Raw genomic sequence first — 60,948 nt, forward strand, 5'->3', positions numbered from 1 at the left:
GATCCTACCGTAATTACTAACTGAATTGATCCATTTATGCATCATCTTGGCTGGTCCAGCTCTATATCACACAGCTTACACGAAAGATAAAATTCTCAGAATGATACAATGATCAGTGTTGGAGATATTGTTACAATATATTATCATATATTTAAAGTAGTCATTTACAGTAGATCCAAAAAAAGGAAAAAAAACGTCCCCAATCAAAAGTATTTCCCCTCTCCCTGTCCAAGTTTGTCCTTCCCAAACTTAGGCATTTACCTCAAAATTACTCCTAACACCCCCTTTGAAATAACAAAGATTACTCCAACAAGGGTTGAAAATTTTAAAATGTTAAAATCAATGTTTTCTCTTAACATTCACCGTGATGGATCTTTGCTAATAGCTGTTCAAGATCAGAAATCAGCAGATATAATACTTAATGTAAAATCTGTGCTGAATACCCCAATTAATTCATCTAAATGGAACCCAAAACAATCCCCAACAAAAATAGTAGTATATAATGTTCCCCTAGAAATACCAATTCAGGAATTAAAAGAATGGCTTTCAGATAGGGCTGGTAACACAATCCCTGTAGGAGATATCAATCAACTGGGTAAATCCAACTCTAATGGATTAAAAACAAGTAGATCTTTCTTATTTACACTGAAGGAAAAAATTAATATCCCAGAAAAGTTATTCCTATTTGGGCAAATCAAACTGCACAAGGAATACAAACCAAAGCCTATCAAGTGTCAGAAATGTCTCAAACTGGGACGCACAACAAACAAATGCAATGAAATTCTCCTAGCTTGTAGTAATTGTAAAGGCTACCATCCTAAAGAGTTGACAACTTGCAACAACACTCAGCCTACATGTATCAATTGTAAAGGCCCACATGAATCCACCAATAAATCACAATGCCCTGCATATAAGAAAAGAGCACTAACAATCCAAATAGCAACAGAAAAGGCAATTACATACCCTTTTGCAGCTCTGGAAGCAAATGCTGCCCAATCAGACCAAATAAAACCTATATTGAAATCAAATAAAACTCCCAAGTCAAATACTCCCAATGCATCAAGTACTCCTTACAAAACAGCATCCTTTAAGCCCCCTAGCTCACATCTCTATCAGAAAGAATCACCAAGCAAACAAGCCTCCTTGCCTAGTGAGATGAGGTCGGCCTGGCACCCCCTCCCAACAGGAAACAAACCAGAAACACTACCAGGAATTAATCCCTTAACTGACAAACTGGATGCACAACCGAACATGCAAACCCCAAATATATGCTTATTCATTCTAAACTGCAATGCAGTTCAGGCCATGAATATACAACAAAAACAGAAAAAAAACATCATTGCTAAATTGGCAAAAATCGACATCCCTAATCATATGCTCATTCAAGCAAAAAAAGATCTTGCTTTACTATTAACAAAGCTGAACATTGATACACAGTCAAATGAAAAATAAATCAACAACACAACACATATCAATACTCCAGTGGAACTTAAGATCACTTACAGAAAATAAGTTAAATTAACTAATATCGCTTATGAATAATAATTCCATCAATATTGCTCCAGGAAACTCATTTAACCCAAAATCAACAAATTAAGTCTCTGGGATACACTATCATGAGAAAGGATAGATCATCAGAGAGAAAAGGAGGTGGAGTAGCTTTAATAGTTAAAAATAATAGAAAATTCTGTGGCATCAACTTTCCAGATTTTGTAAATGATGTTGATGCAATTGATATCAGTGTTTTGCTGAATAATACAGAAACTTACATATTAAGCTTTTATAACCCTAATGGCCAAACTACAGATGCCATGGAATTCTTCCGCTATATAAATAATTCTAATATGTTGAAAAATATCATTATTTGTGGAGACTTTAATTCCCACAGCCTTTTGTGGGGGAATAAACCAGCAAATTAAGCTGGTAAGTTCATTGAGCGTATGACTTCAAATAATAATAAATTAGCTGTTGCTACCCCTCCGAACCTGAATACATATTTTAACCCCAAAAGTGGCAGTTTCTCTACAATTGGCCTACAAATTGTATCTTTATATATTCTAAATAAAATTTATATAAATAAAATTGATAGTCTATGTACTGACCACTTTGCCATAGTTTGCTCCCTAAGCGAACTTGCTGAAACCCTATCACATACCTCCACATATATCAACACTAAAGCAAATTGGCCTATGTTCCAAAATAAGCTAAATGATGAAATTACAAGTTTGACCCAAAATTCATGCATTTCAAACGCAACAGCTGACACACATGCTGAAGTTTTGGCATCTTTACTAATAAATACAGCTAATCATGCTATCCCCAGGACAACACCCAGGAAAACCTTCCTTAAACATATTCCCAAAGCATGGTGGACAAATGAGTGCCAAAATAAATAGAAAACAAAAAAGGCAGCTAGGAGAACATTCTTAAAAAACCATCACCTACTACATATTTAGAAAAATTACAAGCAGATTCTAATCTAAAAAAGACCATAATAAATGCTAAATATAACTACTGGAATAATTTTGCAGATAATTTCTCCAGAGAAACACATGAGCCAATTATACATAAAGTCATAAGCCACATCTGTAGTAAAAAGACTTCCCCCAACCCACTCCTGTATGAGCTTATACATAATAGTACCCATTATGACAATGATAATGAAAAACCTAAGCTATTTGCCAATCCTTTTGTTAATAAGCTTACATCAAATAATTGTAGCAAAATGCCCCCAATTCCTATGAACCCAAGTTACCAACCTCGCCCGGGATCCGAGAATATAACCAGCCCATTTTGAATCCAGGAAATGAATAATGCAATACATCATATTAGGACCAAGACTAGCGGCAGCTAAGGCAATATACACCCTACATGGATAAAGAATCTCACCCCTTCATACAAACAGGAACTTCTAAATTGTTATAATCATGCTTGGCTTCATCTATGTTCCCCAATATCTGGAAATGTTCGTCCCTCCTATCAATCCCAAAGAAAAATAAACCCAAAAGTAACCCTGAGTCTTGTAGGCCCATAATGATTACTCTTGTGATGGGGAAAATAATGGAGAAAATGATATATTACCGACTCCTCTGGTTTGTTGAAAAAATAATATGATCCCTCACACTCAAACTGGCTTCTGGAAACACGATTCCTCATTAGATGCTTCTATATTGTTAACAAATGCAATAAATGAATCATTCTCAAAAAATAATGTCCTAGTTGCAGCTTTCCTAGATTTTGAAGGGGAATATGACAATGTGAACCACCATATCCTTTTAATTAAACTTGCAAACCTTGGACTACCCCCCAAGCTAGCATCTCTTATAAAATCTTTCATAGAATTGCGAAGTTTCATTGTTTGTGTAAGTTCAGCCTCTTCACCCCAAAAGACAATAATCAAAGGCCTTCCTCAGGGAGCAGTCCTCAGCTGCCTCCTCTTTGCCCTATATCTCTGGGGCATGAACCTCCCCCACACGAATCTACAATATGCTAATGATATGGTACTATGGTCATCTGGCAGCACCTTTGAGATTACACAGTCAAAACTGCAAAAGTCACTTTTCCAATTTGAAAAATTCTCTCATCATTCAGATTTATCCATTGCACCTACCAATTCAAAAATAATCCAATTTCACCGAAAGCGAAATCATTTTAATGCAAGACTAACTCTAAATGGAACAACTATTCCAGAAGATAATAATATTCATTACCTAGGTCTTATGCTTGACCAAAAACTTAATTTCCACCTCCACATTTCAAACACAATAACAAAATGCTATAGAAAAACAATTATACTAAAAAGATTTCTTTCCACACCCTGGGGCTGTAAGGAGAAAACCTTACTCCAGTTTTATAAATCACATATAAGACCCCATATTGACTATGGGCTCATCGTCTATGGTGCATGTGCAAAGACCCAGATGCAAAAAATTGAAACAACAAAATGATATAATATGTCTCATATTTGGTCTTAGGAAACCCATAATCACCAAGTTTCTGCTTATGGAGAGTGGATTACCAACAATAAGAGACAGACGTAGCTTTCTCTTGATAAAACATCTTACAAAAATTGAATCAAATAGCTCAGACACCCTACATAATTGGTTAAGAAATCCTGTACCCGCAAAGTCTATTGCACCTACTTTCCCCCAATCCCCTCCGTGGAATTGGTCAATTCCCATGATAAATACTGATTTCTCAAAGTGGACTAAAGATTTAACCCCCATCGCTTTTGTCCCGAAAAAAATTGCTGAACTTAATACAATTACTTATTAAAACCATTTCCAAATCTTTGTTGATGGGACCAAAATGAATGAGAAGCTAGCAAGTGGTGCCTTCCTTCCTCACCTGAAAATTGCAATGGGTGAGAGATTGTATAATAATGTATCTATAATGTCTGCAGAGTTAAATGCCTTAATCTTGGCATTAGAACACCTTATGGAAAATAAACCCTGGATTGCTAATTTTAATAAGATTGTAGTTTATTCTGACTCTCTATTAAGCCTTAAATTGCTTTCTTCAGCTCCTTAGTATAAGTTGGATATTGATGCTTATCATAGTCTCAGTATTATAGATGATTTTATTTCAAATGGCAAAAGAACTTATATTCAGCACATTCCTAGCCACTCTCGTATAAGTGGTAATCATCAGGTTGATGAAATAGCAAAAAATGCTATAAATATTGACCAGCCAAGTGGGACACCAATTCCCATTAGAGATATTTACCGATGGAGACTATCAGATATTATGTTTAATAAGAATAATCCTATTCTTTCCCCCTTTCCCAATAAGTATTTTTCTAAAATTTATCATAGAATTTGTTCTAGAACAAATGGACTAAATTTTCTTGCATTCTCCTATCAGTTTCCTAATTCCAGTGGTTCAGTTCCCTTGTCCCCTCTTTGCAGGTATTGTAATATGAATAATGAAACAATTGACCACTGCCTATTTGAATGTAATATGCTGACGTCTGCACAGCATACCTTGCATTGTAAACTGTTAAAGTGCCTCGAACACCACAAAATCTCACTATCAGCCAAGAGCCTAGCCAACTATTCCTGCACACAGAGCACAGAAATCGATATCTATCTTCTTATATTTTAACACCTTGAGTCGAAAGATCTACTGAAAGATATTTGAGAATATATAATAAATCACTAGCGTTATGCAAAAACCGTCTAAGTCACATTTTACACGAAATTGAGTTATGGGCTCCACCTTATGTAAAATTTCACGACAATTCGTTTGGTATGATCAGAATGGATCTATGTCTTCAAATAAGGTCACAGTCAAAATTTGAATTTTCAGTCTAAGTCCCTTTAGAGCAATTTGTAAATCGCAAAAACAAGCCAAGTCCTTGGATCCGGCGGTAACTGGACTTGGCATGTTTTTGCTTTTTGTCTGTGGCCGCAAGATTTGACTTGTACTGTTTTGATTCATCACCATTATCAGTGTTTAAAAACCAAATGGAATTTCTGAAAGGAGAAAAAGGTGACAAGATTAAACTAATAAAGCATTTTGCTAAATTTTGATTTTCTTGTGTTTATTAGTTTAAAGGTTAATATTAAGGTATTTAAGCCATTTTTACTTCTCTTCTTTTAATCTTGAGTCTGGTAGTGTTATTTTTTTTTTTTTTTTTTGGTGTTTCCTATAGTGCTTGGCTAGCCATTAGGAATGTCCGACCCTCCTGACTTAGGATGTTCAGCAACATCTTCTGTTATCTCAGACCAATGTTATTACTATGAGTAAAAATCATAAGAGTCTAGTTAACAAGCAATAGTCACCCTGGTCCCCTTAATCCCACTTTGGGCATAATCATGAAAGCAATCATGCTGTTAAGAAAGCAGACTAAAGAGTTCCAAAAGGACTCAATATTGGTAGGGTCAATCAACGGTGTTAACTGTTTTAAGGTCAAGAATCAATATGTGTCCAATGTTCTGATGATAAGGAAGCTAGATTTGGCTGATGATCTAATGTTAACATTTTTCCTGTGATAAGGATTACCGTGTCCCAAGTTCACAAGGATTGCAAGAAAATCCCCCCAAGGGCTACATGCCTGAGGGGCTTGTCTTTTTTTATAATATACCCTCAGTAAAATTTGCTTTGTACGCAGATGACTTTGCCATTTGGACCGAGGGTACTTGTCCTCAAATTTATAGACCCAAGCATTAGGGAGCTATGGATAAACTGTCAATATGGCTTAAACTAAAAAGTCAGATTTTTCCTATCCCAAATTTTCTATAAAACACAGTATTTTCTATAAGGCACAGTTTTCTATAGGAAAAGTGACCATAGGTAAGATTGTCCCTCAACCAGTTTGACTCTGTATAATCACTTCGTTCACTTTGACAGGAATGTGAAGTTACTTGAGTTTGGCTCGATAATAAGTTAAATTGGAATGTTCAGATTTCATATCTGACTAATGCACTTGAAAAATGGAGGAATTTTATGCGTGCTGTTGCAGGGCAAAAGTGGGGTGCCAGCCGAGATGGGCTTCGAAAACTACTCATTTCCATAATATATGGAAAGATTGAATATTGTCTTCCTGTGTACTTCTCAGCATCAAAAAAGTACTTTCTAAAATAGAATCATAAGTACATTAGAGTCTGAGACTTATCACTGGTGCTCGTAAAAGTACACCCACTGCAGCACTGTACAAGAAGTGAATATCCCTTCTTTAGAAGAAAGGTTCTTGAAATTATCATCTAATTATTTTATGAAAGTTAACAAAAATCAAAACCACCCCGTTTTTCAAGGAGTGTTCGGCAAATTTATCATTCTCATCTGAAAATTGGAAGACATGTAGTAGTCAAGCTATTGTCAAGTTGAACTTCTTACAGGAAATGGTGCTCCTAGGAACCTTAATATTGTCTTGAAATTCTTGTACCTCCTCCAATCCTTCCAATAATATTTATAATGCCGATGACACTAACATCCTTGGAAAGGATTGTCCTAAGACTATGACTAACACTTCAATCCTTTGTCAAATAACATTAGCTATAATGGCAAAATTTTGCAGTAGAAAAAAGATTTTTACTAATCGATCAGTTTCCAATGATGGAAGGGCTTCCATAGGTATTTTTCCTGAATGGAATGGTTCATCAATTGGGATTAGAGTTTCAGAAGGATCCTCGATTTTCCATGCGGAATGCCTTGCTGTCCAAAAGGCTCTGGGTGCTATGCTGGAAGCTGGATCAGGTTTCTTTGTTATCTTCTGTGACTCTAAAAGTGTTCTTTCTAATCTCAAAAAGAGGCAAGGAAATGTTATTCCAATTATTGTTCATCTACAGAAAAAGATTAAAAAAAGCATATCTTCCCAGGCTTTTCAACTGAAAATGATTTGGGTTCCTTCTCACATAATGATTAAGGGTAACAAAATTGCTGATAGTCTTGCTAAACAGGCTATTCATCACCCAATTACTCAGAAGGTCACTCTCACTGTAAATGAATCCTCAAAGTTAATAACCTCTGCTGCAAATGTTTTTAGAATTAATAAAACCAGAATTGCAGCTACAAATACATATGTTTTGTTTTTTGCCGGGCAATGTATCCCCAATTCATATTATCCACCCAAATAGAAAACCAAAAAATAGCGTATTCTCGCTACAAAAACAGGAGAAAAAGCTAGTTTTATATTTATTTAAGTCTTTGTGGGCTCATTGGCCAAATTGGAAAACTGATTCCACGGATGTAAAAGTGTACATTTAAGCTCATTTGGCAAGGAGAGTGTTGTGACAGAACTGAAAGATGTTTGATACTCTTAAAAGGCTTTAAAGTAGTTTTCAACACTACCTTTTTTCCAGACAATATGGATCGCAGAACCAGGCGAAAACTTGACCTCTCGAAACCTTCTGATCTAAATGCAATTGACGAAATTTTGACAGATAGTGACCCAGAGGAGAATCTTTCTTCTGCAGAATCGATGATTTCTGAGTTTGTTCCTTCCAGTAGTAGCAGCGACGAAAAAGACTCCGTTACTCTTGTTCTTAATCCTCCAAAGGTATACAAAAGCCTTCAAACAGCCGAGGAAGTGGACTATGATGGCGAGACAACCCAGTCAGTTAGTGTTTTACAAACAGAAGAGAGTCCTAGTGAAATTAATAATAATACAAGCCAACGAGAACAGAATGTGCCATCCCGTGGGTCAGGGAATGTTGTTCAAAACCCGTGACAGATTCTTTGCCTGACCAAGACAGTGAAGTTACTGCGGAAGAAGCACATTCCGGACGAAAGCGTGGCCGAAGTGTGTCAACTTCAGCAGCAACATTTTAAGAAATTTAAAAGAAATTTCTTGTGTATTATTATCTCAATTAATCAGTAGCTGTACCAAACCAATCGTGCTCAAATCCTCCTGAGGGCCATACTGTGGTGTTTCTTTTGATCCTGAAAATTTCCCCACAGTAGATTGCAGACGGTTTGTTATATCTGTATTATCCTTTCTTGTTTTAGTTTAAAGCTTATTCCAATAGGCAATGCTTAGAAATCCTCCAAAAAAAAGTCCCCCCAGATCCCACCTCAAATACCTAGTGAAACTGATACCCATATTGGCTGGTCAAGCTCACTATCACCAAGTTCACATGATAGCTCCAATTCTGAGAATAGGACAATGATCAGTGTAGGGGCTAATGTCACTATAAATGATGATAATGGGTTTCAAGAGGTACTTTCTAGAAGCTCTAAAAAAAGTAAAAAATCTCCCCAATCAAAAGCATTTCCCCTCTCCCTGCCCAAGATCCTCCTTCCCAAAACTTAGGAATTTACCTTAAAATTTCTCCTATTATCCCCTTCGAAATAAAAAAGATTACTGCAATAAGAGTAGCAATTTTCAAATTGATAAAATTAATGTTCTCTCTTAATATTCACCGTGATGGATCTTTGCTAATAGCTGTCGAAGATCAGAAATCAGCAGACACAATAATTAATCTAAAATCCCTTCCGAATACCCCAGTTAATGCATCTAAATGGAACCCAAAACAATCCCCAACAAAAATAGTAGTTTATAATAGTCCCCCAGAAATGCCCATTCAGGAGTTAAGAGATTGGGTCTCAGATAGGGCTGGAAACACAATCCCTGTTTAAGATGTTACCCAACTTGGTAAACATAACTCTAATGGCCTAAAAACAAGTAGATCCTTCTCATTTACACTGAAGGACAAAATTAATATCCCAGAAAAGTTATTCCTATTTGGGCAAATCAAACCGCACAAGGAATACAAACCAAAGCCTATCCAGTATCAGAAATGTCTCAAACTGGGAAACACAACAAACAAATGCAATGAAATTCTCCTAGAGTGTAGTAATTGTAAAGCATTCGATCCTAAAGAGTTGACAACTGGCAACAGCACTCACCCTACATGTATCAATTGCAAAGGCCCACATGAATCTACCAGTAAATCACTATGCCCTGCATATAAGAAAAGAGCATTAAAATTCCAAATAGCAACAGAGAAGGACATTCCATACCCCTTTGCAGCAATGGAAGCAAATACTGCCCAACAATACCAAATAAAGCCCGTAATGAAACCAACCAAACCCCCCATGTCAAACGCCCCCAATGCATCAAGTACCCCATATCAGACCCCATCTTCTAAGCCCCCTAGCTCACATCCGTATCAGAAGGAATCACCAAGTCAACAAGCCTCCTTGTCCGGTGAGATGAGGTCAGCCTGGCCCTCCCTCCCAAGAAGAAACAAACCAGAAACACTATCAGGAATTAATCCCTTAACTGGCAAACAGGATGCACAACCAAACATGCAATCCCCAAGTATATGCTTATTCATTATAAACTGTAATGCAGTTCAGGCCATGAACATACATCAACTATAGAAAACAAAAATCATTGCAGAATTGGCAAAAATCTACATCCCTGATGATATGCTCATTCAAGCAAAAAAAAGATCTTGCTTTACTTTTAACAAAGCTGAACATTGATACACAGTCATATGAACAACACAACACATATCAATACTCCAGTGGAACGTAAGATCACTCACAGAAAATAAGCTAAATGAACTAATATCTTTTATGAATTATAATTCTATTAATATTGCTTGCCTCCAGGAAACTCATTTAACCCAAAATCAACAAATTAAGTTTCTGGGATATACTATCCTGAGAAAGGATAGATCATCAGAGAGAAAAGGAGGTGGAGTAGCTTTAATATTTAAAAATAATATAAAATTCGGTGACATCAACTTTCATGATTTTGCAAATGATGTTGATGCAATTGGTATCAGTGTTTGGCTGAATAATACAAAAACCTACATAATAAGCTTTTATAACCCTAATGGCCAAACTACAGATGCCATGGATTTCTTTAATTATATAAATAATTATAATATGTTAAAAAATATCATTATTTGCGGAGACTTCAATGCCCACAGCCTTTTGTGGGGGAGTAAACCAGCAAATAAAGCTGGTAGATTGATTGAGCATATGACTTTAAATAATATTGAATTAGCTGTTGCTACCCCTCCAAACCTGAATACATATTTCAACCCCAAAAGTGGCATATTCTCTACAATTGACCTACAAATTCTGTCATTAAACATTTTGAATAAAGTTTGTATAAATAAAATTGATAGTCTATGTACTGACCACTTTGCTATAGTTTGCTCTCTAAATGAACCTGCTGAAACCCGATCACACACCTCAAAATATATCAACACTAAAGCAAATTGGTCTTTGTTCCAAAATAAGCTAAATGATGAAATTACAAGTTTCACCCAAAATTCCTGCATTTCAAACACAACAGTCGACACAAATGCTGAAGTCTTGGCATCTTTACTAATAAATACAGCTAATCATGCTATTCCCAGGACAACATTCAAAAAAACCTTCCCTAAACACACTCCCAAAGCATGGTGGACAAATGAGTGCCAAAATAAATGGAGAACAAAAAAGGCAGCTAGGAGAGCATTCATAAAAAAAACCATCACATGCTACATATTTAAAAAAATTACAAGCAGAATCTAATCTAAAAAGGACTATAATAAATGCTAAATATATATACTGGAATAATTTTGCAAACAATCTCTCCAGAGAGACACATGAGCCAATTATACATAAAGTCATAAGCCAAATCTGTGGGAAAAAGACTTCCCCCAAAGTACTCCTGTATGAGCTTATACATAATAATACCCATTATGACAATGATAATGAAAAAGCTGAGCTATTTGCAACTCTGTTTGTTAATAAGCTAACATCAAATAATAGAAGCAAAATATCCCCAATTCCTATGAACCCAAGTTACCAACCACGCCCAGGATCCGAGTATATAACTGGTCCATTTTCAATCCAGGAAATGTACAATGCAATATGTTCGTAGTGCTTATGCCGCTGGCACCACTTATTGGGGTGTATGTGCGGGGTCACCACTTTTAAAGGCAAAAATGGTGCAAAAAAGGTTGCTATGCCACTTACTCGAAGGGGAGAACCCCTTGTCGGCCCAAATGTTAGTGAGATTCCCGCTCTTACCCCAACGGTTCCTTTATACTAACGTGATCGGATGGTCTATGGCCACATTTAAAGCCAAAGTTTACCGATAAGATTTCTAATTAGCTCTTTTAGATTCGCCCTAAGCTGAAAAGTTAAAAAGAGTACATAGAAAAAGGCTTACTATATTTCACAGTCACGAGTACAAAAGGAACTAACTAAAAAATGGATTTGGGCTAGCCGCAGCACGCGGTGGGGTTACTAGGGGTGGTAAAAACTCTTTCCAGCCAATCCCAGAGCTCCTCCCATACTGGCCAATCTCCCTAACTGCGCACTTTTTTTCCCTCGTGATCAATTAAGCACGTACGCAGTTAAAAGGACCCAAAATGGCGTCAAAGAAAATAATAGGAAAATTAATATTTATTATTTAAAGAAGGAAAATAATGAAGGGGCCCAAAGAAATGAAGCTGGGAGGGACATTTATCTGACAAAACTGGGACCAAGGGTTCCAACACCTCCCCCCTAAGATAAATGGCCCTCATCCTCATTAGATTGGCTTAAAATTCAAACACAGCATCATAACACTGTACTCAAAATCATTAGACTTGTATCTTCTCTTCTACTAATGCTTGTGCTTCCTCTGCTTGGCTCTGGATCCGTTGTCCTTGACACATGTCCATTATAGGACCACCATGGTCTAGATCATCTCACATACGCAGTTAGTTTTGAAAATCCAAGTCCCCACGATTCATAGGAATTCATTATGCATGGAACAAATCAAAAGGAACAAATGTCCTTACTCTCATGATTTTTCATTTGTTAGGACCAGAGAATCAGTTTATGGGGAATTCGATGACACTAGCAATTGTGAAAAATTGGCTTCACTAGCTTCTGAATTTACCTATATATAAACAACTCCACATCTCGATAAAAAAGTAAATTGCCCCTTGGCATAATTTCAAATAGTCTAAGGCCGAAAATACACAGGCCAGTGAAAACGATAGGGGTTTAGGAAAATGAAGTAAAAATCTGAGCGAACCATGAATAGCTTTTTTCTGGTTTCCCTCCCCCGGGATAATTAACTGAAGAATATACGTTGATGCTAATTGAAGATGAAACTTAGATACATCTCCCACTGAATACAATTTGCCGGAATTAATTTTTGGTTCCCATGAAGAATAACAGCTATAAATAGGGTTACTGGACAAAGGTTTGGGTGAAGTATGAAGTGACTGGGAGAGAGTATCCCACATGGACTTCAGATCAGAAAGGCAAAATCTCGGTAAAAGGATCACAACTTGTCCGCAAGCTTCGCATTGAGGAAAATGGCTATCTTTTGCAACTTCCTGAAGGGGATCTTCCCCAAGGTATTCCTCCCTCTCAAAAAGGATCGAAATATCTTTGAATTGATAATACTAATCTCAGATTCATTTCCAAACTTTTCCAATCCGATTCGACATTCAATTTCTCCCAACTTTCCCCCAATCCGTTTTAGGTCATTCATCTCTCTTTTGTAAACATCTTCTTTTATTCTCCATGGGTCTTTGAACTCTTTTTCCCCCTTATTATCTATGTTTTCAAAGCACAGCTCATTCAACATTTTTTTATTTTTCGCCACTGCAGGCTGAATCTCCAAATGTTGTCTCTTCTTTGCATTCTTCTTTTCATCTCTACTTTTCTCAATTTTGTCATTCTCGCAAAATACTAAATCATCTTTAAAACTGATTTGGACTCCAGTGTCCATTATCTTTGACTGCCTCACTTCATTGTAGCTCCGTTTAATATCTCTTTTCTCTCTATTAGTTTTATTTTGTTTTGTAGTAGCATTAAATAAATCGTCATGAAATCTGAATTGGACTTCAGTGTCCATCCTTGACTGCATTTCTTCATTGTATCTCCGTTTAATATCTTTTTTCTCTCTTTTAGTCGTTTCATTTTGGCAAATTTTTTTCGGCGTCTCGCACTCGTTAAAAATGTACTCAATTTTTCCATTTTATGGAAATTTGGATTTCCGATTTCCGATATCTCCAAAGTCTCCTCCTACTAAAACATCCACTGCTAGAGTAGGTACTAAGCCTACTTTTATCGTTTTTCTCTGGACCGTACTGTTGTTCCGTGCAACTTTTATTCTTGCCCAAACAGACGGGCAATGGTGCTTATCTCCATAATAAAATAATGTTGTGATATTATTTTTATGGTCTATTTCAGTCTTTTTAATTAGGTCCATTCGCACTAAAGTTTGCTCACTCCCTGGGTCAATTACCATTTCGGTCAATTATCCGTTTAATTTTCCTTCTATTTTATTTGATTTCACAAACTCGTCAATATTTCCTTGATTATGTGCTATAGTCCAATTCGATCTTTTGTAGGTTACTTTCTTTTCTTTATTATGGCAATTCTTAGAAAAAGGCTCTCTGAAATCAATTTTTAACAGATTATCATCATTTTGACTATCAAGGATTTCTTTTTTTCGATAGGGTAGCGCAGCCTCCCCATTCGTTTTATGGGCCGGTCCACACTCCCCCACAGTCAACAAAGTATTATGTTTTCCCGTAAAAGTGTTTAATGTCTGGTAATTTTCTTTTTCTCGCGATTGATTCTTAGACAAATTATTATGGCTATCTGACACTTGCCTACAAGTAACTTGTGATAAAACGTCACTTTGCGAATTTCCCCAACGAGTTTTCATTAGTCTGTCAATTGTTTTTGCAACATCCTGGTAATATTTTTTATCGGCCTCCCTACGGGCCTGTCTTTCTTCCTCTTTTTCTCTTTTATCTTTCTCTCTTTGTTTCCTATCTTCCTCCTCTTTTTGCTCTCTGGCTTTTCTTTCGGCCTCTTCCTTTCGTTCTCTGTCTACCCTCTCTTTCTCTCTTTCTTGTCTATCTTTCTCTCTTTCTCGTCTATCTTTTTCAATTTCGTCCATACGGGCCTGATGAAGTATTTCATTGGCTTGCCTTTCTTTTTCAATTTGATCTATTCTTTCTTGTCTATTTTTCTCTCTTTGTTTCCTATCTTCCTCCTCTTTTTGCTCTCTGGCTTTTCTTTCAGCCTCTATGCGTTCTTGTCTTTCCTCCTCTATTTTCTCTTCTACTATTTTATGTAAAGTAGAGGTATATACTTTTTGTGGTCTAGAATTTTTCTTAATTAATAGAAGAACCCAACCAATAATTTCCATCTGAGCTTTGTCAACCCTTTTATTTAACTCTTCGTAGGGTTGAAAATTTTCTCTAAGTGCTGTTTTGCACATTCGAATATACAACAGTGCTAAGTTGTATATTCGCTTCCTTTCGTTTTCCTTAACAATTTCTTCGTATATTTCTAAGCTCTTTTTATCAGCCTCCGTAAGGATTTTGAAAGCATCATCTTCTACCTTGCTAGTTCCGTTGAATTCTGCTACTCTTAACTAAAGCTCCGTATTGCTATGATTAATGTCTTTAGACAAGATTTTTTTTAGAAACTCTTGTTTTCTAAATATCTTAGAACGACTATTTAATCTATAGCTAGCCTTTTTAAGGTTAGTTGGTCTCCATACATCTGGAAGCCGGAAATTTTTCGGTTGATCTCTCTCAAAAGCCTCCACCTGAGCCTTTTCTTCCCCAATTCTACGTTTCTTTTCTTTCACGACTCTTTCTTTATAGGCTACTCTAACACTTTCGTCCTGTTTTCCATTATTTCTAATTTCAACTTTCTCAGCTTGCATTTTTCCCTTATATTCTTGGTGCTCTCTCTCAAAGGCCTCTATATTTGCCTTTCTTTCTATTTTCTTACTTTTTCCATGGCGCTTCACTCGCCCTTTTCGGTCTTGAGTTCATCTTATCTCTGTCCGACATTATTTCAAAATTCCATTTGTCATTATTTCTTTTCAATTCCTTTTCTGAATTCATTTGTTCTATATCTGTCCTATCTCTATCCGTATTTTCTTTATTCGTAATTTCCCTTCATTTGGCACAGCCTCTGAGGGGTTAGTTTGTTCTGTTTTTTCATATATCCTTCCTAAGTTTTTTTCGTACCCCCTCATTTTACCACGTCTACTTCTCTTTGATTATATTAACTCTTATTCAATTAGTCAATCTTGGTAAGTTCAAAAACTGTCACGCAAAAATTATGATACGCAATTACTATTGTGAATTATCAGCTCCGTGTAATGAGATTCAACAATTTTTCAAATATCCGGAATGTCTAGACTTCATTAGGGAATAACGACTTCTTTCACAACAAGCAGTCTTACGCGAGTGAAATAAATCTCCAAAAAACGAATTAACAGGGGTTGGACAAGAAAATAATCAGAAAAACCGCGCGAATATTTCACTAGTGAATTAGCTGGACTAAACTCAAACAGGGGAACTACCCTGTAAAACAAATCACGTATCCCTCCTGGATACTCGTATTCCAAATATAATCTCCTCCTGGGCAGATTACTCAATAGGACAGGTGCTTCCCACCTTCCTTGTCCAATATGCACTCAAACTGACAAATTCTCTTAATTTGCCGTCCTCAATGCTCTTATAACCTTCGTCACTGAAGATTATATCTAAGTCCGCCACTTCACTCAAATAATAACCCAACTTTCAACGTTTTCTTATCTGTCCTTAAACCCTGTAATACTTTTAAATACGGAGATTCCCCTACTGTAAATTCAACTCATTAATTTCACGTTATTCTTTTTTATTTTTGTCTAACAATACTATAGCCCATTATAGACTTTCATAATTTTATTAATTAAATGCGTAATTTTGTCTTTTTATATGCCACCACAATAGGCTACTGTCTAGGCCAAATTAATCGTCTCTTCGAAAGCGCAAAATTCTTTTATTATCAACTCTGTTAATAATTCCTGTTCTTGCTGCCACCAATGTTCGTAGTGCTAGCTACCGCTGGCACCACTTATTGGGGTGTATGTGCGGGGTCACCACTTTTAAAGGCTAAAATGGTGCAAAAAAGGTTGCTATGCCACTTAATCGAATAGGAGAACCCCTTGTCGGCCCTAATGTTAGTGAGATTCCCGCTCGTGCCCCAACGGTTCCTTTATACTAACGTGATCGGATGGTCTATGGCCACATTTAAAGCCAAAGTTTACCGATAAGATTTCTAATTAACTCTTTCAGATTCGCCCTAAGCTGAAAAGTTAAAAAGAGTACATAGAAAAAGGCTTACTATATTTCACAATCACGAGTATAAAAGGAACTAACTAAAAAATGGAATTGGGCTAGCCGCAACACGCGGCGGAGTTACTAAGGGTGGTAAAAACTCTTTCTATCCAACCCCAGAGCTTCTCCCATACTGACCAATCTCCCAAACTGCGCACTTTTTTTCCCCCGTGATCAATTAAGCACGTGTGCAGCTAAAAAGACCCGAAATGGCGTCAAATAAAACAATAAGAAAATTAATATTTATTATTGAAGGAAATTGAAGGGAAAATAATGAAGGGGCCCAAAGAAATGAATCTGGGAGGGACATTTATCTGACAAAACTGGGACCAAGGGTTTCAACACCTCCCCCTAAAGATAAATGGCCCAGATCCCCGTTGGATTGGCTGGAAATTAAACAGAATATCATAACACTAAACTCAAAATCATTAGACTCGTATCTTCTCTTCTACCAATGCTTGTGCTTCCTCTGCTTGGCTCTGGATCCGTCGTCCTCGACACGTCTCCATTATAGGACCACCATGGTCTAGATCATCTAACATTCGCATTCGGTTTTGAAAATCCAAGTCCCCAAGATTCGTATGAATTCATTGTGCACAGCACAAATAAAAACAACAAATTTTCTCGCTCTCACGAATTTACATTTGAGAGGAGCAGAGAATCAGTTTCTGGCACTTTCGATGATGCCAGCCATCGTGAAAAATTGGCTGCACTAGCTTCTTAATTTCCATCTGTGGAAACAACACCAACTATCGATAAAAAAGTAAATTGCCCCTTGGCATAATTTCAAATAATCTAAGGCCGAAAATACACAGTCCTGTGAAAACGATAAGAGTTTAGGAAAATGAAGTAAAAATATGAGCGAACCATGAATCGCTTTCTTCTGGTTTCCCTCTCCCGGGATAATTAACTGAAGAATATACGTTGATGCTAATTGAAGATGAAACTTAGATACATCTCCCACTGAATACAATTTGCCGGAAATAATTGTCGGTTCCCATGAAGAATAACAGCTATAAATAGGGTTACTGGACAAAGGTCTGGGTGAAGTATGAAGTGACTGGGAGAGAGTATCCCCCAAGGACTCCAGATCAGAGAGGCAAAATCTCAGTAAAGGGATCACAACTTGTCCGCCAGTTGTGCATTGAGGAAAATGGCTGCCCAAAGAAATGAATCTGGGAGGGACATTTATCTGACAAAACTGGCACCAAGGGTTCCAACACAATACATTATATTAGGACCAAAACTAGCGGCAGCTATGACAATATACACCCTACATGGATAAAGATCTCACCCCTTCATGCAAACAGGAACTGCTAAACTGTTATAATCACGCTTGGGCATCTTCTCTGTTCCCCAATATATGGAAATGTTCGTCCCTTCTACCAATCCTAAAGAAAAATAAACCCAAAGATTACCCTGAGTCCTATAGGCCCATAATGATTAGTCCTGTGATGGGGAAAATAATGGAGAAAATGATCTATTACAGACTGCTCTGGTTTGTTGAAAAAAATAATATGATCCCTCACACTCAAACTGGATTCAGGAAACACCACTCCTCAACAGATGCTTTCATTTTGTTAACAAATGCAATAAATGAATCATTATCAAAAAATAATGTCCTAGTTGCAGCTTTCCTTGATTTTGAAGGGGCATATGACAATGTGAACCACCAAATCCTTTTAAACAAACTTGCAAACCTTGGACTACCCCCCAAGCTAGTATCTTTTATAAAATCTTCCATAGAGGTGCGAAGTTTCATTGTTTGTGTTGGTTCAGCCTCTTCACCCCAAAAGACAATAACCAAATGTCTACCTCAGGGAGCAGTCCTCTTTTGCCTCCTATTTGCCCTATATCTCTGGGATATAAACCTCCCCCACATGAATCTGCAATGTGCTGACGATCTGGTGCTATGGTCATCTGGCAAAACCTTTGAGATAGTCAAATCTGCAAAAGTCACTTTTCCAATTTGAAAAATTCTCTCAACATTCAGATTTATTCATTGCACCTACCAAGCCAAAAATAATCCAATTTCACCGAAAGCGGAACCATGTTCATGCAAAACTAACTCTAAATGGAACAACTATTCCAGAAAATAATCATATTAATTACATAGGTCTCATGCTTGACCAAAAACTTAATTTCCACCTCCACATTTCAAACACAATAAAAAAATGCTATAGAAAAACAAATATACTAAAAAGACTTCTTTCCACACCCTGGGGCTGTAAGGAGAAAACCTTACTCCAGTTTTACAAATCACATATAAGACCCCATATTGACTATGGGCTCATCGGCTATGGTGCATGTGCAAAGACTCAGATGCAAAAAATTGAAACAACACAAAATTATATAATACGTCTCATATTTGGTCTTAGGAAACCCACAAGCACCAAGTTTCTGCTTATGGAGAGTGGGTTAACAACAATAAGGGAGAGACGTAGCTTTCTCTTGATAAAACATCTTACAAAAATTGAATAAAATAGCTCACAAACCCTACGTAATTGGTTAAGAAATACAGCCATGTATAGAGGCATTGCAGATGAGTATGCCAATATTCAGAAGAAGTTTCCTGTACCAGCAAAGTCTATTGCACCTACTTTCCCCCAATCCCCTCCATGGAATTGGTCAATTCCCATAATAAATACTGATTTCTCAAAGTGGATTAAAGATCTAACCCCCATTGCTTTTGTCCAGAAAAAATTTGCTGAACTTAATACAATTACTTATAAAAACCACTTCCAAATATTTGTTGATGGGTCAAAAATGAATGAGAAGGTAGCAAGGGGTGCTTTCGTTCCTCACCTGAAAATTGCAATGGGCGAGAGATTATATAATAATGTATCTACAATGTCTGCTTAGTTAAATGCCATAATGATGGCATTAGAACACCTTAAGGAAAACCAACCTTTGATTGCAAATTCAAATAATATTATAGTATATTCTGACTCTTTATCAAGCCTTGAGTTGCTGGCCTTAGCTCCTTAGTATAAGCTTGAGATTGACACTTATAATTGTCTCAGTATTATAGATAAACTTGCTTCAAGTGGCATAAGAACTTATTTTCAGTATATTCCTAGCCACTCTGGCATAAGTGGTAATCATCAGGTTGATGAAATAGCAAAAAATGCTATAAATATTGACCAGCCAAGTGGGAGACCAATCCCGATTAAAGATACTTACCAATAGAGACTATCAGATACTAATTTTCATAAGAATAATCCTAGCTTTTCCCCCTTTCCCAATAAGTATTTACCTAAAATTTACCATAGAATTCGTTCTGGCACAAATGGACTAAATTTTCTTGCATTCTCGTATAAGTTTTCTAATTCAAGTGGTTCAATTCCCCTGTCCCCTCTTTCCAGGCATTGTAATATGAATAATGAAACAATTGATCATTGCCTATTTGAATGGAATATGCTGACGTCTGCACAACATACCTTACTTTATAAAGTGTTAAAATGCTTCAAAAACCACAAAATCTCACTATCAGCCAAGAAACTAGCCAACTATACCTGCACACGGAGCATAGAAATCGACATCTATCATCTCATAATTGAACTCCTAGAGTCGAAAGATCTACTGTAAGATATCTGAAAATATTTAATAAATATGAGGCAATCAAGCCAGTAGCTCTGTAGCCCACAGAGTGAAGCAAAAGGAAAAGGGCTAAATAGTATTACTGAAAAGCCCGCCTGCTGTTAAATAGAAGAAGAAGAAGAAGTGCGAAGTACATGACACGGAGAGAACGGACTGAAAGAAAATACAAAGGCGAAGAATATGTGAGTGCCAAAAGTATTGTTCACCCTGCTAGAAAACAGAATGAAGCTTTTAGAAGTAGCAGGCTGAGCTGTTCTGAAAAACTTGGTAGGGAAACGAAAGCTAGTCTGTTTGAATTGTACTGGGCTATAGGTGAAAAGAAACAGCAGCAGCAATTTCTTCTCAATTTTATGAACAGAACTCGACCGAAACGAACCAGGAAGAGAAAAGATGATAGTAACAAGGAGCGCTATGCCTGGTACTATTACGTGACTGTTGAATCGGAGAAAGTTAAAATATTCAAGTCCTGTTTTACGCCTGTCTTTGCTCTAACTAAAGCAGAGCTTGCAACGGTTGAAGGAAAACATGGGAAGTTCTCTATTATTAGCACTCCTGAGAGACGCCAAGCTTACAACAGATCAGTCCCGGCTGACATTGAGCTCATAAAGCAGCACATTAAATCATTTCCTGCTTATAAATCCCACTATGGAAGGTCACAAACTTCCAGGAAATATCTTTCTTCTAATCTGAGCCTTCAGAAGATGTACGATCTTTACACAGATTTTGCTACAGAAAACTGGTTGCCAGCAAAATTGGTTGCAATGTACAAGAAAGTTTTCTATCAAGAATACAATCTTAGATTTAAACCTCCTGTCAGGGACGTTTGTGGAACGTGTGAGAAGATTAAGCAACAGCTTAATTGTGCTGATCCTGAAGATTCCAAAGGTCTTACAAGCTCAGCTTGAGGCCCATGAGACAGCCTATAGATCGGCGCACGAGTCTAAACAGAAAGACAAAGAGGTTGTAAAGAACGACCATTCCACTCTGTTGTGGGTTTTTTATCTTCAGCAGTGTCTTCCTACGCCCTTTGTACAGACTAAAATAACTTTCTACAAAAGATCGCGACAGCGATCATGCCAGGATTCAGAAGGCCAAAAAGTATACAGACTTTGAAATCCGAGTTCCAGCTGACTGGACGACGCTAATACGGCTTGCAAGGGGAAAAATTCCCGTGACCGCCACTGAGATGCCGTAGTCAGAAATGTTTGACTTGAACGAATTTTTCAGGAAAAGATGTGTCGAAAGGACAGTGGACACCGAAAATCAGCCATTCTCTTGGTTAGCTGTCCGTTGGTTGAGGTACGAAAAAGAATTTGGTATCGTCAAGTTAAAAAATTGTCTAGATGAAGATGCACCGTTCAGAATAATGAATTTTAGAAAGAGAGGATCCCAGAAAATCTCATTTGCAGGTATGAAGACAAAGTATCCTAATGGGAAGACGATTTCCAAAGTGAAATACGACGACTTGATGTCACTTCTGCCGTTTGTGCCTGAGGAATATCATGCCTTCTACAAAAATTTGCTTTATGACAATACAGCGGTGGACTACCTCGAAAATGAAAATGAAGAAGAATGAGCTAATGTTCTCATGTTTTACAATTTTTTTTTTTACCATTTCTTACATAAACGAAGTTGACTTAGCTTGAATTTGCAATTTGTTTTTTGAAAGATATTGAGAAAATTCAATTTGCAAAAACCGATTAAGTACATTATCTCAAAATATACTGCATTTTAGCGAAATCTAATGGCAAATTTCAATTCCTCGATGTGTTTTTTGCATATATCATTTTTCCCCAGCAGTTTTCATTCATAATCGGATTCAGGAGACGGTTTGAACCAGAAAATTTGGAAAATGTGACTTAGACGGTTTTTGCATAACGCTAGTGAAATAAGAGACAACCAAGCCAGTAGGTCTGTAGCCCACAGAGTGAAGCAAAAGGAAAAGGACTAAATAGTATCAACTGAAAAGACCGCCTGCTGTGAAATAGAAGAAGAAGAAAGATTTGAAGTAGCTAGCTTATCTGGTTAGACATATCTTGGCTGCCTGTGAGTCTATATCCTTGCTTGGTCTATTTTAGTTTCATCAAGTCATCATTTAAGGAAGGATATTGTAAAATTGTGGATAGCCCAAGGGGCCTCTGCTGTCTGGGGCAGTAGCCTAAGTGAGTTAAATGAATGGTACTTTCAGGAACCTTTTTAGAGCTTAAAATATGCCCTGCGAATGTCTTATGACATATATACCTCCATCTCTTCCCTTTAAAAGTGCACTAACCTGTAATGAGCTCAGATCAACTTTATGGTGACCTAGGCAATAGCTTACTTCTATAAATACATCTTAAGTGGGCTATAGGGTCCTGACCCTTGATGAACTTTCAAATTTTCCATTCTGCTTTAGCTACTTTTGGCTATCTTAGAAAGAGGTTAGGTTAGGAAAGTGAAACTTTTAGGGATGGGTGTACATGCTAAAGTATGTCCTCCATGCCTTTTTTTATGCTCTTTCACAATTCAATAATTGCTTCTGTTGCAAATTGCATCTTGAGCCCTCAAAGGGGTAAATTTCTACCAAATCATATTATTGACTTATGCATAAAGTGAATATACCACTTGATGCCTTTTTTTATGCTGATTGCAAACATAGTAATCATTTCTATTAGAAATGAATTTTCAGCCCCCTCCCCCTATGTATGCCGGTAAATTTCTACCAAATCATATTATTGACAGTCAATATATACAAAATCATATTATTGAGTTAGGACTAAAGTGAATACACCATTTGATGCTTTTTTATGCTGATTACAAATATAATAAGCATTTCTATTGGAAATGAATTTCAGCCCCCCCCCCCTATATATGCCAATTCAGGGTTAGGTTAGGTTAGGTTGGGTTAGGTATAGCCTATATAGGGGGGGGGGCTGAAATTCATTTCCGATAGAAATGCTTATTAAATTCGTAATCAGCATAAAAAGCAGCATTGAATGGTGTATTCACTTTAGTCCTAACTCAATAATATGATTTCGTATATATTGACCTTATTGACTTATGCATAAAGTGAATATACCGCTTGATGCCTTTTTTATGCTGATTACAAATATAGTAATCATTTCTATCAGAAATGAATTTCAGCCCCCCCCCTAAATATGCCAATTTAGTGTATATATTTCTACAACCTAACCCTGAATTGGCATATATAGGAGGGGGGGCTGAAATTCATTTTCCATATAAATTATTATTATATTTGTAATCAGCATAAAAAAGTCATCAAATGGTGTATTCACTTTATTCCTAACTCAATAATATGATTTGGTAGAAATTTACCTGTATGCCAATTCAGGGTAGGCTACATATTTCTACAACCTAACCCTGACTTGGCATATATAGGGGGGGGGGCTGAAATTCATTTTCGATAGAAATGATTATTATATTTGTAATCAGCATAAAAAAAGGCATCAAATGGTGTATTCACTTTATTCCTAACTCAATAATATGATTTGGTAGAAATTTACCCTCAAAGGGGCCCTGAAGGTCTTTTATATGAATTATGAAAGAGCATAAAAAAAACATCAAATGATGTTTTCACTTTCATCCTAGCTAAATTATATGGTCCACTGCAAAGTTACCATGAAGTTTACCCACCCCCACCCCCCTAATGTGCAAATATAAACCCTGAATTTGAATATACCCTGAATTGTTGACAGCAAAATTTTAAATTGCAAAATTCAGTGCTATTTTTGTCAACAGCATATGAAATACTTAAAATGCTAGGAAAACAGTTTATATTGAGTAGCCCAATAAATGATGTTTGAATTTTTGTAAATAAGTATTTTTAGAATGCATAACTTTTGAACAACTTATTTATAAACTAGTGATATGTTTTTAACAACTTTTCAATAACTGAATTACTGTTGATAACTTCTTTGTATGGTTACAAAAATATAATACCTTTGGCGCCCCTTTAAGGGCTCAAGATGCAATTTGCAACAGAAGCAATTATTAGATTATGAAAGAGCATAAAAAAGGCATCAAATGATGTTTTTACTTTCATCGTAGCTAAACTGTTGTGCCACCTGCAAATTTACCAAAAAATGCATAAAAAATTTGTTTATACCCATTTTGTTAGATTTTTACAAGTCAGACAAACATATTTTTTTTTTTGGGGGGGGGGATGCAAACTTGCATCAGTACTTGCTGAACCACTCACATATTTGTTGAATCTTTGTCTCTTGTCTGGTGTATATTGTTCAGCTTGGAAAAAAGCAACCATTAGGCTTTTGTACAAGAATGGTTCTCAGTCCCATTTTAAAAATTACAGACCAATTTCTAATATATATATATTTTCCCGTATAATGGAAAATGTTCTGGTAAGCAGAATCCATGTACATTTTGAGGAAAATAACTTGTGGCATTCAGCTCCGCATGGGTTATATAAATAGTGTTTTTGTAACACAACTTCTGGAGGTGATAAAGGATTTTCAATTGATGGTGAATAATGGTATTTGGTTTGATTGTATTTATATTGACTTTTCCAAAGCATTTGACAAAATTTCCATCCCACTGCTGATGAAGAAATGTCAACTATTTGGTATCAATCCACAAACTGGAGCATGGATAATGGATTATCTTGCAAATAGAAACCAAGAGGTTGCAGTAGGCAATGCTTTGTTGTCACATATGTCTGTTGTAAGTGGAGTTCCTCAAGGCAGTTTAGTTGATTTCCTCTTGAGCTGGTACTCTTCTGCCTTTTTATCAATGATTTGCTGTGTGTTGTTAAAAATTCAACCTTAAAAATGTTCACAGATGATGTGTAAGTTTATAGGTCAGTCATGAATGAACAAGAAATTCCTTTACATCAGGAGGATTTGGATGCTCTGCTCTGGTGGTGTACAGTAAACTCTATGTTCATTGACAAAACTGGTACTGGTGCATTATGCAGGCACTGCTATATACTGTATGTGGAATGTCAAACAGGAAATGCTACAGTCAGACAGGAGAGACAGATACCCAGTACTAAAACAGTTGTTAGAGTGGAATTGATCTACAATGAATGTTGAAATTACAATTTAGGATTTGCCAAAGACAGAAAAAGAGGCAGTTGATTTTTTAAAGTATAAGGGGTTATTGCCCAAGACAAAAGAGTACAAAAATGGACACAACATGACTTCATACTTGTATGAGAAGCGTATTGGACAATATTGGATGTGTTGTGTTTGGCAATGTAAGCTAAAAGTTGGTTTTCCTAACCTAACATTCCACATGCAGTATATAGCAGTGCCTGCATAATGCACTTGTACCACAAAACTAAGTACAATGCTGTGCACTATTTTCATAGACTCCCTCAACATTACTATTACTTTGTTGATGATAAATAAATTTCGAGCATGGAGTATGTTCAAGACCTTGGGCTTTGCTTTGAATTGTGTCTCAAATTTGATAAACATATATCAGATATCACCCACAGGGTGAATTACAATTATTGCATCTAAAGCATACATTTTCTAACTTTAATCTTTGTTCATTGATTTCACTTTATTAATCCGCTGTACATCCAATACTTGAGTATTGCTCATCAGTATGGTATTCCCTCAATAAGAGAGAGAAAAGGTTGAGAAAGTGCAATGTAGGGCCACCATACCTATACCTCACCTGAGACATCTACCATACCACCAGAGAATGCAGAGACTACAGTTGCCTAGTCTTCAGTTCTGACATGGTAGATCTGACCTAATAAATACATTCCACATTGTTAGGAACATTGGTAATACCACTCTAACTTGCTTCTTCACTTTTACAGAATACAGTAGTACCCATCCACATCAACACAAAATATACCCACCATGTTCATTGAAAAGATTAGGTCAAAACTCTTTATCTAGCTGAGTGTGAAGGACTTGGAACATACTTCCATTGGAAACAGTTGTGACTATCATGGTTCAGTCTTTTGAAAGTAGTTTAGCTTCTGCAGATTTCCATACTAGGTTTTATCATGATCCGTTTTGAGAATATTTTTTTATTTTTTTGTATTAGTTGTTTTTGTGACCTGTGTGTTTTCATAGTGTGTTATTTTCATGGAGTTGTATATATTATGTTGTCATAGAGTGTGCTTCAGCACTGTCATAAATTATTGTAATGTTTGGTGTAACAAGCTTGGTAAAGCTTACCACATTTTGGAATTAATAAATAAATAAATTATGTGACCCTTTTCAACTTACACAATCCAGTGTTTTTAAGAAATTTTCCTGTTTTGGCTCTCTAAATGGCTGTCAGTGTCTAGTTAGCTAGTTATAGTTGTGTTTCTAGGTCATATGCATAGAGTATGCATAGAGTTGAGGCTGCCAATTTCATTAGACTTGACTGGTGAATCAGGGAGCAAATTCTAATCATCTACAGCTCAAAAAGTCTACTCTGGGTTTACTTAAAGCTGTGGGTTTGATCAATTTTTGGGGGTAGGCTTTTAGTGCTTTGAAATTTTTGCAGGCTGAAAGTATTTTTCAAAGCTGCATTTTTCAATTTATATTCATTTTATATATCTGTATATTTGGTCCCCTCACCCGTGTCTCAACTTCAGGGAGAGTAGTTTTAGTTTTAGGAGTTGATCCTTGTAGCTCACCAGCTTTGTTTTATGCTGCTGGATTTTTTTTATTTGAACAGTCTGTTTGGTAGTATGGTCCCCATATAATGTTGCCAAATTCAATAGTAGACTTCACAAGTCGTTTTTAAAGCTTCAGAAATATCTGGTTGTCAAGGTCTTTAAAACTCTGCCTGATTAGTTTTATTAATTGTAGCCTAATGTTTTTGTGATGATGGTTTTTGTGTATTCATGGAACTTTAATTGAGAGTCAGGGATGATGCCAAGATCTCTTTTAGATTCTAAAGAGTTAAGGGTATCCTTAAGTGTGTCTTATTCTTTCTTGTTATTTATTGAGTTCATAAATGTCTTTTTTTTCCTATGCAGATTACTTTGGACTTGCTTGGGTTGAAATTCAGACATAGGTTCTGTAGACTAGTTGTTAGCCTGCCAATATCACTTTGAAGAATAGTAGTGTCTGTTCAGGTTTTTTTTGTCAATACTGTTGCAAACAGATGCTAAGTCACCCAGGCACAGTGAGAGAGAGAGAAAAAAAAACATACACAAAGACAATGTCAGACACACAAACACACAGAGTCATACACACAAAAACTCAAAGACAGACACAGAGACATGCAAACAGACGCTCAGTCACATAGGCACACTGGGAGAGAGACAAAAAACCACACAAAAACACGAAGTCAGACACACAAACACAGTCAGACAGGCACAGTGAGAAAGAGAAAAAAACACACAAAAGCACATAGTCCAACACACAAACACACAGAATGAGGTGCACAAAACACAAAGACGGACACATAGACATGCAAACAGACGCTCAGTCACACAGACACTGTGGGAGAGAGACTAAAAACATGGACAAAAAACAAAGTTAGACACACAAACACACACAGTGAGACAGATAAAAATACAAAGACAGACACAGAGTCATGCAAACAAGCGCTCAGTCAAACAGGGACAGTGGGGGAGAGACAAGAAATACACACAAAAACACAAAGTCAGACACAAACACAGAGTCAGACAGACACAGAGTCATGCAAACAGATGCTCCGTCACACAGGCACTGTGGGAGAGAGACACAAAAACAAACACAAAATAAGACATACAAACACACAGAATCAGACACACAAAAACACATATACAGACAGAGAGACATGCAAGCAGACGCTCATTTGCACAGACACGGTGGGAGAGAGACAAGAAACACAGTCAGACACACATAAATTCAATGACAGGCAGAGAGACATGCAAACAGACGCTCAGTCACACTGGCACAGTGAAAGAGAGACAAAAAACACACAGAGAGACATGCAAACAGATGCTCAGCTACACTGGTATGAGAGAGGTAAAAAAACAAACAAAAAGACAAAGTCCAACACACAAAAACACAAAGACAGAAACAGAGAAATGCAAACACATGCGCAGTCACACAAGCATGATGGGAGAGAGACAAAAAACCCAAACAAAAACACAAAGTCAGACATACAAGCACACACAGTCAGACACACAAAAATACAAAGACAGACACAGGGACATGCAAACAAATGCTCAGTCACACAAGACTGATGGGAGACACACAAAAAACACAAAATCAGACACAAACACACAGTCAGGCACACTAAAACAAAAAGAGAGACACAGAGACATGCAAAGAGACACTCAGTCACACAGGCACAATTGGAGAGAGACAAAAAATACAAAAACAAAAAGTCAGACACACAAAAACAGAGACATGCAAACAGACACCAAGACACACAAGCATAATGTGAGAGAGACAAAAACACGCTTCAGATCACAAAGTCAGACACACAAACCTACAGAGTCAGACACACAAAAACCCAAAGACAGACACAGAGACATGCAAACAGGCGCTCAGTCACGCAAGCATGGTGGGAGAGAGACAAAAAACACAAAGTCAGACACACAAAAGTACAAAGACAGACACAGAGACATGCAAACAGACGCTCAGTCAAACAGGCACGCTGGGAAAGAGAAAAAAAAAACAATCAAAAACTCAAAGTCAGAGGCACAGACACACAGAGTCAGACACTCAAAAAGACAAAGACAGTCACACAAAAACACAAAGACATCCAAACAGACGCTCAGTCACACAAGACCAGTGGGAGGGACCCAAAAAACACAGTCAGACACACAAAAACAAAAAGACATGCAAAGAGACATTCAGTCACACAATCACGATGGACAAGAGACAAAAACACAAAGACAGTCTCAGAGACATGCAGACAGACGTTCAGTCACACAGGCACAGTGGGAGAGAGACAAAAACACAAAATCAGACACAAATACACAGAGTTAGACACATAAAAACACAAAGACAGACACAGAGACATGCAAACAAAAGCTCAGTCACACAAGCACAGTGGGAGAGAGATAAAAACACAAAGTCAGACACACAAACCCACAGAGTCAGACCCACAAAAACACACAATACAGATACAGAAACATGCAAACAGACGCCCTGTCACAGAGGCATTCTGAGAGAGAGAGAGAGAAAAAACACAAAGTCAGATACAAACACACAGAGTCAGATGCACAAAAACACAAAGACAGACACAGAGACATGCAAACAGATGCTCAGTCACACAGGCATGGTGGGAGAGAGACAAAATACACACTCAAAAAATCAAAGTCTGAGACACAAACACACAGAGCAAGACACAAAAACACTAAGACAGACACAGTGAAATGCAAACAGGCGCTCAGTCACACAAGACTGTTGAGAGAGAGACAAAAAAAAACACACAAAAAACTCAAAGTCAGACACACAAAGTCACAAAGACAAACACAGAGACATGTAGACAGACGTTCAGTCACATAGGCGCAGTGGGAGAAAGACAATAGACAGGGACAAAAACACGAAGTCGTACACATAAACACACAGATTAAGATACACAAAACACAATGACAGACACAGAGACAGGCAAACAGGCGCTCAATCACACAGGCATGGTGGGAGATAGACAAAAAACACACACAAACACAAAGTCAGATGCACAAACACAAATACCAAGAGTCAGCCGCACAAAAACACAGAAAGACACATAGACATGCAAACAGATGCTCAGTCAGGCAGGCACGGTGAGGGGAAGAGAGAGAGAGGGAAAACAGACACACAGACACAATAACAAACAGAGTCAGACTCACAAAAACAGAAAGACAGACACAGCGAAATACAAACACATGCTCAGTCACACAAGCATGGTAGGAGAGAGACAAAAAACACATACAAAAACACAATGTCAAACACATAAACACACTCAGTCAGACACACAAAAATAGACACAGAGATATGCAAACAGATGCTCAGTCACACAGGCACACTGGGATAGAGAAAAAAACACACACAAAGACAGACACAGAGACATGTAAACACATGCTCAGTTGCACAAGCACAGTGGGAGAGACAGAAACACTCTGTCTTTGTCTTTTTGTGTGTCTAAATCTGTGTGTTTGTGTATCTGACTTTGTATTTTTGTGTGTGTTTTTGTGTCTTTCCCATCATGCCTGTTTGGCTGAGCATCTGTTTTCATATAACTGCGTTTGTCTTTGTGCTTTTGTGTGTCTGACTCTGTGTGTTTGTGTGTCTGACTTTGTGTTTTTTTTTCTTTCCCCTGCCCTGCCTGTGTGATTGAGCATCTGTTTGCATTTCTTTGTGCTTTTGGGTGTCTGACTATGTTTTTGTGTGTTTGTGTGTCTGACTTTGTGTTTTGTGACTTTGTGTTTTTGCCTCTGTGACTTAGCGCTTTTTTGCACGTCTTTGTGTCTGTCTTTGTGTTTTTGTGTATCTGACTCAGTGTGTTTATGTGTCTGACATTGTGTTGTTATGTGGGTTTTTGTCTCTCTCCCACCGTGCTTGTGTGACTGAACGTCTGTTGTATGTCTCTGTGTCTGTCTTTGTATTTTTTTTGTCTGACTTTGTGTTTTTGTCTCTCTCTCACCGTGCTTACGTGACTGAGTGTGTGTTTGAATTTCTCTGTTTCTGTCTTTGTGTTTTTTGTGTGCCTGTTCTGTGGGTTTGTATATCTGACTTTTTGTTTTTTTGTGTGTGTTTTTTTTCTATCTCATCTACAGTGCCTGAGTGACTAAGCATCTATTTGCATGTCTCTGTTTCTGTCTTTTTGTTTTTGTGTGTCTGAATCTGTGTGTTTGTGTGTCTGACTTTGTTTTTTGTGTGTGTTTTTTTCTCTATCCCATCGTGCCTGTGTGACTAAGCATCTTTTTGCATGTTTCTGTTTCTGTCTTTTTGTTATTGTGTGTCTGAATCTGTGTGTTTGTGTGTCTGACTGCCTTTTTTGTTTCACTCCCATTGTGCTGGTGTGATTGAGTGTCTGTTTACACGTATCTGTGCCCGTCTTTGTGTTCCTGTGTGTGTTTTTTTTTTCTCTCTCATCTTTTCTGTGTGACTGAGCATCTGTTTGCATGTCTCTGTGTCTGTCGTAGTGTTTTTGTTAGTCTAACTCTGTGTATTTGTGTGTTTAACTTTGTGTTTTTTGTCTCTCTCCCAACGTGCTTGTATGACTGAGCGTCTGTTTGTTGTCTCTGTGTCTGTCTTAGTGGTTTTGTGTGTCTGACTCTATGTTTCTCTGTGCTTTTTTGTCTGAATTTGTGTTTTTATGTGTTTTTTTTTCTATCTTCCAGCGTGCCTGTATGACTAAATGTTTGTATACATGTCTCTGTGTCTGTCTTTGTGTTTTTGTGTGCCTGCCTCTACGTTTTTGTGTGTCTGACTTTGTGTTTTTGTGTGTGTGTATTATGTCTCTTTCCCATCGTGCCTGTGTGATTGAGCGTCTGTTTACACGTCTCTGTGTCTGTCTTTGTGTTTTTGTCTACTCTGTGTCTTTGTGTGTCTGACATTTTTTTTTTTTTATTGTGTTTTTGTCTCTCTCTCACCTTGCCTGTGTGACTGAGCGTTGTTTTGCATGTCTCTGTGTCTGTCAAAGTTTTTTTTATTAGTATGAATCTGTGTATTTGTGTGCTTAACATTGTGCTTTTTGTGTGTTTTTTGTCTCTCTCCCACCGTGCTTGTATGAGTGAACGTCTGTTTGTATGTCTCTGTGTCTATCTTTCTGGTTTTGTGTGTCGGACTCAGTGTGTTTCTGTGCTTGTGTGTATGACTTTGTGTTTTTTCTGTCGATCTCCCAGCGTGCGTGTGTGACTGAGCATCTGTTTGCATGCCTCTGTGTCTGTCTTTTGGCTTTTTTGGGTCTGACTCTGTGTGTTTGTGTGTCTGACTGTTTTTTATGTGTATTTTTGTCCCTCTCCCTCCGTGCTTCAGTAACTGAGAGTCTGTTTGCATGTGTCTATGTCTGTCTATATGTTTTTGTGTGTCTGATTCTGTGTTTGTGTGTCTGACTCTGTGTTTGTGTGTGTTTGTGTTCTGTTTGCATGGCTCTGTGTCTGTCTGTGTGTTTGTGTGTCTGACTTTGTGTTTTCGTGTGTTTTCTTTGTCTCTCGCCCACTGTGCCTATGTGACTGAGCTTCTGTTTGCATGCCTCTGTGTTTTGTGTGGGTTTTTGTCTCTATTTCACCATGCCTGTGTGACTGACCGTCTGTTTGTATTGCTCTGTGTCTGTCTGTGTTTTGTGTGTCTAACTCTGTGTGTTTGTGTGTCTGAATTTATGTTTTTATTGGTGTTTTTCTCTCTTTCCCACCTTGCTTGTCTGACTGAGCGTCTGTTTGCATGTCTCTGTGTCTGACTATGTGTTTTTGTGTCTGACTTGGTGTGTTTGTGTCTGTTTTTTGTCTCTCCCCCACCGTGCCTATGTGACTGACCTTCTGTTTGCATGCCTCTGTGTCTGTCTATATATTTTTGTATGTCTGACTCTTGTGTTTTGTGTGGGTTTTTGTCTCTCTTTCACCATGCCTGTGTGATTGACCGTCTGTTTGCATTGCTCTGTGTCTGTCTGTGTTTTTGTGTGTCTAACTCTGTGTGTTTGTGTGTCTGAATTTATGTTTTTATTGGTGTTTTTCTCTCTCTCCCACCCTGCTTGTTTGACTGAGCGTCTGTTTGCATGTCTCTGTGTCTGACTATGTGTTTGTGTGTCTGACTTTGTGTTTTTGTGTGTGTTTTTTGTCTCTCTACCATCGTGCCTGTGTGCCTGAGCGTCTGTTTGCACGTCTCTATGTCTGTTTTTGTTTTTGTGTGTTTGATTCTGTGTGTTTGCGTGTTTTAGTTTGTCTTTTGTGTGTGTGTGTGTGTTTTGTCTCTCTCCCACCGTGGTTGTGTGACTGAGCATCTGTTTGCACGTCTCTGTTGTGTCTTTGTGTTTTTGTGTGTCTGATTCTGTGTTTTTGTGTGTGTTTTTTGTCTCTCTCTCTCTCACCGTGTTTACGTGACTGAGCGACTGCTTGCATGTCTGCCTTTGTATTTTTGTGTGTCTGACTCTGTGTGTTAGTGTGTCTGAGTTTGTTATGTGTGTGTTTGCGTGTTTTGTCTCTCTCCCACCGTGCCTGTGTGACTTAGCGTCAATTTGCACGTCTCTGTTCTGTCTTTGTGCCTTGTGTGTCTGATTCTGTGTTTTTGTTTGTCTGACTTCGTGTTTGTGTGTGTGTTTTTTGCCTCTCTCCCACCGTACCTGACTTTGTGTTTTTGTCTCTCTCTCACACCGTACTTGTGTGACTGAGTGTTGGTTTGCATTTCTCTGTATCCGTCTTCATGTTTTTTTGTCTCTGACTCTGTGTGTTTGTATCTGGCTGTGTTTTTTGTCTCTCACCCATCGTGCCTGTGTGACTTAGCATGAGTTTGCATGTCCCTGTGTTCGTGTTTTGTGTGTTTGTGGGCCTGCCTTTGTGTTTTTGTGTGTGTTTTGTCCCTCCCACCGTGCCTGTGACTGAGCATGTGTTTGCATGTATATCTGTCTTTGTGTTTTTATGGGTCTGACTCTGTGTGATTGTGTGTTTGTGTGGTAGACTTTGTGTTTTTGTGTTTGGTTTTTGTCTCTCCCATCGCACCCTTGCGTCTGAGCGTCTGTTGCATGCATCTGTGTATGTCTTTGTGTTTTTGTGTGTCTGACCTTGTGTTGTTTTGTCACTCCCACCGTGCCTGTGTGACTGAGCGCCTGTTTGCATGTCTCTGTGTCTGTATTTGTATTTTTGTGTGCCTGACTGTGTGTGTTTGTGTCTGACTTTGTGTTTGTGTGTGTGTGTTATTTGTTCTCCCACCGTACCTGTGTGACTGAGCTTCTGTTTGCATGTCTCTGTGTCCGTTTTTGTGTGTTTGTTTTGTCTCATTTGCTAGCGAGTAAACGTTTTTTGTTCCTGGTTACTCTCCTTATAGTAAGAAATTTAATATTTATGACCGATATTGAAACGAAAGCCAAAAAAGGGTCTGCTCTCCTTAGTTAGCGCTTTTTAGTTGCTAGCAAGAAAGCGTTCATTATTCCTGGTTGCCCTGCTTGTAGTAGGAATTTAGAAATTTATGACCCATCTTAAATCGAATGCATAAAAGTGTCTGTTTTTTCTTCATTTGCGTGTTTCATTTACTAACGAGAAAACGTGTTGTGAAGTTGATTTTTTTTTCTTTTTATTACTATTGTAAGTAACGAGACTTCTTCTGAATAAAGCGTAATACTTAAGGCTCATCCAAAATGTGATTTTGCTAATACCAAGATTTAAATTAATATAATGTAGCAAGCAGGTGCGTCTAATAGAGCACTAGAAACGAGGCATTCTTATTAAAACCTCTCAGAAATATGGCTTAAACATGGCTTAAATTTACCTTTAATAACAACCCTCCCCTCCCCCTTGAATTGGTAGCCAGGGTCCCCGCCTTTTTTTAATTCATGGGTTTTGCTTATATTTTATCCTTTATATGCTTTGTCACATTTTGGTTTTCTGTTTGTTGAGTTTTAATTAGTTTTTTCTATGATTTCATGATTTATAAGTTTTTTTTTATATTAATAAAACTTGTATGTACAACAAAAAGTCAGTGTCTTTTAGATTGTTTGTTCCAGGATGAATCGTCAATACGTCATCATTTAAGCAATGAAATATCTAAAGCCAATGCTATTTAACATCTCACTTATTCAATACTGATTACTGGAAAATTCAATAAACGTAACCTGTCAGTAGAAAGGGGGGTGTTACTCGTGACCCCACCACGTGGTTTATGGTTTTGTCAGTGAGAATGAAAAAACAGGAATTTTCTTAGATGAAAAAACACGAATTTTCTCACATTTATGTCTGTTTCTATGGACGGTTATGTGTGTTGATTGATTTATTTGATGCTTTTCATGGATGTCAACAGAAAATTATTGTTGTTTTATGGTTTTTGTCAGTGAGAATTTGAAAAACAGGAACTTTCTCACATTTATGTCTGTTTTTATGGTTTTTGTCAGTGAGAATGGAAAAACAGGAACTTTCTCACATTTAAGGATGACAACAGCAATTTATGTTCATGTTTTATGTCTGTTCGTTGTCAGTGAGAATGGACATGCTTGACGCGAATGTTATGAGATCGTTTGGCTAGCCTGGCCTGAGAACTTGATTTACATAATAGCTAGGGGAAATTATTGATTCACGAAGTGGGAATTAAGGAACATTAAGGCTTCTTTAATCTTAGGCCTGAGGGATAAACGTTCTTTAGGTCAGAGAGAAAAATTAATATTCTATTTTTAAATAGGGCTTCATCGATCTTTAGTGTCAGGAATTATAAATGAAATCACTTGTTATCTTGGAATTATGCGGGAGTCTAAAGAGATAGAAATTCTATTTTTAAATACGGCTTCACGGAGCTTTAAGTCGGAGAGATAAATTGATATTCTAACGAAACCATAATAGTTTAGCTAGGAACATTTATGAGATGAAGAGATTAACGTAGGAAAGGGTTTCCTAGAAATTTGAAATGTGAAAGCACAGAGATGCCAAAAAACAAAAGGAACACACATAAATTACTTTTAGGGGATTATTTGGGCGAAACGGTTTTAGACAGCTTATGGAATTATTTCGGCGAAACCGTTAGAGACGTTGATTTAAAAGATGATTTTAGAAGAGGTTTTGAGTGTGGTCGTTATAATACACAAGTTCCATTGAACAGTGTTGTGAGGTCCCCTACCACAACCCCAAAGGGCCCCGATCGCCCTACCCCAATCCAAAGGGTTCCAATCCCTATACCCCAATCCAGAAGGAACCCCCCGGTCCCCAAAGGTTCCCAGGGCTCCCACCCGGCCCCCAGACCCTCAAAGACCCACCCCGGGCCCCCCAAAGGCACATCGAGCTCCCAACAGACCACCGGGGTCCCAAAGGCCTTCACCCGGTCTCCAAATGTCCCCCAGGCTCTCAACCGGCCCCCAGAACCCCCAAAGGCCCTCCACCGGTCCCCAAAGGTCCCCCAGGCTTCCAAAGGGCCCCCACCCTCCCCTTCCACTCCCTCTCCTCCCCCTCCTCACCGTCCCCTCCCCCTCCCCCCAATCCCCCTCCCCTCCCCCTCCCCTCCCCTCCCCTCCTCCTCCCTTCCACCCCCCCCCCCCCTCCTCCCCTACCCTCCCCCTCCCCTCCTCCCCTCCCCATTTTTTTAATATTTTTTGTACATTGAGACACAGAAGGGCACCCTCCCCCAAGGGTCCCCCAAACACCCTCCCCGGGCCCCCCAAAGAGTCCCCTCTCCATTTTTTTAATACTTTTTTATGGCTTTATTATATCTTCTGAACAAGTTCCATTCATAATGTCATTCCTAAACCCAATTTCCAACCTCAAAGAGTCCCCCCCCCAATTCATAAATACTTTCTTGAATTTTTTAACATGGTATTTTTTTTAACTTTTTACGTATCTTAAAATGACATGAAATATGCTTACGGCTCTACCAATCGTACTCTGTGCTTGTTCATGGACACGACGCGGCTTTTCCACTGGTACTCTATGGCAGGTTATCGACACTACCGAGTTTATTGCATGCATTAAATCAGTATTTTTTACGCAGTGGAAGGATCAACACACAATTCATATCTGTAAAAAGTGAAGATGAATTATTCGACGAAAGTATGTGCACATGAAAAAATCATCGTCGTGTTGAACGCTGGCAAGGAGAAATACCTGAACTATGAAACGAGTGCAAGTGGAGATCTTTTTGGCAATGTATGCATACGTTGTCATGACAGTGAGGAGTTAAATTCCTTTGGTGTACCCAAGAATTTCCATCATGCAAGTGGTGGATATGCGAGAGTAACATTACCAGAGAAATTAGTAGTCAAAGAGAATGCCAACTTAAAAATAATAGTTGATGAAGAGGGACAACTTCTAGCTAATGGTTCTGGTAGCATGTTAGCCGTTGATAGATCTTATCGCAATTCTTCCGGTGTTAGCATTCGAATGAAAGCAAAAGGAAAAAGAAGACATACAAACAGTTGCATCAACATGGTAAATCATATCATGTCAATGTGCCAAAACTGCTATCTATGTAAAAATAATGTGACAATAGACAGTGAAATCGCAGGCAGAATAAAAAGGACATTAGCAGACAATATCATCAATGAATATAAAGATGAATTGACGGAAAGTGAAGCGCAAGTGTACTAATAATGTATAATAATGTATTTAACATATTTTTATATCAATATTCTACATGTCCTTATTTCATTAAAAATATCTTATGCATTATTTTGTTAAGAGTTCATTATTTTTAGGGTATGCTAGAACGTCAAACGTTCAGAATATCTATTAAAAAGGTCAGAGATGTAAGAACAAGAATTTTAGAGATAATAATACTACTAGCAGGCTCAATTTTTCATAGAAGATAGAAAAGTTCAAGTTCTCTTCTGAATTTTACCAAAGAACACAATTCAATTCTAATTTCACCAGAGAAAATAAAAAGCTTACTCTTCACTTTTAAGTTCACCAAGACATAAAAAATTTAAAGTTCTCTTCTAAATTTTTCCGTAGAAGATAGGAAAAGTTATACTATGATAGTGATTATTTTCAATGAAGATAAAAAGTTTCACTTTAATTCTAAATTTTCTTAAATTCAATTCAGACCTTTCCCAAAGAGTCAAATTTAAAGTTCTATTCCAAATATTTTCCCGGAACAAGAAAAGTCCCAAGACATGAAAAATTTAAAGTTCACTTCTAAATTTTTCAGTAGAAGATATGAAAAGTTATACTATGATTGTGATTATTTTCTATGAAGATAAAAAATTTCACTTTAATTCTAAATTTTCTTAAATTCAGTTCTGACCATTCTCAAAGAGATGAAAAAATTTGAATTTCTGTTCCAAATATTTCCCCAGAAGAAGAAAAGTTCAACTTCAATTCCGAATTTTCTCAATGAAAATGAAATAAGTTATTGATCATTTCTATTTTCCCAAAATAATATAGAATTTTCAACTTCAATTCAGATTTTTCTCAAAGAGATGAAAAAATTTAAAATGTTGTTCCAAATTTTTCTTAGAAGATAGAAAAGATCAAGTTCTAATCTGAATTTTACAAAAGAACACAATTCAATTCTAATTTCTACAGAGTAAATAAAAAGCTTCCACTTCAGTTTTAAGTTTACCAAGACATTAAAAAATTTAAAGTTCAGTTCTAAATTTTTCCTTAGAAGATAGGAATAGTTATACTGTGATTGTGATTATTTTCTATGAAGATAAAAAGTTTCACTTTAATTCTAAATTTTCTTAAATTCAGTTCCGACCTTTCTTAAAGAGATGAAAAAATTTAAAGTTCTGTTCAATATATTTTCTCGGAAGAAGAAAAGTTCTACTTCGATTCTGAATTTTCTCATTGAAAATGAAATAAGTTATTGATCAAATTCTATTTCCCCAAAATAATATAAAAATTTACCACTTCACTTCAGATTTTTCTCAAAGAGATGAAAAATTTAAAATACTATTCCAAATTTTTCATAGAAGATAGAAAAGTTTAAGTTCTCTTCTGAATTTTACCAACAAACACAATTCAATTCTAATTTCTCCAGAGAAAATAAAAAGCTTCCACTTCAGTTTTAAGTTCACCAAGACATAAAAAATTTAAAGTTCTGTTCTAAATTTTTCTGTAGAAGATAGGAAAAGTTATACTATGATAGTGATTATTTTCCATGAAGATAAAAAGTTTCACTTTAATTCTGAATTTTCTTAAATTCAGTTCCGACTTTTCACATAGAGATGAAACAAATTTAGTTATGTTCCAAATTTTTCATAGAATATTGGAAAAGTTATACTTTGATCGTGAATATTCAAGTTCTCTTCTGAATTTTACCAAAGAACACACTTCAATTCTAATTTCTCCAGAGAAAACAAAAATCTTCCACTTCAGTTCATTATTTCACAAAGACATAAAGAAATTTAAAGTTCAATTCTAATTTTTCTGTTGAAGATGGAAAAATTAATATCATAATTGTGAATATTTTCACGGAAGATAAAAAGTTCTAGTTCAATTTAAAATTTTTTCAACGAAGTCAAGGAAAGTTCAAGTTCTCTTCTGAATTTTCTCAATGAAAAAGAAAATTAGTCATTGATCATTTCTATTTTTTCCAAATAATATAAAAATTTTCCACTTTAGTTCAGATCTGTCTCGAAGAGATGAAAAATCTAAAATACTGTTCCAAATTTTCTCAACGAATCGAAGAAAAGTTCAAGTTCTCTTCGGAACTTTAGCAAAGAACACACTTCAATTCTAATTTCTCCAGAGAAAATAAAAATCTTCCACTTCAGTTCTTTATTTCACTTCAGTTACGCGCGCGTACGTAGGCTAACCTAGCCTAACCTAACTTAACCTAACCTAACTTAATCTAACCTAATCATACACCTAACTTTTTGCCTGTCTCTAACCTAACCTAAGCTAACCTAAGTGAAGCGTCCGTAGGCTAACCTAACCTAACTTAACCTAACCTGATCTAACGTAACTTAATCTAGCCTAACCTAACCATACTCGCCGGAAAAGGTTAGGTTAACTTATCATGAGCACTCCTGATAAGTTAACCTAACCTAACTTAAACATGTAGAAATGTTTCTATTTATTTATTAATATTTATTTATACTTAACCTAACCTATTGTTTTGGAGGTTAGATGAAAGAGTTTGAACGATTGTCTTTAATAATAGAACGAGTCACTCCTTTTCTAATTTAAAAATTTGATGGGTAAATCCATAAGACAAGGGAGCCAAAATTTAATTTAAAATTAGAATAGAACTTTAAATTTTTCATCTCTTTGAGAAAAAAAAACCACAAGTGTAGTGGAGCCTTTTTATTTTTTTGGAAAAATTAGAATAGAACTTTGAATTTTCTATGTGTTTTAGGAATTAAGAACTGAAGTGGAAGCTTTTTTTCATTTTCATTGGTAAAATTCAGAATTGAGCTAACTTTTTTACTTCTTTAAGAAAATTCAGAAGAGAACTTGAACATTTTGCACTTCTTCGAGAAAACTCAGAATTAAAGTGATGCTCCTTATCTTCATGTCGAATATTCAAATCAATATATAACTTTTTCTATCTTCTATGAAAAATTTGGAACAGAACTTTAAATTTTTATCTCTTTGCATAAAATCGGAAGTGAACTTAAGAAAATTAGAATTAAAGTGAAACTTTTTATCTTCACTGAAAAATAATCACAATCGCAGTATAACTTTTCCTATCTTCTAGAGAAAAATTTAGAAATGAACTTTAAATTTTTCATCTCTGAGAAAAATCAGAACTGAATTTAAGAAAAATTATAAATAAAGTGAAACTTTTGATCTTCATGGAAAACAATCACAGTCATAGTATTACTTTTTCTATCTTCCATCTAAAGATTTAGAATAGAACTTTAAGTTTCTTTATTTCTTTGGGGAACTTAAAAGTGAAGTGGAAGATTTTTTTTTTTTCTGGAGAAATTAGAATTGAAGTGTGTTCTTTTGTAAAGTTCAGAAGAGAACTTGAACTTTTATTCACTTCGTTGAGAAAAATTTAAATTGAACTAGAACTTTTTATCTTCCGTGAAAATATTCACAAGTATGATATTACTTTTTCTATCTTCCCCCGAAAAATTTAGAATTGAACTTTAAATTTCTTTATGTCTTTTGTGAAATAAAGAACTGAAGTGGTAGATTTTTATTTTCTCTGGTGAAATTAGAAATGAATTGTGTTCTTTAGTAAATTTCAGAAGAGAACTTGAACTTTTCTTCACTTTGTTGAGAAAATTTTAAGTTGAACTAGAACTATTTATCTTCCGGGAAAATATTCACAAGTATGGTATTACTTTTTCTATCTTCCACCGAAAAATTTAGAATTGAACTTTAAATTTAATTATGTCTTTGTTAAATAAAGAAATTAAGCGTAAGATTTTTTTTTTATATTTAGAAATTTTAATTTATTTGTTTTCTTTTTTAAAATTCATTATATAACATTAGCTTTTATTCAATTTATTGATAAAATTTACAATTGGACTAGAACTTTTTATCTTCCGTGAAAATATTCACAAGTATGGTATTAATTTTTCTATCTCCCACCGAAAAATTTAGAATTGAACTTTAAATTTCTGTATGTCTTTGTGAAATAAAGATCTGAAGTGTAAGATTTTTGTTTTCTCTGGAGAAATTAGAATTGAAGTGTGTGCTTTGTTTAGGTTCAGAAGAGAACTTGAACATTCCTTGACGTCGTTGAGAAAATTTTAAATTCAACTAGAACTTTTTATCTTCCGTGAAAATATTCACTAGTATGATATTACTTTTTTTATCTTCCACCGAAAAATTAGAATTCAACTTTAAATTTCTTTATGTCTTTGTGAAATAAAGAACTGAAGTGGACGATTTTTGTTTTCTCTGGAGAAATTAGAATTGAAGTGTGTTCTTTGGTAAAGTTCAGAAGAGAACTTGAACTTTTCTTCACTTCGTTGAGAAAATTTTAAATTGAACTAGAACTTTTTATCTTCCGTGAAAATATTCACAAGTATGTTATTACTTTTTCTATCTTCCAACGAAAAATTTTGAATTGAACTTTAAATTTCTTTATATCTTTGTGAAATAAAGAACTGAAGTGGAAGATTTTTATTTACTCCGGAGAAATTAGAATTGAATTGTGTTCTTTGATAATATTCCGAGGAGAACTTGAACTTTTTTATCTTCTGTGAAAAATTTGGAACAGTATTTTAAATTTTTCATCTCTTCGAGACAGATCTGAACTAAAGCGGAAAATTTTTATATTATATGGAAAAATAGAAATGATCAATGACTAATTTTTTTTTTCATTGAGAAAATACAGAAGAGAACTTGAACTCTCCTTGACTTCGCTGAGAAAATTTTAAATTGAACTAGAACTTTTTATCGTCCTTGAAAATATTCACAAGTATGATATTACTTTTTCCATCTCCCACCGAAAAATCATAATTGAACTTTAAATGTCTTTATGTCTATGTGAAATAGTGAACTGAAGTGGTGGATTTTCGTTTTCTCTAGAGTAATTAGAATTTAACTGTGTTCTTTGATAAAATTCAGAATAGGAGCTTGAACTTTTCTTAACTTAATCGGAAAAATTTTAAAGAGAGCTTGAACTTTATATCTTCCAGGAAAATATTCACAAGTATGGTATTACTTTTTCTATCTTCAACCGAAAAATTTAGAAATGAACTTTGAATTTCTTTATGTCTTTGTGAAATAAAGAACTGAAGTGGAAGATTTTTATTTTCTCTGGAGAAATTAGAATTGAAGTGTGTTCTTTGCTAAAATTACGACGAGAACTTGAACTTTTCTTCGCTTCGTTGAGAAAATTTGGAACAGTATTTTATATTTTTCATCTCTTCGAGACAGATCTGAACTAAAGTGGAAAATTTTTATATTATTTGGAAAAAAAAAATATGATCAATGACTAATTTCTTTTTCATTGAGAAAATTCAGAAGAGAACTTGAACTTTCCTTGACTTCGTTGAGAAAATTTTAAATTGAACTAGAACTTTTTATCTTCCGTGAAAATATTCACAAGTATGGTATTACTTTTTCCATCTTCCACCGAAAAATTAGAATTGAACTTTAAATTTCTTTATGTCTTTGTGAAATAATGAAATGAAGTGGAAGATTTTTGTTTTCTCTGTAGAAATTAGAACTGAAGTGTGTTCTTTGATAAAATTCAGAAGAGAACTTGAATATTCAAGATCAAAGTATAACTTTTCCAATATTATATTGAAAATTTTGAACATAACTTTAAATTTTTTTCATCTCTATGTGAAAATTCGGAACTGAATTTAAGAAAATTTAGAATTAAACTGAAACTTTTTATCTTCATGGAAAATAATCACTATCTTAGTATAACTTTTCCTATCTTCTACAGAAAAATTTAGAACAGAACTTTAAATTTTTTATGTCTTTGTGAACTTAAAACTGAAGTGAAATCTTTTTATCTTCTCTGCAGAAATTAGAATTGAATTGTGTTTGTTGGTAAAATTCAGAAGAGAACTTGAACTTTTCTATCTTCTATGAAAAATTTGGAATAGTATTTTAAATTTTTCATCTATTTGAGAAAAATCCGAAGTGAAGTGGAAAATTTTTATATTATTTGTGGAAATTGAATTGATCAATAACTTATTTCATTTTCAATGAGAAAATTCAGAATCGATGTTGAACTTTTCTTCTTCCGAGAAAATATATTGAACAGAACTTTAAATTTTGTCATCTCTTTGAGAAAGGTCGGAACTGAATTTAAGAAAATTTAGAATTAAAGTGAAACTTTTTATCTTCATAGAAAATAATCACAATCAAAGTATAACTATTCTTATCTTCTAAGGAAAAATTTAGAACTGAACTTTAAATTTTTTAATGTCTTGGTAAACTTAAAGCTGAAGTGGAAGCTTTTTATTTCCTCTGGAGAAATTAGAATTGAATTGTGTTCTTTGGTAGAATTCAGATTAGAACTTGATCTTTTCTATCTTCTAAGAAAAATTTGGAAAAATATTTTAAATTTTTTCATCTCTTTGAGAAAAATCTTAATTGAAGTGGAAAATTTTATTTTATTTTGGGAAAATAGAATTGATCAATAACTTATTTCATTTTCATTGAGAAAATTCGGAATCAAAGTTGAACTTTTCTTCTTCTGGGGAAATATTTGGAACAGAACTTTAAATTTTTTCATCTCTTTGAGAATGGTCAGAATTGAATTTAAGAAAATTTAGAATTAAAGTGAAATTTTTTATCTTCATAGAAAATAATCACAATCATAGTATAACTTTTCCTATCTTCTACGGAAAAATTTAGAAGTGAACTTTAGATTTTTTATGTCTTGGGACTTTTCTTGTTCCGGGAAAATATTTGTAATAGAACTTTAAATTTGACTCTTTGAGAAAGGTCGGAATTGAATTTAAGAAAATTTAGAATAAAAGTGAAACTTTTTATCTTCATGGAAAATAATCACTATCATAGTATAACTTTTCCTATCTTCTACGGAAAAATTTAGAAGTGAACTTTAAATTTGTTATGTCTTGGTGAACTTAAAAGTGAAGAGTAAGCTTTTTATTTTCTCTGGTGAAATTAGAATTGAATTGTGTTCTTTGGTAAAATTCAGAAGAGAACTTGAACTTTTCTATCTTCTATGAAAAATTGAGCCTGCTAGTAGTATCATTATCTCTAAAATTATTTTTCTTACATCTCTGACCTTTTTAATAGATATTCTGAACGTTTGACGTTCTAGCATACCCTAAAAATAATGAACACTTAACAAAATAATGCATAAGATATTTTTAATGAAATAAGGACATGTAGAATATTGATATAAAAATACGTTAAATACATTATTATACATTATTAGTACACTTGCGCTTCACTTTCCGTCAATTCATCTTTATATTCATTGATGATATTGTCTGCTAATGTCCTTTTTATTCTGCCTGCGATTTCACTGTCTATTGTCACATTATTTTTACATAGATAGCAGTTTTGGCACATTGACATGATATGATTTATGATGTTGATGCAGCTGTATGCTTGTCTTCTTTTTCCTTTTGCTTTCATTCGAATGCTAACACCGGAAGAATTGCGATAAGATCTATCAACGGCTAACATGCTACCAGAACCATTAGCTAGAAGTTGTCACTCTTCATCAAATATTATTTTTAAGTTGTCATTCTCTTTGACTACTAATTTCTCTGGTAATGTTACTCTCGCATATCCACCACTTGCATGATGGAAATTCTTGGGTACACCAAAGGAATTTAACTCCTCACTGTCATGACAACGTATGCATACATTGCCAATAAGATCTCCACTTGCACTCGTTTCAAATTTCAGGTATTTATCCTTGTCAGCGTTCAACACGACAATGATTTTTTCATGTGCACAGACTTTCGTCGAATAATTCATCTTCACTTTTTACAGATATGAATTGTGTGTTGATCCTTCCACTGCGTAAAAAATACTGATTTAATGCATGCAATAAACTCGGTAGTGTCGATAACCTGCCATAAAGTACCAGTGGAAAAGCCGCGTCGTGTCCATGAACAAGCACAGAATACGATTGGTAGAGCCGTAAGCATATTTCATGTCATTTTAAGATACGTAAAAAGTTAAAAAAATACCATGTTAAAAAATTCAAGAAAGTATTTACGAATTGGGGAGGGGACTCTTTGAGGTTGGAAAATGGGTTTAGGAATTAAATTATGAATGGATCTTGTTCATAAAAGATATAATAAAGCCATAAAAAAGTATTAAAAAAATGGAGAGGGGACTCTTTGGGGGGCCCGGGGAGGGTGTTTGGGGGACCCTTGGGGGAGGGTGCCCTTCTGTGTCTCAATGTACAAAAAAATATTAAAAAAATGGGGAGGGGAGGGTAGGGGAGGAGGGGGGGAGGGGAGGAGGAGGGGGGAGGAGACGGTGAGGAGGGCGGAGGAGAGGGAGAGGAAGGGGAGGGTGGGGGCCCTTTGAAAGCCTGGGGGACCTTTGGGGACCGGTGGAGGGCCTTTGGGGGTCCTGGGGGCCGGTTGAGAGCCTGGGGGACATTTGGAGACCGGTTGAAGGCCTTTGGGACCCCGGTGGTCTTTTGGGAGCTCAATGTGCCTTTGGGGGGCCCGGGATGGGTCTTTGAGGGTCTGGGGGCCGGGTGGGAGCCCTGGGAACCTTTGGGGACCGGGGGGTTCCTTCTGGATTGGGGTATAGGGATTGGAACCCTTTGGATCGGGGTAGGGCGATCGGGGCCCTTTGGGGTTGTGGTAGGGGACCTCACAACACTGTTCAATGGAACTTGTGTATTATAACGACCACACTCAAAACCTCTTCTAAAATCATCTTTTAAATCAAGGTCTCTAACGGTTTCGCCGAAATAATTCCATAAGCTGTCTAAAACCGTTTCGCCCAAATAATCCCCTAAAAGTAATTTCTGTGTGTTCCTTTTGTTTTTTGGCATCTCTGTTCTTTCACATTTCAAATTCCTAGGAAACCCTTTCCTACGTTAATCTCTTCATCTCATAAATGTTCCTAGCTAAACTATTATGGTTTCGTTAGAATATCAATTTATCTCTCCGACTAAAAGCTCCGTGAAGCCGTATTTAAAAATAGAATTTCTATCTCTTTAGACCCCCGCATAATTCCAAGATAACAAGTGATGTCATTTATAATTCCTGACACTAAAGATTGATGAAGCCCTATTTAAAAATAGAATATTAATTTTTCTCTCTGACCTAAAGAACGTTTATCCCTCAGGTCTAAGATTAAAGAAGCCATAATGTTTCTTAATTCTCCCCTTCGTGAATCAATAATTTCCCCTAGCTATTATGTAAATCAAGTTCTCAGGCCAGGCTAGCCAAACAATCTCATAACATTCGCGTCAAGCATGTCCATTCTCACTGACAACTAACAGACATAAAACAGGAACGTAAATTGCTGTTGACATCCATAAATGTGAGAAAATTCCTGTTTTTTCATTCTCACTGACAAAAACCATAAAAACAGACATAAATGTGAGAAAGTTCCTGTTTTTCAAATTCTCACTGACAAAAACCATAAAACATCCATAATTTGATGTTGACAACCATGAAAAACATCAAATAAATCGATCAACACACATAACCATCCATGAAAACAGACATAAATGTGAGAAAATTCCTGTTTTTCCATGTGAGAAAATTCCTGTTTTTTCATTCTCAGTGAGAAAACCATAAACCACGTGGTGGGGTCACGAGTAACACCCCCCTTTCTACTCCTGTCTAGGTGAGATTAGAAAATTTATAACATTGTAACAAACAGTTGTATGTCAAATGCTACCAATTTCCAATAATCGATTTTTTCCCCCGTATGTCAATTATTCCAGACATAGAAAACATGTGATCCTTAGATTTTTTGAAACGTCTCCATTAGAAAGTATTCCCTGAATCCAAATATTAGGAAGGCTTTCTTGGTCCAGCTGTCTAGCGCACAGTTCCATTGGGGAGGGATCTCTTTTGATTCCTAAAGGGGACAAAAATCTATGGATTATAAAGGTTCCCTGAGGAAAAATTTCTGAAGAAAATGAAAGCTTGAAGAAAAAAATCTTCTGAAAAAAAAACCGCCTTGAAAGAAAATGAAATCCTGAAGAAAAAAATCCTTTAAAGTATTATTTAACATTCCACGTATGCATCGTCATTGCGTAAAACCCCATGTGTTAGTCCTCCTCAGTTACAAGCGGAGGTTCCCCACGGGGCCTAAAGAAATTAGTCACCCGAGAATGCGTCATCCTTAACACAGGTAAAGATTCCCTATTTCGTAACAACCAAAGAAATCTTGAAGAAAAACGTCTTGACGAAAAATGTCTTAAAAAACGTCTTGAGATGTCTTGAATTGTCTTGAAGAAAAATGTCTTAAAAACGTCTTGAAATGTCTTGAAACGTCTTTAAAACCGTCTTGAAGAGAATTTCTTAAAAAGCGTCTTGAAATGGCTTGAAGAATGTTTTGAAGTAAAACACTCCCTATTACGTAACACGTACGTTTGCATCTTCATTTGGCGGGGCCCTGAAGGTTTTTCCTGGCCCTCGCAGATTTTTTAAACAATCAAAGAAGAAACATCCCTTATTACGTAACAAACACCTGCGTCTTGAAGAAGTTTTAAAAAAGTGTCGGGATCGGGATTCGAAGGGATAGGGCCCCGCTTGATCCTGGAACCCCATCACTACGCCAATCAAAATTTTGAGATAGCCATTCATCATAGCTGGAAAGTCAATTAATTAAGTCTTTTGTGATTTCATCCCGCCCCAGCCCTTATAATCTTGCCCTTATCCTTGCCTCATAACTTTTACGCCCTTGTCGTCTTAGTTGTGATGTTCTTGTGGTTCTTTTAATATTATGAGAAATAGGACCATTAAGCTAGAAATAAGGATTGGGTACTTGTATGATATACCCCCTTCTGCTCAAGAAGTGAAGTTAGGTTAATCTTAATAAAATATACCTAAGCATGATAAAAATATAATACTTTAGAAACAAATTTTGGCTAAATATTTGCACATTGGAGGGGCCAACCCCCCCCCCCCTCCTAATTTGCAAATATATAGCCCAAATTGTATATTTCTCATCTCTTCTGTCACTACTCCACAGTTTATATAATTAGCAGTATGATCATTCTCTATCTCACCCATTATAAAAACCCGGACCGGGGTACGAGTGCTCCGGAGAACGTTTTTGCAGATATAAACATAAGCGAAGTCAGATCATTTCACGGGCAGACAAGTCAGATTTCTCTTGGACGCGAAACTTGGCTTCAACGTTGGAACACTAATTTTGAAGAAACTAATTTTAAATTAATTTATTCCAATTCATGCATGAACACCAGGAGTTAGTAGTGTAATATTATTAATAGATGTTTTTAGGAATTAAAAATAGGTTTCGAAGTCTTCAAGTTGGTTTCAAAGGCATTTTGAGGAAGTTTCTGCCAAAATACGTGTTCCAGGGTAATTGGACCGCTGATGGCAGATCAAATGAGAGGAGCTGTTTGTACGCGCCGATATAAATATATATATATATATATATATATATATATATATATATATATATATATATATATATATATATATATATATATATATATATATATATATAAAAAAAATATATATATATATATATATATATATATATATATATATATATATATATATATATATATATATATATATATATATATATATATATATATATATATATATACTACGAAAACTTTACGAAAAAGAAAGTTTTTTTTAAAGAAAAGTAAAGGCCATATTAAACTTAAGATCAGTAGAAATAGAAGCCTACAATAACTCAAACTCAAAACGACCAGAAATTATTATTAAAGAATAAAAAAGGAAAGGAGAATAATTGGTATGGCGGTAACACTGCATATAAATCTATATGAATGTATATATAGTGGGCTGTAATAATGCAAAAGGTAAATATAACATTGGTTTAAGAATGGAAAGAAAGACAAGGAATACATTTACGACGATAATCAAGTAAAAAATTTTTATTTGAACAACTGCCATAAAGCGATGACATTTGATTATGATCTGAGATTATTATCTGAGAAAATAAATATCACGACGTGAAAAAAAAATGATAAACTATCCAGTTGCGGATCCAGAGGGGGGGCGAGGGTTACCCCCGTAAAGTAGTCTAAAGTAGTGTAATTTACCTAATTAACGCAAGTTTGCATTAATTAAACTTGCTCCTAACGTAAGTTTGTCGGATCAACCTATTTTGCACCCCCCCTAAAAAAATCCTGGATCCGCCCCTGAAACCATCACACCTACTCCACCAGTTATTAGAAGAAGAAAAAATTCCTTATTTTCACAAATGTCATCAACCCCCCGCCCCCGTTTGTATAAAATCCTACATAGGCCGATCAGTTGAGTCCAGGTAAATAATGGATTAATTCATAATTTGTATATAAATTAATTAATACCTGTGAGATGGGACACTTGCAAACCACTTGGCTGGCTCACCAAGTTTTTTTCTGCTTTCGCAATTACGAATAATGCACTTGGTAACCATTTCTCAGTGATTGACGATAACAGACTAATCCGCTAAGGCAGAAATAAGTGGGAGGAGCTTTTTGTTCGCACCGAGATCGAAGACCAGAAATGATCTGCGATAAGCTTACTGTCTATAAACTGTGCACTACTCTTTGTCTTCTCTCTTGCTAAGTTGAAAGAAACTGGCAAAAGAAACCGGTTTACAGTGCGTCGATGCGTGTACAACTTGAACGGGGGGGGGGGTATATCATACAAGTACCAAGGATTGTTTTCATAAAGTAAAGAATTTTCAGTACTTGGAAAGAAGTACTATTTTTTCTGACGCATGTTCAGCTGCACAATACATATATACTATATCATACAGTATTTTCTTGTTTACTATACATTTTTGGTAAAAAGATATGATAGAATTGGATATGGAGTAAATGATGGATTACCACTTTCCTCTTGGTATTTTTGAAAGGTTTATAACAAAATTCCTGTGGTATGAAATTACATGCCAAATTAAACTTCAATTCTAATTTAAACTACGTTAAGTTTCCGTTTATTTCATTCTAATTAACCATGTTATCTAGTATCTTATTTTGTAATTAGAAGTTAAAAATACATAATAATATGTTGGTTCTTATTGATCTTAATGACGATTTTGACTATTTTACAAGTTTTATGCAAAAAGCTGTAAACTGTAATTTTAAATTGCTTTAACTTTGAAAGGATGAGAAATTTGTAATGTTTTGGCACCCATATTTTGTAGTATTTCGCTTATAGTAACCATTCAAAGACAATATAGCGCTACTTGGAATGATGAGGAATTAATTTAGAACTTAATCTGTAGTCTCATTGACGACTGTGACAATACAGTGAAAAAAAGGAATGTCTATATAGTCCAGGAAGTGTGCGAAAAAAAAAGGCCTAACCCGGAACAAATTGCAAGAGAAACGTTTCTTTGACTGCCCGACTCAGAATAATGTCCTGATTCCAATTATGCAAAGTCCGAGCATCTACCTATTTCAAAAATACGTTTTTTGGGGTTGAAGTAAATAACGAAGAAGAGATCTATTTATTTTGAAGAAATGCGTAGAACCACGAAAAACAATATGCATCTAGAGGTAATAAAATGCGCTGAATCTGAAAATTATCTCTAACTGCAAGGATAGACAACGGTTATCAATATTTAAAGGGGAAGTATGCGGGAGGAGGGTGAATTTTCTCATCTAGTGTTAAACCACGCTGAACCGGTCTTAAAATGTAGAATGACAACTATCACCCATTTTGATGGTTTAATTAACGATTAAAGCATTCTCAACTTTTTCAGTTATATAATATACAAATGTGATAAAAAAAAAAATATCAATATTCATAGATATTCGTTATCTTCGAGATCATCAACTCCGAGAAACTCAGTTGTAACACAGTTCGCACAAATTGTTCCCTTGCAAGCTCCACAGGCCCAGGTGCATTTCATGCCATTTCTTTTGCAAGTGCATCGCATATTTGAGTCTCGGCAGTAATAATAGTAAGAGCTTTCCAGTAAAGTGGCTGATCGAAGGTCAGTACTGGAGTCGCACCGTATCTGGAACACTGTTCGCTAACGAAGCTGAGTGTGGAGTAGTGTGGAGTGTGGAGCCCAAGTGATCCCAAATGGGATCACTTGGTCTCATATCTATCATGGACATGAAGAGAATGGAGGCTTTCCCTGTGTAAGAGCTGACTTCCCTGTATTCCCTGACTGCGTGTCAGAATACAGCTCGCTCATAGCTCCCTGCCAGCTAGCCAAGGGTGCAGGAAAAAGTCTATACATCTACCACACCAAGTCACAATGTTTTGAGGGATCCAGAATGGAAACTTGTGGTAGCGGATCGTAAAGAAGATTAGGTTGTCCTAGTGTCTGTCTGAAATAATTAATGGGAATTCGGTTCTGTTCAGTTATCTGCCTTGAAGTAACAAACTTTCTCCTCTTAAGTACTGTTGAAGACCTCAACAGTGGCGTCATAGAAACAATTATGCCCATGCCGTGAAAAGTGCCGTGACCATCAAGGGTTCGGATGTTGTGGTCGACGTTATCAGCTATGTGCTGCATGCAAAAAGTTCCTTCCAGTCCTTCTATGTTTATACTGTTAGAAACCGCAGTGTTACGCTCGAAGAGCTTCGTCTAGTAATATGATGAGCTGAAACCCATAGCACTGAGCATGTCAATTAGAAAGCGGCTGCCAAACTGATGATGCAACTGGACAGCTAATCCAATCTGAAGAGGTGGTCTGATTGCCTTTGGCCGACAGGCTTGTAACATGCACTGACCTATTGACGCAACCTTCCTGTTTGTTTTGTCTCCTACGAACAAAGTGTTGAGAAAAAGCCGCAAAGATGAGGGTAGGTATTCGAGGTTGTCTGTTATCTCCCCCTGGTTTTCAGAATTGGGATCCATCCATTTGTTGTTTAATACTTTTGGCATCACTTTTGATTATAGCTGCTGCAAATAGGACGATAGCTTCCTTCTCCAGTTCCACGTCGACATTTTTTGGCTTTAAGTAATACTCGTGGAGAATGGCATGAGATGTGGCTCTTAGCGTAATGACGTTCTGTCTGCCGTTTATCTCTGCAAATACTACGCTTTCCCCAAATCTCTCTTGCATCTTCTTTTTCATGTATCTTTCACTATATCCAGAATCCTGTGAATTGCCCATGAGCTCGTTCATCATGCTAAAAAGATCATTCAGTGTTAGTTGGTCATCATCATTAGCCTGGAAAAACTCGACAACTTTCTCGAACGCCTAGTTCTGATTCAAGTCCTGTGATCGACCAGATTTTCGTTTTCCAAACTGTGAAGGAATTCCCCCATACTTGTTGGGGATATTAGGTTCCGTTAGAAAGCTTGAGTAGCAGGATTTGTGGTAAACTACATCAGCAGCGTGTAGATCGGTAGTGGCAGCACAAATTCTAGTCATCACTGCTCCTGACCAGTCATCATTTCTCTTTCCACAAACCTCTTTTAGTGTATTTTCAAAGTCTCTCGTTCTAACCTTGAAACTGTCTTCCTTCTTCTTCGTTCTGTCAGAGGTAACTGGCGTAGAACAGAACCAACGATCGAATTTGAAGTTTCCAGAAAAATGGGAAGATTTTCGCTCCAGACTTTGTGTCATCTGTCATAGCAATGACAATTACTGTTCAATAGATTTCTTTTTTGTGAAGCTAGACCTGCATGACTTTCGGACAGGATCCCCAATAACTGCTGTGACATCTTCACGCTTCCTTGATCGACTAGCTTCATTCACCGAGTCTGCACCTTTCTCTCCCAAAACGACCTTTCCCGACTCTTTCACTATTTATTCTTTGCAAGCGATACAATTCTTATTTACAGTTTCAAATTTAATAGTAGTTTTGTATATATTCATCGTTCATCCTAAAAACAAATGACAGTTTCAATTTTACGCTCAAAAAAAGGTGATTTTCATACTCACCGTGATCTAGTACCCTATTCTAGACATTAACTTTGTTGTTGTACGCCTATATGTGGAAACACGAATTCTACCCCCCTCAAAATCAACCTCAACCTAAAAAAACATACTTGTGAAACAGCTAGATGAGCAAACTTTGCATATTTGGAATTAGCGCATTTTTCTGAGTCGGGTAGTGAAAGAATAATTTCTATTGCAATTTGTTCCCGGTCAAACCGTTCCCTTCCTGGACTAATATACTTCTTTGGGTAAAAGCGTCCTAAAATATAAACTTTAAGAATAATAAAAGATTTTTAGTATTTTAATCTTTGATTACCAGGCAATAAAAAAAAAGTATACATTCAGAAATTTGCTTTTTGCATAGATTCAAACTAATTTTTTTTTTTTTTTTTTTTTTTTTTTTTTTTTTTTTTAATCAAAAGGGTGTATGAAAAATGTCTCAAGAATGGCCTAGTATATTGAGTTGAAACTCTTAGGGTATGTTATGGGGAATGTTGTACTAAACAAAAGGCACTATATGCTTAATACTATTGCTACTATTATACAGTTACAATTACTATTGCTGCTACTAATAGTATTAGTACTAAGGCTAATGTGATAAGGGTGAAACTCTGAGGGAGATGTTGAACTAAAATCAAAAAACACTATGTACATGCATGTTGTCGAGAAGGCATATCAGTGCTATGTCAGGAACGACTTAGGACATTAATTGGAACATTCAGGACATGTCAATGGGGATGTTGAACTAACTAAGAGACACCTTGTATTCTACTACTACTACAACCACTGTTTATACTGCTACTGCTGCTACTACTACAACTACTCCTATGCTACTACTACTTACAAGGCTTGGGTATTACGCCGAAACTTGCAGGAAATGTCAAGGAGGATGTGGAACGAGATCGAACCCCCTATGTACATTCAGATTGCCAAAAGGGCGTATCAGGAATGGAACAGCTTAGATTCTACTATTACCACTGCTGCTACTAGTACTTCTAAGACTAAAGGCACTAATGTAAATTTCAGATGGAATGTTGAATGGGATATTATAGTAAACCAAAACACACTAAGTGCATTCAGGTTGTTAAAAAGATGCATCAGCAAGATCTTAGGAATGGCTATGGGTATTAAGGTGAAACTCTCAGGGACTTTGAGACGGATGTTGAACTAAATAAAAATACACTGTATGCATGCAGGTTGACAAAAGGGCGTATGAACAATATTTTAGAAACAGCTTTGAGTATTAAGTTGACATTTTCAGGTCATGTTGAGGGATATTAAATTAACCAAAAGGCACTACATGCATCTCACTACTGCTAAGACTATAAGGATGAAACTTTCAGGGAACGTTGAGTGGGATATAGAATTAATCAAATCACACTTTGTGCATGCATGTTGTCAAAGGGACATATCAGCAATATATCAGAAACGGCTTTGGGCATGTTGCCAAAAGTTTCAACGGCTTTGAAACTATCAGGGCATGTTGGGAGGGACGTTGTCAAAAGACACTACATGTATACTTCTACTAGTGCCAATGCTACTACTACTACCACTACTGCTTATGCTATTTCTACTATTACAACTACTATGACTCGACTACTTAAGAATGCAAATACTTGCTACTGCAACTTTTTCTACTTGTGCCTGCGACTTTGGATACTTGCGACTGTAACTGCGACTACTTACAACTAAGACTATGAAAACTAGCGACTGGAACTGCTTACAAGTACGACTTCTTAAAATTGCGAATGGTTGCTATCGATTAAAAATTCAGAAACAGCCAATCGATATAAAAGTATCGATAACAATATATTCAGCTTCCCAGTTGCGAAGGAAATAATGCTGCATGGTAGCTAATTTGTTTTAAGTCATGTAGTCTATGCTAGAGAAATGGTTGGTATCGACTATTGTCTAAACGCTTTGTTTAGCTTAGTTAATTCACTTGCTCTTTTGTGAAATGGTGTTTAGTGATGTATAGCTGTCATCAGCTATTATGAAGGAGGAGTAGTGGCTCACTGTGTAGGCGGAATTGAGGATACTGCATGCCCAAAAGAGCTGATTTACACTAAGCTTGAATAAGGGTGATGTGGGGTGATATCTTTCTTCAAAAATATTCCTGAGATTTATTTTAAAGCTTCATTTAGCTAAGCTGATTTGCTTCATATTTCATAAAATTGTATACATGTATACCATGTGTAAGTGCGTATCAGCTATTATGAATGAAGGGCGGTGGGTCACTTCATAGCCGGAGGGTGGAAGGCCTCAAAAATTTTATTTTAAAGCCCGAATATTCTAACTTTCGTTGAGCCTTCAGATGAATATAGAATGGATTTTAGGGAAGGGGGCAGGTAGAAATTGATGTCTAATTCCTCTTGTTTCCCGGGAATATTTTTGGTGTACGCTTTTTTATGGTGCCAGGGTGGGGCTTTGAGAAGGGGGATGTAACAGCACCTACCAGCACAGAGGTAGAAAAGGCGAGGAGGGGCATCATGAGTCTCACCAGGAAATATTTGGTGGGGGAGGGTGGAAATTGCTGCCAGGAGCTTTTTTTTAGTGATTTCAAGTGGTAATAATTTCTCTTATCCTATTTGTTTACAAAGGCTAAATGTATTTACACATATTTATGCAATGTATCTAAACATCAAAGTACCCTATTGTAGAGTTTGTGATTACTATGGCCGCGTATAGAAGATCACAAATCATGCAGAATTTCTGTTTTTATGAACAATAATAGGCCTACCCCTCTCCGTCCACGCGGAATTCTGTAGTAAATATTGTTTAAATTCAACGAAACTATGTTTATCAAAAATTTTGACTAATTACTCCAAGTTTTATCCAAACTTTTAATAAAAAATCCAACATTTTTAATTCTGAAAAATTTAATGCTGAAAAATTTTAGAAATGGGACGTTGCCAATCAATTTACTGTTTCGGTATACATATGTTACGGTGAATGTTCGAAATCTAGTTAATGTTTTTAACTATTTAGCGTATTTGAATAAAAAAACGCTCGACATTATTTAAAAAAGGAGTTTTGTTTCGTTTGGATGAAAAAACCAAGCATCCCAAATAGACTAAACAGAATTTTCCTGATTTTTTTATTTTTTTTATTTCGTCCCCATTGAAATCCGTTGGTCCAGTCTACTTACCCCAAAACTTTCAAGCGAATCAGAGAAAAACCATTTTGGGGCTTCACATTTCAAAACAACCAAATTAAAAAAAAAAGTTTTCTTATCTAGGCCTGTTTTGCCCAGTCTACATGCCCAGTAAGTTGCATGCGAATTTGAGACAAAAAATCTTAGGCCTATTTCGTATGTTCTGAACCACTACCGAATTTGCCTTTTTTTTCGTTCAACTCCATAGTCCCTCTCTGCTTTACATTTCAATACCATGCCAATAAGAGAAAAAAAGATTTTTTTTTTTTGGGGTGGATATTCGTCTGTCACAAATTGACACAACCATTTTTTTTTTCATTTTTGTCTGTATTCACTGACAAAATGGTCCCGCATTTGAAAACACAGCTTGTTCAGAATCAGGATGTGTATTCTACCTTAGGCTGTATTTTCACAAGCAACAGAATATAACTAAAAGATATTTTCTTAAGAGGATTCTTAGCAGATAATCTTTGGAATCTTTTGGTTAAAAGCTGGAAGGTTTTTAAACTTCAATGATATTTTCAAGCCATTTTCTGCTCAGAGTGTATTATATACTGACAGGAAGTTATTTAAACACGCTTAATAGTTTAAAAAAAAATGCAGAACATGAAAACATGCTTTTAAGAAAATAATGAATTGAGATAAATGTATGTTCAAGAGTGTCTACAGGCTCAAGCTCAGGATAGATTATGCATATTTTATTATGGAAATTTTCCGTTCGTATGATGTAAATCCCCTTTCCCCCACCTCAAATTTTATGGCAAAAATATTCTTACAAAACTACGGCTGATCGAGCATTTTTACTGAATATTCAAATTTCGCGTCAGATTTGAACTGCAAACCAACATTTTATTCTTAAGCAGAGAAGCTGAAATTTTTTTCAATAACACTGTGTTAATTGAAACACAAACATAAATTAATTTTAAAAAACATTCCCCCCTCCCCCCAAAGAGTGTGAGCAACATTAAAAATATAAAACAAGCAGAAATAATGACATTTACTTAGTCAAACTTAAAAGAAATAGAGATTACTATGAATAAATGAATGAATTAAACGTAAAACGAACAGAAATTAAAATGAATAATGAAGTCAAACTTAAAGAGCGGAAACTGCCACACATAGAAGTAAGATATTGCGTCCTTAAACCCTTCTAGAGGCTAGAGTGTCATTCGCACTTCATTGAAACATCTTCAATTATTAATCTTTGTCATTGCAACATTGACAAGTTAAAAATTGATCATATTCCCTTTTTTTATCTTTGCATTTTAAGCAACCAATCTAGTTTCATTAGCCTACTTTAGAGTAAAGTTTCCTCAGTACTCTCCTCTTTTTAAATACGTTGCGTTTAAATGCTATGAAATTAATTTATTGCTTCATTAAACAGAACAAATTTCTTAAAAAATGATAAATGTTTATCTTAAAAATTTTGTTTAGACATCAATTTTATAGTCTTCAGAATAAAATAGAATCAATAGGAAATTTTCTGACAAAACAAAATTATACTTTAAATTATTAAATCATAAATTATTAATTGCATAATATTATTAAATCATAGTCACAAATGTAATTATTCGAATTTTTTTTTCCAGAAATTTCGATTAACATTGCAATTTTATTCACCCTTTCTTTAGATTACGACCAATAAAACTTCCCTGTTCAAAATACAAATTGGTTTGAGTAAAGCATAAATGTCACTAGCTTTTTCAAGGCTTTGGTGGGACAGTAGTCCTTCATTTTTTAGATTACATTTAGGCCTATTTATTATAATAGGCTACTATATGTTTATTTTCAAGTTGAACACTATTATTCATTTTAATTTGATTTTTGTTCTTTACAGGCCCCATTTATTCATTCAGATCTATTTGATATTACGTGTGACTTTATTTTCTGTTCATTTTAATTTCATAATATGGCTCTACTTTTCATTGAAAAACTTTTTTTTGGGGAAACTTCCTTCTGAAATGAGTTATTAAAAGGAGGAAAGCAAATGCAAACTTTGTTGAAAGCTTCTTCTTTTTATTTTTTTTATCTTAGTTTCGAGTCTTAGGTGGTTTAAGTTAACTTCATTGGAAAAGAAATGCTAAATAAAAAAGATGCAAACAACTCAAATTTCATGTTTACACGGTTTTGACCTGTGGCATGTTTTTTATGCTGCATTTTCTTCTCGGATTGTTATTAATACATCTTACAAGATGAAGTAGAAATATTATTAACAGATTCAATCAAATTTAGCTCAAATACACTTTTAGGTAAAAGTCATCATTATAATCATTTTTTCTTATTTAATTCTAGACTGTTAGTCAGTCTAGACTTTTTTACTCTGTTAGTCTCTTGTTTTGTTTATTTCTGTTCATACTTGTAGGAAGTCAAATGGCGGAGTCTTGCAACAACATTCCTCACGACCTTAGCCAGAGATCTTCTGTCATGCAAGCCCATCAGCAAACCGCTTCTCAATCATCCCTTACACTGTTGAGGTCCACCGCAAATTATAATGAACAAGTAAGAATAAGACCAATAGTAAGAGCTATCCCCGCACAAACTAGCCCAAGGTCTTCACAGCAGGGTCATCTTGTACGAACCGTTGCTGCTTTGCCATTGAACCAGCACTTGCCTCGACCTACAAGGGGTCCTGGTCCAGGTGTGGCTGGGGGTCAATGGGTGTTAGCGTCTCCTGGTGCAGTTCTTACATTTAGCACACAAACTACAGCCTCGTTTTTACCCGGAGTCCAGTCATCTCAGTCTGATACAATGAGTAGAACTAGCCAAACCAGTCAAGTAAAGACCACTGCTTTGCCATCATCCTCCCCAAGACTTCCATCTGGTTCTTCAATTCGGCTTCCAGCTGGTGTTGCTGTTGGTAGTCGCGTGACCATCCCTGCCGTAAGACATGGATCATCAGTCACAATAACAACTTCAAATGCAGGAATGGTAGCATCACGACAGTCTCCACTTCCAGAATCCAAGTTGGGAATGATAAGGACAGTTCCTGCTCAGGTGCGTCCTACCCTTGCCCATATCATACGACCTCTCAGTGTTATACCTGCAGGACAAGCGATAACGTCTGCTCCAGCGTATGGCCCGTCTGGTTCGCCCATGGTCACAATTAAAGCAGTGGCTCACGGTGGTACATTTACCAATGGAACTAAATCTGTTATATCTGCAGTAAGAGTAATTCCCGGACCTGTGATGCCACAGGTTACTTCGCCATCAGTTGCGGCGGCTCTTATTCGATCTGGATTGCAATCTCCTTCGAGTACATATTCTGCTTCACCATCTGGAGGAATTATCAGAAACAAAACACCAGTTGGAGCCCCAATGGCTACTTCAGCACTTTCAATTGAAAAAACAAAACCTATTAAATGTGACGTGTCATCACAAGCAATGGATCTTACAACAAGTGGAAATGTATCACAGTCACCTACACCCAATTCTACAAAACCTAGTATTTCTGTAAGTGCTGCCCCTGTTGATGTGCAGAATAACCATATTACAGAGCAGTCAATTGGCCCTGCATCTATCTCTCAAACTGTTGATGCGCCGTTGACCCCTAGTAAAGTTGGTGCATCTCCTCGGCCAACTATCCTAAGGAAACGAGAGCTAGATACATTTGGAGCACCGCTAAAGGCTAATCGCAACCTCACAGGTGCTTTTGGAACAGTTCTAGCTGGCATCCAACCATTGAATTCAGGCTCTCAAACTTCAAACAGTGACATCCAACCTTTGAATTCGGGTTCTTTTAATGATATTATATCTAGTGAAGAAACAATTGAGCTTTCAGTTAGTGTCGGGGGAGAAGGAGACTCTATAGTTGAAGCAGATTTGAGTCCGCGAAAGAAGCCCAGGAAACAACTTCTTCAGGCGCATGAAGTTGAAAGTGAATATGAAGAAGAACAAGAAGAAGAAAATAATGTGATGGAAGAGATGGAAGTTGTAACATCAGATGAAATGATTCCGTATGTGAAGCTTCCACGGATGTCACTACTCGAAACATTCAATATGACATGGAAACCACGTAATAATCATTTCCTTCGCTACTCAGATGTTAAAGTGAAAGATGAAAAAAGACCGACTGTAACTGATTTGGCAAATCAAAAACAAGTGTTTCAAACTATACGTGGTTGGAATGTCTATCGTATTGAGACACAGTTAACTGATCTTGGTGACATGGAATCTCAGGCAGGAGAAAGATTTAGATCAATATTGCAAGTGATAGAAACCCAATCTCGTACAAAAGAATCTGACAGAGTTACTGAATTGCTTAAAGGTAATTTACAAAGGTGTAAGGTTATCCATGACCAAATATCTGAAAGCAAAGCTCAAATACTAAAAATATTTGATCATAAGAGTAACATAGAAGAAGTAATACATAGATATTCAAATGACAGCAGTTTAAAACCAGAAAAAGAGAAAAAGAAAAAGTGAGGAATGAAAATTTACGGAATAAGAGTGTATTTATTTAAGTTTCTTTTTGGGAAGATATGCCTTTGATTGTTATCGGTGTCGATGAATAGCGGTTATGTGATGAACAAACTTTTGAAGTATGTTAAACCTCATTTTAGGTATTTACTTTTCATTTTTATATTGAAACTTGTATATATTTTTTATCATGGGTTTATTATACATATATGTTTCCCCGGTGTTATCATAATGGATTTCTGTGACTTAACATTGTAAATAAAGATTTGATAAAGTTAATATT

At 36.1% G+C, this 60,948-nt stretch overlaps 1 protein-coding gene across 4 annotated transcripts; it reads left to right on the forward strand.

Moving 5' to 3' along the window:
* Positions 1 to 22,094: 22,094 nt before the first annotated feature.
* Positions 22,095 to 60,696, forward strand: Sap130 (Sin3A-associated protein 130). Of its 4 annotated transcripts, none has more exons than XM_089092964.1 (3): positions 22,192 to 22,229; positions 45,049 to 45,198; positions 58,612 to 60,696. In XM_089092964.1, the coding sequence occupies exon 3, from the start codon at positions 58,620 to 58,622 to the stop codon at positions 60,669 to 60,671; it is 2,052 nt and encodes a 683-aa protein (XP_088949090.1). In that variant the 5' UTR covers positions 22,192 to 22,229; positions 45,049 to 45,198; positions 58,612 to 58,619; the 3' UTR covers positions 60,672 to 60,696. The 4 variants fall into 4 exon arrangements, with proteins under 4 accessions (XP_088949087.1, XP_088949090.1, XP_088949088.1 ...); XM_089092963.1 differs by having other exon boundaries at positions 22,222 to 22,345; XM_089092961.1 differs by lacking the exon at positions 45,049 to 45,198 and having other exon boundaries at positions 22,095 to 22,229.
* Positions 60,697 to 60,948: the final 252 nt, after the last annotated feature.

The sequence above is a fragment of the Artemia sp. Qi Xiang Cuo genome, chromosome 8 (assembly GCF_049724085.1).
Source record: "Artemia sp. Qi Xiang Cuo chromosome 8, ASM4972408v1, whole genome shotgun sequence".
Taxonomy (NCBI): domain Eukaryota; kingdom Metazoa; phylum Arthropoda; class Branchiopoda; order Anostraca; family Artemiidae; genus Artemia; species Artemia sp. Qi Xiang Cuo.

Coding starts and splice junctions, on each gene's coding strand:
- Sap130 (XM_089092961.1), top strand. CDS start 58,620: ATGGCGGAGTCTTGCAACAACATTCCTCACGACCTTAGCCAGAGATCT.